Below are 72,089 nucleotides of genomic sequence, written 5' to 3'. Positions count from 1 at the left end.
ATAAGATTTACGTGGCTAAACTGGTCAATGTACAGACATTTAACAAATCTTCTTCTTCCACGCGTTAGTCCCACTCGTGTGGGGTCCGCGGTCCTTGCCGACCTTCTCCACGCTGTCCTGTCCTGCTCCATCTTTCTTTTCGTGTCTGATCGCACCACATCGCCCCCCCATCTCTTCTTCTGCCTTCCTCTTGATCTCTTTCCTTCCACTTGCACCTTCTGACCCACATAATTTCCCTGTATCTCGAAATTTCAAATTTATAGGTAACCATAATTTTTGGTCTTGTGAATTCGATTTTTTTCCTTCGTGAGAGGTGATTGGGTTGGATAACCAACACAAATCTTCTAGGAAATCATTCAAATAAAAAATCAACACAGAAAGGTGCCATTTTCGCTATTCATTACTAATCACGTTAAATACACAAAATATAATTGTCATAAACATTGGGCACATTTAATCAAAAGTACAAGTAGTTTATGGGATTAGTCCTTGGGAAAGAACTTTGTCTTCTGTAGATTGTGTTTTGTTCCAGTAGAAAAAAACAAAAACTCTTTATCCCAAAACAATCTTAGTCCAATGCATGCACAAAAAAAAGTTACAAAAATAAGACTATTAAAATAATTTGCTGAGGCTTTTGGGCAAAGCATCACGTCATCGGTCGTGGCATTGGCGTGAGGCCCTCACGGCTTGACTTACAGCCGTTCTGGCAGCCGATTTTGACCAATTGGAGTGCTCGCACGGTGACAGTCGCTGGCGTTTTTATTTTAAGTGGGAGCTGATTGTGTTTTTCACGAAAATGTGCCACACACAACCAGCGGCCCATCGTTTACAAACAACAACAACACAAGTTTGAACTTCGTGTCCTACTTCCAAGGTTGGGTGATGTGAGCTCAGGATTATTGAAGGGCCTTCACAAAAAGGGCCCCAAAAATATTATTTAAAAATATTTTCCCTCAAATGTGTCCCGATTTCTGTTTTAACAAAAAATGTTTCTTCAGTTTTACCCTGCTCGTGCTCACGATTGTCACGTCATGTGATGAAGCATCCATTCGGATCTGTCGCACGGGAGTGCGACCCTCCATGTCAGACAAATTATTTGGTGACACTGTTTCTGCTGCCTTGCCAGTGGCGCAACAATTAACAACAAAAACACATTAATGAGAAAAAGGGCCATTGCCTGAAATGTTACCTATCGTATGTATTTTTTTTTCTTTTAAGCCATTGTCATTTACAAATGTGTTGGGTCTCTGTGTTAGAGAATGGCCTGAGGAAATGGATATCACAGAAATACATCTGAGATCCCTTCCAATGACTGATGGTGCACACAGTCGTGTGGGTGGTGGGGGGGGCAGCACTTTCCCACCCACCCTACTTCAGCAATGTTTGTAACATGACAGTCACTGATTTGAAGCTTTCGTGACAGCAAGGATTCATACTCTTTGTTTTTTTCGGTAAAGTCACGTAGGTAAAACAATCAATAAAATAAAATAAATGAAAACAACTCAATTAAATCGCGACGTTTTGGAGGCAACACAAGCTTATTTTTTACACCTGATGAAGGAAGCTTGTGTTGCCTCCGAAACGTCGTGATTTAATTTAGTGGTTTTCATTTATTTTATTTTATTTATTGTTTTACCTACGTGACTTTGCCGATAAAAACAAAGAGTATGACAGTCAACAATTGTATATTCAATTCTTAGTGGGAATTAAGGCAAATTAATTGCATCCCTAAATTTATTGATGCTTTTTTTATTCCAGTTCATAGTGACCAGGTTGAGTCAATTCAATACACTTGAGAACCCGGTTTAATCAGACGCGGATGCCTCGATCTCACAGCAGGATCTCAATTGTGTGAGCTTGGTAGTCTGGCCAAAGGTTTTAAAACAATCTCCCACACAAGGTGTGGCCAAATAATTTTGCAACCACTTTTAAATGAGCTATCCTGGCAATGAAGTGATAATTTTTAAAACCTTGTTTAAATGTGTGTACAGCACTCCTAAATATTTTTTCTTTGATCAATAAGCTATTTAGTTCATGCGAATGTTTACTGTGAGCCTGACCTCTCAAAGACCAATCCTCGGTTTACCCATAGTGCAAGTTTACCATATGCGACGATGAATCGTCACGATTGAAGAGCTCAAGAATCGATAGATTTTTGTTTTATATTGCAGTGAATGTGGCGGCCTCTAGTGGCTGCAGGAGGTCACCTGGACGCATCGCATCCAACATACAGCACTGTCATCATCATCGTCAGCAAATTGCTAGCCACTGCTGGATCGAGGCAACCCTTCGCTATCGCCATCACTCAGTCCTGCGGGCCCCCCACGATCCTTCCCAGTCCTGCACGTGAGACGATCTCATCAATCCATATTCCGAAAAAAAACCGAAATGGAGCAAGAGAAGCATGGAGTGATGCATGTTTTGAATTATGTTTAGAGATGGAGAGAGGAATACGTGGATTGGAGAACGCATGCAGGACATTTACATCACCTAAAGCTGCTTAGAAAAGTAAGTGGGCTCAGGCAGCAAACGTTGTTAGAAGGTAAAAAAATGAAATTAAAATTAATAAAAATAAAATAATAAAAATCACGACGTTTCGGAGGCAACACAAGTCTCCGTCATCAGGTGGGACCAGATCTGCTTGTGACGGTCCCACCTGATGACGGAGACTTGTGTTGCCTCCGAAACGTCGTGATTTTTATTATTTTATTTTTATAAATTTTTCATTTTTTTTACCTATGTGACTTTACCGAAAAAACTAAGAGTATGAATCCTTGCAGTCACGAAAGCTTCAAATCTAGAAGTTTTTAGAAGGGATGGTGAGCGATGGTCAAGAATAATGATAGGAGTGGAAACTGAGGGACAGAACGTGGTCCCAGAGGATGTCCGTCATGGACGTGGAACGACGAAATCAGCTGCCGAGCCTGTGCTAGTGGATCGTTGCATGGCAGGATCGTGAAAGATGGCGGTGTCTTGGGAGAGGCCTTCATCCAGCAGTGAATTGACCAAGGCTGCTGATGATGATGATGACGAAAGCGTGTAAATGCGACCGCATCTCAATGCGCTCTTGCGAAGAGAAAGAATACATTGTCATGAACCCGAATTATGACATTTCATCGCATCTCTGTGACAGTCAAGGAATCTTTCACAGCCTGCGAGCCACGGTGTGTCCGCTCCCCTTACGTTCACGCGCACATTCGGTGACGGGACGGACAATGCACAAGTCAAATTTTGGAGCACCGTTCCTGGAGGCATTGATAACAGCGGGAGGCACTGATAGGTTTAGCTGCTTTTCGGAAGCAGTAGGCACGGTTGCGTTCAAGCAATTCGTGTTTACGAACGACGAGTGCGATTTCGTGTTTACCCCAGCGTAGATCTGTTCGCGGAAAACTTGATCCCGGGTTGGCGTGAGACTCGGCGGGAGAGATCGCGCGACGTTGGTCACAGTTGCGGCTCTCCTTCCAGCCTCGTACGGTTTGGAGATCTGCGGTTGACCTGACGTATACTTCGTTAAGAGCGTGAAATTGCTTAAGCTTGCGGTAAGCCATTACGAGCGCAGCCGTTCGACGAAACATTGAAAAGTACAAACTTTTTTAAACGATGTGCTACAGTGATGTTTTATTTCCCGAATGATTACATTTTACAAACGTGATGAATACATGCATATCACTCTCGTTTTACTTAATACCTTTCACATAATTGTCTGTGTGTGTGTGACCATGTTATGAATTTAATTGGTACGTTTAATGGCAATGCCATTTTATGTAATAGATTTTTTTTCTTCTAGAATTGGCCGTAAATGTAGAGATGAAGTTGTGATAGTCATACACAATAGAAGTCTGTCATTCTGTTTACCGTTATTACCAATTGTAGTTGACGTTGCTTCGTGCACTGTGGTTATAGCCATCGGAGTGATATTCCCAACGCCATGATACACTTGGGTAATCGTTGCTGGCAACTGTCACCAGAAATAGTTGTCGCACCACTATTATTAGAACAATTGAAGTCGCAAAAAATGTGGACGAAATGCGATCGCCGTTTCTTCGTCTCGCAGGCCACTGGGATGGCATCTTCCAATCGAATAACTGGCAGAGGTCATATGGCCACCCGAGGTTGTTGTGTTCTGTAGACCCAAATCATTGTTCACCAAAAACGTAATTTAAACAAGCTGTGGTTGAGTTCTCAGAAGCGATTTTCAGGACTGAAATTCCTGAAGAAGCTCCCAGCACGTGGAGCGAAACGTCGGACATCGAGCCAAACACACAGCGCGATCCAGAGTGAGCCGCTACGGCACAACCGCAAAGGAAACCTATGCGGTCGTGAACGGTTTTCGCTGTTCGGACAGGACTCCGCCTATCTGCACCATCGCACGGTCATCTTGTGTCGGTGTGCTGTGCTAGCGGAGGCCACTCACCGCCAGAGTGAGCCCTCCAACCTTGGTCGCAGGACACTTGGATGGACGGGCTCGACACTAAGTATCTGTACTCTTTGGTTCTTTCGGTAAAGTCACTTAGGTGAAAAAAAAAACAATTGAAATAACTAAATTAAATCGCGACGTTTCGGAAGCAACACAAGCTTCCGTCATCAGGTGGGACAACCACAGCTAGAAACTAAATCACTGTAGTGGGCAAAGAGTAACTTTGTTTCTTGCTGTGGTTGTCCCACCTGATGACGGAAGCTTGTGTTGCTTCCGAAACGTCGTGATTTAATTTATTTCTATTGTTTTTATTCTTATTTTTTCACCTACGTGACTTTACCGAAAGAACCAAAGAGTATGGATCCTCGCAAGTCACGAAAACTTCAAATCTAGAATGAACCAAGTATCTGCTCGTCAAAGCTTGTCCATTGAAATGTCAAAAAAAAAATGTCCTACAAATCCAAGGCAGGTTGGAGTGCTTACAAGGAGGCCGAGTGGCGTCCGCGAGCAAACTGCAGCGACAAAACGTCCGGACGAGCGTGGTCAACTCCCAACCGCAAAATACGCATGTCACTCCGCACCGTTGCTACACCAAGTTTGCCATTGTTGGTCAGAGTAAGTGCGTTGCCGGTGGCAATTGTTTAAACATTTCCTGAGTGCATCATGGCCTTAAGGGTGTTTTAAACATAACCTTGATGAGTAGCAGAGGGCTAACAATGATTTCCTGTCGGTAGCCCGGGTGTGCATATCCAGATTGTTTGGTTCACTCACTGCATCTGTCCCCGAATTTGACACGGCCGAGTTAAGCGAAACCGTACTCGTTTATATATATTTTTTAAAGTTGTCGGTGACCTATAGCATTTGACAACGTGCGAGTGTTAGATATGGAAAGCACAGCTTTGGTAATGACTTTTGTGTTTGATGCGGGTGTCAGTCATGGTGTTGCTTCCTGTGTTACCAAAACCTGCCACAGACGAAGTGTCCTCTCCAAATGTATTAAAATGCAAATGATACAAAGTGTTTGCACGGTTTCCTCTTGTCTCTCCCAATTATTTTCCAGTTGCGCGATTGGCATAATACACGGCATGAGATGAAGACATTTCCATTCAGAACTCTCACAGCAAGCACTGCACCATCTTGTGTGAGAGTACGACCGTGGAAGACGCTGTCGTGGAAAGTCTGATTTGGCTTCATTGGGCCGCTTTACAAACACATGCAAAGTATGTCTGTCGCATGTCATTCAACACGTGCTTTTTAAAATGTATCCGATTTGAAATTTTGCCAAACTAAGCGAAAATGGTTGGTGACCGGGCTGAAACCATCAGCTCACTCCACGTGAGACACCAAATTATCCATGGGCAGCTGAATCCTCGCTTCGAAGCCAGGGACTCCGCAATGCCAAGTCAATGCTCTGACTGAATATCAGTCCACTTAGCCACCGGGTCCTTTGTTTGTCCTTGCATCCGTAGCTTTAATGAGAGCATCAGTAGATAATTGAGGGGAAAAAAACCAATGGCCTTAATTAAGCAGTAACAGCCATGGTCTATCCACTGGTGGATGAAGGCCTCCCCATGCCATCACCATCTTTCATGGTGATGCAATAATCCCTTCTAGCTCCTGCACAGGGGATTATTGCATCACTCCATCTCCATGGTGGACATCTCGAGATGTTCTGTCCTCTTTGCCGACCATTCAGCTGCCAGTCTTATCCATCAGCCATCATACCTTCCATCAACGCGTCCTGCCCATTCCCACGAATGTTATGTCCACTCGGTTAATGCGATGTTTCTTAACTTTGAGTATATTCCCTAATCCACGCAATCCCAAGCATTCCTCTTCCTGACTCTCAGAGTAATTCCTAACATGTTCCTCTCCATGACCAAAATTACTAGTTAAACACAACTATTTGAACCTAAAAGGCGGCGGATTAGTGCAGGTTGGAGTGTTTTTGTTTGAATTTTTTACAATGCACGTAATGAAACGCAACGTACGGATGGATATGCCTGAAGAATAACGTTTTCAATCATTGCACGCTACCTGCGATGACACATGGTTCAACAACATGGACATTGTGCATCACGGCTAAAGTGACGGTGCAGCACTTTAGCCCAGTGATGAATTGCAATAAATGAATTGGTACAATTCGAGTTTTCACGATTCAATTTAAGAATTGAGTCTTAGCAGGGGCAACCCCCCCTCCCCTCCATAATGTGGTGCAATCGGTAAATAACACGAACCGAGGATGGATCTACAGTATTTATTGTTCGACACTTGTAGAGTTGCGTTAAATTGATTTTAGTCGATGATTCCGATGCATTGCTGCAACGACGTCGCCACTGCACTCGCTCGCTGTACCACCGCACAATCGCCACTAGGCGGCAACAATTCCTCTTTACAAACATAAAACTCAACACTGTCACCTTAAAAAATGAATGATACATACGCCGCATAAGTAATAGGCGACGTTTCGAGCAATAACCACTTTCTTTGTAGCACATTTCCCGAAACTGTCCCCACTTTATTTAAACAAAAATAAGGTAGTGTCAGTGAAGAATGTGTTGCGTTTTGTTGTTCATTTTCCTCGTTGTAGCAGCAGCGTCACCCAAATAATCTGTAGACAGAAAAACCCCCCACAAACATCAGGTGTACCACTCTTTTAAGTTAAAGAGTCGCGATTCGATTCGGGTTCCCCCCCCCCTCCTCACTGATCCCATCTGATAGAGTTTACATGGAGTGCTCTAGCCAATAGCATATGGTAATGCATCCGCTAAAATTATTTGGTTTTATTTAACCAGGCAAGGCCCACTGAGCTCTATTGCTCTTTTCCATAAGCGACATGGCCACAAATGATAGCTTAACGAAGTGGCTTTATCACGTGGACATTTATAGCAGCCAAAAGACTCTAAAGTCTAAACGCATATTTCTAAATATGGACGGAAAAACCGGAGGACCCGGAGAAAAATCCACACGACCACAGAGAGAAAGAGGCATGCGAACTCCAAATATACAGGCATCAGGGTTCGGGATCGAACCCACGTGCTCCTGTACACTTGGCGAGGTGGTTAACATCTCGCCACCATGGCGCCCAGCATTTGTCTAACAAGTCCAACTCTACCGATGAGACCCAGAAGGTCAAACCCATTCCAGAGGTTGCGTGCTTAAACGGATGGTGCTTGATGATATCGGTCTGTCAAGCCAAGAGGCCGATAAATGTGGCGACATTTAATGGAGTTTTTACAATATATTTCCTATTCCCCATGATGTTCCATGACAACGTGTGGTGGATTTGTGTTAGTTGTGTGTAGTATGTGCGAGGAGGGTGACATCACAACATTGAAGGACCTGGGTTTGATTCTTGACTGGGGCGCCCTTTCTGCGTGCAGTTGGCACGTTCTTCCCCTGTTCTGCATTGGCTTTCTCCAGTTTCCTTCCATAGCTCAAACATTGTAACCGGTATTGTCCCAACATATTGCAATGCTGCAATAATGCTGCGCAGTACTGCAAGTTACTCAATTGAGGTTACGCACGAGGCGACATCGCCCACTTTCGCGAAAACGTGGATTTTACTCCACCGAACTCGCCCGGTAAACTTGCCGTCGCGCAAACGTTTGTCCAACGGTTCAAACCACACGCCAACATTGGCCCCAAAGTTGCCAAATTCACTGGGCAGCTGCCCGTGCCAACCAGTTTTGTGCATGGTCGTCAACCCACCCAATTTACAAGAACAGGCTCAAAACCAGCCGAAGGTTGCGAGATGACACGGTGCCCACGTAAACCGAAACACCGGACAAACCAAGACAACTCCAGCCTTCTTTCTGTTATGAAAGGCCGACGTTCCGCTTGTCTGTCAACTAAATTACATAAGCCTTTCCAGAAGGCCTGAATCAATAAGGTATAGAAAGTGGACCACCTCCTCACCCCGATGTGGGGGTAAAAAGTTGACCCCCCCCCCAAAAAAAAAGTTTTTACTCCCCCAACTGAAGAGATGTATTTTATAGGCATATATTCCTACATACAATAGTCAGTATCTGCTGATTATATTCCTACACACCCTACATACAAAAGTCAGTATCTGCTGACTAAAAATGAATTTATACGGCCACGAACCGCCGAAATTCTCATTAAAAAGTGCAACTGTAACTAATAACACGACGTCGTCACGTCTTTGACCAACTACAAGTGACACAATCGGTGTCAAATATTGTTGCCATGTATTCGCAACAGATAGAAATGTATCGTAATATTCAGGCACGATTAGTCCAATGCTGAATGAAGTCCTCCCCTGCAACAATCCACCTAGCAACCTGCTTTCTACGCACGAACTTATTTCATTGCTCCATCTCCTCGACGGATGTCACGCGAGTTTTGTGTCTACAAGAGTCTATTAGTATAGTGGCGTGTGAGACTTTGGCTTAAGTCAAACTTAGGCCGTAATTATCATAAATATTGGGGGGGACACATCCACCCCCCCCCCCCCCCCAATATTCAAATATGCTCAAAATGTCCCCACCATTAGATTGCTATACAAATATTTATGCTCATATGATTGTGGTTATGGTTGTATTTTATTAATCCCTAATCTCTGCCATTACATACAATGAAACAAGAAAATAAAAACAGCAATTTAATACAATACACTATTAGACATTATTGTAAAAAAAACATTAAAAGTCCATCTCATGTGTTAGTGAATTGTTTTTATATTTTAGGCAGGAAATTCGTTTTCAAATTTAGATTTTTTTTTCTGTGGGGGGGCCCAGACCCCTGGAAGATTTGGTCCCCCCCCCAATGTTGACTCCATGGCTACGGCCTTGAGTCAAACTAAGATACAATGAGACATCTCCTTTACCAGTGGCAAAATATAGTGATAGGTTTTTACCCTTTCAACTGGTACAAAAGCTGACACCTTTATACAAGGCATCATGTTTGCAATAACTACAACACAAGCAGTCAAAATGCAAACAAAAAGAAACAACTCTGATAATGAGATGCACTGTCCTTGAAGTTGATTGGTCCACACCCGAGACAGCTTTTCTTAGAGCCTAGTCTCCATTGGTGTTGGACCAGATGACGCCAAAAGGCGTACAACTCAAAAACAGTGCACTATCAGAGTATTGAGAGCTCGGGGTAAGCATTTACACTATGAGACCTCCTTTACCAGTGGCAAAATATAGTAATAGGTCCAACACCAATGGAGACTAGGCTCTAAGAAAAGCTGTCTCGGGTGTGGACCAATCAACTCCAAGGACAGTGCATATTATTATCATTATCAGAGTTGTTTCTTTTTGTTTGCATTTTGACTGCTTGTGTTGTGGTTATTGCAAACATGATGCCTTGTATAAAGGTGTCAGTTTTTGTACCAGTTGAAAGGGTAAAAACCTATCACATCAAACTAAGATGTTTCATAAAACACCTTCAGCGTGAGATTCACTTAATTTGTCACACAAGTTGAGGGAAAACCCAAGTGAAACTATTTCTGCAACTTAACCCGGGGGCTTAAACCGTGACATTTCAAACGAAAATGTTTTATCCCTCCATTGCCACAGAGCAAAAAAAGTGTCAATTGTTCGGCCTTTTTTTCGAGCCGGCGAGAAAACCCTGAGAGAAACTTCATCTAAAAACACTAAAGTCTGCCTCTAAAAACCCATTTTTCTTTCAACACATTTTGGAACGTTGATAATTTCCCTCCAAATTATAGTTAAAAAAAAACCTCTGACCTGGCACCGACCACCAAGCTTTCCGAGCCGTGCTATTACATTACGTAGCCCGCACGCGCGCCCGAACGACGCGATTGGACCCCGCGGCTGCAGCTTCGACCAATGGGCGTCGAGAAGGCGGCGTTCCGGTGCGCGCGCTTCCACCAATTGCGGGTGCGCTCGATGCGTTGTAGGGTTTCTAAAGCGAGGGGGTGGGGTGTGGTGGGTGGGGGTGAGCGAGGGGGAGGAGCGAGGAGGGGGAGGGATTTCGAGGGGGGGGCGGGGGGGATTGCGAGGGGGGAGGCGAGGGGGACAGCAAGGGGGGGGTCGAGGGGGGGGTCGAGGGGGGGGGTCGAGGGGGGGGGTCGAGGGGGGGGGGGTCGAGGGGGGGGGGTCGAGGGGGGGGGGGTCGAGGGGGGGGGTCGAGGGAGGGGGGTCGAGGGGGGGGGTCGAGAGGGGGGGTCGAGGGAGGGGGGTCGAGGGGGAGGGGTCGAGGGGGGGGTCGGGGGGGGGGTCGAGGGGGGGGGGTCGAGGGGGGGGTCGAGGGGGGGGTCGAGGGGGGGGGTCGAGGGGGGGGGGTCGAGGGGGGGTGTCGAGGGGGGGGGTCGAGGGGGGGTGTCGAGGGGGGGGTCGAGGGGGGTGTCGAGGAGGGTGTCGAGGGGGGGGTCGAGGGGGGGTGTCGAGGGGGGGGTCGAGGGGGTGGGGTCGAGGGTCGAGGGGGGGGTCGAAGGGGGGTTCGAGGGGGTGGGGGTCGGGGGGGTGGGGTCGAGGGGGGAGGGGGTCGAGGGGGGGGGGTCGAGGGGGTCGGTCGGGGGGAGTCGAGGGGGGGGGTCGGGGGGAGTCGAGGAGGGTGTGAGGGGGGAGCGAGGGGGGGGAGCGAGGGGGGGGAAGCGAGGGGGGGGCGAGGGGGGGGGAGCGAGGGGGGGCGAGGGGGGGGGAGCGAGGGGGAGGGGAGCGAGGGGGGGGTGCGAGGGGGAGGGGAGCGAGGGGGGGTGCGAGGGGGAGGGGAGCGAGGGGGGGGGCCGAGGGGGGGGAAGCGAGGGGGGTGCGAGGGGGAGGGGAGCGAGGGGGGGTGCGAGGGGGAGGGGAGTGAGGGGGGGTGCGAGGGGGAGGGGAGCGAGGGGGGTGCGAGGGGGAGGGGAGCGAGGGGGGTGCGAGGGGAGTGAGGGGGGGGCGAGGGGGGGGCGAGGGGGAGCGAGGGGGGGTGCCAACTCAGCAGCGCCGACGGTGGCGGGTGGGGGGAGGTCGAAGAGGAGGAGGAGGGGGAGGAGCCGAGGGGTCTCCCCGTCCAGTGAGAGAACAATAGCGACGGCGGCTCCCTCTTCATTCTATCGGCGGACGGACCACCGCTCATTGCCCATCACCACCACCACCCCCCGCCGCCGCCGTCGTCATCATCTTGTGGTTGTCGCTGCTGCTGCTGCCGCTGTGTGTCCATCAGCAGCGCGCGAGTTGAGCGAATCGCCGGCGTGAGGGAGCAGGGGGGCCGAGGAGAGCCGCTGTCGTTGCTGCTGCTGCCGCTGACAGCGCCAGCGGGTTGGGGACGGGGTCAGCGCGGGCTGGACCCGGGCTTCGCCTTCCCCATCACCACCACAACCACCACCACCACCACAACCACCACCACCACGACAACCACCACAACCACCACCACCACCACAACTACCACCCCCACCACCACCACCACAACCATCACCACCACAACCACCACAAGCATCACCACCACCACAACTACCACCCCCACCACCACAAGCATCACCACCACCACCACAACCATCACCACCACAACCATCACCACCACAAGCATCACCACCACCATCACCACCACCCCCACCACCACCACAACCTTCCCCGTCACCACCACAACCACCACAACAACCATCACCACCACCACCACATGGCCGCGATGTTTCCCCCCTACAGCTGCTGCTACTGCCGCCTCTACTCGGCCCGCGTGGGCGGCACGGGGCTGTGAAGACGAGCCGTGGCCTCCTGCGCGCATCGCCGCGCTCTGCGTGATATTTGCCGAGCTGGCGGTCGTGGTTTTAGTGGTATCGTGCAGTGGTTATCGTAGTAACAGCACTGGTAACAACAACAGCAGCAGCAGCAGCAAGCAGAGCTGTCGTGAACGTCAAGGACAGAAACTTGAACGGGCAGCAGTAGCAGCAGCAAGCAACAAGCAGTACAGTAGTGACATCAACAACAGGAACTTCAACAGCAACAGCGGTGGTAGTGAGATTTGTAGCAGCAGTAACAGGAATAGCAACACGAACAGCGGTGAGAAAGGATCAATGTAGCAGCAGTGACAGCACTGGCAAGACTATAAACATCTACGGTAGCAGCGGCAACTTCGCCATCAAACGCAAAGCAACAACAGCGAACATCAAAAACGCCATCGATATTAATAACAAAGAAGGGAGGCTTGGGCAAGAAGACATCGTGACGAAGTTGAGGAAGGTCCCGTTAACCACTCACACACTCACGAGACATCTCAAAGCCGCCAACAAACATCATCAACCACCACTCAAAACGCGACAATTCCATCTGCCGTCCAACGTGGTGGAGCTTCCTTCCACCACCACCACCACCACCATGGCAATGTCCACCACCACCACCCCCAGCACCACCATCAGCAACAACATCAGCACCACCATCAGCAGCAGCAGCAACATCAGCAGCAACAGCAGCAACGCTTCGGGCCCTCTCTCCATCGGGAGGGCCACGAACGGCGGGCCTGGGTTGATGATGGCCCCGTGCAATCGGTACCCTTCCACCACCACCATCATCAACAACAGCGTCAGTAGCAGCAGCAGTAACAGCAGCGCCCTGACCTGCGTGGCTGCTGGGTCTGGCAGAGAGGTCACCACGGGGGTCACCACGGGGGTCACCTTCCAGCTGCAGATCGGCCTGGCCCGGGAGACGGTCACCGTGGAATCTGCAGAGCCGCCGGGATCGTCAGCCGTGCGGAATCTCGCATGCGCTGTCGTCGATCAAAAGGTTTGAGATGGGTTTTAAATTTCCACCCCCCCCCCCCCGTATTTTTGAACGGTGAAATTGAGTTAAAAAAAAAATTTTGAGGTCTATATTGTCGTTACAGACGTTTTCAATACGTGCAAAAAATGTGCCCTGTTTGATAGTTGTTTTTTTGACCCTTTTATCTGGCTTTATTTTGGTGATTTCGAAAAGTTTTTGGGTTTGGCCATGTTTGTTGTAGTACGGAGTTAGACTGATGGCCTTAATCTAAGTTGTCTTGTGGTTGTTGTTGTTGTTTGACTTGCATCCCACTGGGATTTTTGCACACAGCGTTGGTGTACGGTGCCTTTTTTCTGGAATATTTTGCTGTCTTTTCTTGGATTTTCTGTTTGTACTTAGTCACATAGTCACTTTAAGATGTTTTCTTGTTCATGTTTTTGTTTGTTGCGGTTGTATCCGATTCAAGAGCCGAATGGCTCACAGGGCTATACCTAATCAATGAACTTGAACTTATCTGGAAACAAAACTGACACTTTTTTACAAGGAGTCATGTTTGCATTGACCACAATACCTGCGGTCGGAATGCAAACAGAAAACACAACTCTGATAATGTATGCATTGTCCTTGAAGTTGATTGGTCCACACCTGAGACAGCTTTTCTTAGAGCCTAGTCTCACATGGTGTTGGACCAGATTACGGTACCGGTTGTGTTTCTCCCTTGTGATGGGACTTTTGTTTAGGGTGAACGTTGATATTTATAAGGGCACGGGGTGACTTTTGTTTAGGGTGAACGTTGATATTTATAAGGGCACGGGGTGACCACTAAAATCTGTAATAAGTGAGGCTCGGATAAGGGGTTGTCGGGTATTATTATAGACAGAGATCCATAGAGATCCATAGAGACCCACAGAGATACATAGAGACCCATAGATATAGCATACCTGTCAACCCAAACAGTTTAACCCGTATTCTTGTACAGGGAAATTGAGTTTGAATTTTTTTTCTTAGTTTGTGTTTCTTCCTTTTTTTAAGATGAACGTTGAGATTTATAAGGGCACGGGGTGACCAATAAGGTCTGAATTGGTCTATAATAAGGTACTGTAGGCACTGATAAGGGGTTGCAGGTCTGGATTAATGTGAGTTGTGTGTTGGACAAACTATTTAAACTTGTAAACTAAACTTTCTTTGATTTGAAGCTTTCGTGACTGCAGGAATCCATACTCTTTGGTTCTTTCGGTAAAGTCACGTAGGTATAAAATTGTATACCTACGTGACTTTACCGAAAGAACCAAAGAGTATAAACTTTATTTATGTTACCAAGGTGAAGGCCCACCGAGACCGTGTCGCAAATTATAACCTCCAACGAAGTTGGCTTGTCGTCACGTGGACATTTCTAGATGCCAGCATACTCTGCTGTGATGTTAATTCGAAATGTGGAGGGGAAAACCCGGAGGACCTGAAGAAAAATCCACGCGACCACGGGAGGAGAGAGATGCAGACTCCAAATATATAGGCGTCAGGGTCCGGATCGAACCCACGACCTCCTGTATATCCGGCGAGGTAGTTACATGCGGTGGTTGTGATGGTAAGTGAATGTTTGTGTGGTAGGCAAGTCATAATCTGAATGTATTTATACTGGAGGAATCCGATGAGTTATAAAGCTCATTTTCACAGATGTCCAGTAATTGATGTGTAAGTGACCCTTAAAGATCTTCTGTTGTCTGTGTACAGTATAACTCAAATGGATTTCTGTTGATAGTGAATTTGCCAGCTTCTTTGGCATAGCAATTGAAATGACATTTCAATGTCGTTTCATGGTGAATGGTGGCTCTTAAGGTTCTGATGGGATATATGGTACACGCTACTGTATATACCACCGTAATTTAAGTTACATTTTCAGTTTCGTATTGTGCCATGGTGATGTTGAGCATAAATGTCAATATCACCTCTTTACATGGTCATAGTGAGTGGTTAGCCCTGAAGGATGTTCTGGGAACTGTGGCATAAAAAAAACATGTTGATATAGCTTCATTGTGATTGTGAGTGGTGCTTAAGAATCTGCTTGGATCTGTGGGGCATAAAACCTCAAGTTGAAATAGTTTCATGGCCATGGTGCGTGAATGGGTGAGATGCGTTCCATTTTGCTGGGATTAGTTTAATTTTAGTGACGAGTGAATGGGAAAGTGAGCGACTCCTTAACAAACTGGGAGTTGTGAAATAAATAACTTAAGCTCAAGTAAAATTATGAAAAGTTTTTACCCTCTCTGGCAATAAAACAGGAAGTGTGAAGATGTTTAAACACCAAATAGAAGGCTTTTGGAAGGCATCAAGTCTGCATTAACCACACGTGCTTGTGGCAAAACATGCAAACAAACATGCTCTGATCATTGTATGTACATTGTGTTTGAAACGGATTGGCCTACACCAATGTTAGACCAGAGAGTGCCAAAAGGCGAACAGTAGAAAGACAATGCAGCTTTTTTGATACTGCCAAAAGAGGTCTCATAGAAAGTTAATTTGAAGTGGTTTCAATGACACGTGGAGTGATTTGGCGAGTTGGTGAGCCAGTGATCGTTTAGAATCTGCTCTGGGTCTATGGCATAAGTGGAGTGGAATACAGTACATGTATTTAATGTGTCATTTAAAGCAGTGAATGAAGGGGAAAATCACTTTAGATGTTTTACGCATATGGTCACTGGCATGTCTGACTTAAAATAACTTGCGTTGAAACTGCGTTTCCTTCGTTTTTCAAGTTAAGGTGTTTATTGAACCAAACCTCTGAAATGCGGCTGCAGGATGTCATCCTGGGCTTCACTGGCCTAAAACAACAAGTTAATATTTCTCTTGGTTTCTTATCTATACCAATGTAAACGAATGTGTTCTTGTAAGTTAAGGACATTTTTCCAATTAAGTCGTTTCAATCTAGGGGAAATATTTGCTTAACGTGGTGTGTACGTAACTGGTCACTACAGTCGGTGGTCGAAAAACACTTAAGCGTTAACGTCATATAAAGTTGGTGTACTCTTGCCGAAAGAACACTCGGGGCTATGTTCTTAATTATAACAGAGAGACGTATAAACTGACGTTTCAGGTAATGGTCCTTCAAAGATCGAGTTGCTTGTGGGTGGAGAGCGCACTTTTTACTCTGGTGCCTTGAAAACTGTGCAGGGAGCTGATGTGAACAGTTTTGAATTGATATACGATCAGTTTTTTTCCCCATTAGCAGATACGGTAATGTGTTATCGGCAAACACCATCTTCTTATTTACACAGTCACAGTCTCTCAGGGTTTATTTGCCACTCAATAATTGTTGAGTGGAAAATGCCCGTCCATGTCACTTCAAACCTGTTCTTATGGCTTTGTTTGAAGACTGCATACCACGTTTTGACAAGTCAACAGTGGATGTGACATGCGCCCTTACTGGCCACTGCCATATCAAGGCGGAATGTCCACCAGTTGTATAAAGAAGAGCACAGAGCCACACTTGTTTGATCAGCGAAACCTGCTTTCACTTTTATTTAAGAATATGATTACAAGACCGGTTTGTGATAAGTCAGCAGTGCTTGGTCTTGTTGATAAACTGGCAACTGCCATAGCAATGTGGAATTCCCACGAGTAGCTCAGAGCTGTGTATGCGAGATAAATGCCATCCCACGCTCGTGTGAGTGGTAAATTGCTCCTAAACGCAAGGCCCAGTTGAATAGGTTTGGAATGCAATGGTGACCTCTCAACAACATCTACAGTTGCTACGGAATATAACTTAATATTTAATGCAACGCTTCTCCAAAATCCTGAATATTCACAATGCATTTTAGGGACCTTGTTAATAATAATAATGATTTAAAGTTATTTGTTAGTACACTGTTGGGTGAAAGTCACCCCCTTGTCATAGGGGTTGTTGTATTTTAATTTATCGTGGCAAATTCAAATCAAACTTGGCCAAGGACAGGAATGGAATACAACTCTCTGGATTTGCAGGGAAGTTTGTGAACCACACGGAACCACAGCTTCGCCACTCTCCCCACTCCTCAAGCTTCGTTATGTTTAGTGACATCCAATTACATTTCGTGGAATTGAACGTATTTGAAACAGCTGATTGAACATCGTGTAATCGTGGGCATCACTCTTGAGGTTACATTTTTGCCGTGTCTTGGAATGTTTTTTTCATTTGTGTTGGGATGCACACGTGAGTTTATTGACACATAAAACAACCATAAGTGTGGATGGTGAAGAGCCACAATTGATCTGTATTATACCTTAAATAAACAGTCAAGAGCGATGGTGACGGCTCTTGTACCGTGAAAGTCAAACGAGCAGGCTCCACTTTCCCGTGTGGCACTAAATTATTTTTTATTATTTCTGCAGGTGTAACCACATTTTCCACCCCTCTAAGTTTTATTTTTTTTACACATGAAGTGGTCCATGCCATACGAATCCAATGTGTAGCTTGAACCATGTTTAATTAATCTGGCCCTTATGTCATTCGGCAGGAGGTTCAGTGAGGAGTTGTTTTTTTTCCTAATGACAGCCACCACATAAATCACTGTTCGGACACTGTGGGTGTTGACCACGAATTTGGACAAGTAAAATAATTATATCGTACTGTAGGTGAAAGGGACGATCAGCGTCAACGCCTAAAATGACCACATACTTGAGTTCCAGAGTGGAACAACTTACATAATAAGTGTATTCTCATGGATCAGGAAAGTAAGGTTTGGACTAAAAAACACATGGTTGATAACACGGCCACCAGGTCCACCGCAACTCCGATTAGCACGGTTCGCTACGTACGATTCGAAAGAAGTTCAACGTAAATACACGTAATAATAAGTTGTGCTTATCTAGAAACATGGGCGATGCCGAGAGTGAAGAACGATTTTAACATGGCCAGCATTGAACTCAACCCAACTGAATCAGATGTTTTGTCGGAAAGCATGGACTTGATTCAGAGGGTCTCGCCAGAGTGGAACACTCTTCCTTCCGATATTAGGAAGCCACTGGAGCTATGCACTTTTTAAATCTAGATTCAAAAGTCATTTATTGAGAGCTGCTTTGTGTGTTTCGTTTGTTCTCCTTCCCCCCGTGCCTCCGATAAGCATGGTTGGCTACGTACGGTGCGAAAGAAGTTCAACATACATACGAAACACACCCACTAATGCCACTATGTCATGCCGCTGTTTTTTTCTTCTAATTGGCAACCACCGTTTTGTTTAATCGTGAGCTACAGACCTAAGCAAAAAAAAAGTTTGATAACAATGCCAGGTATTGTATAATAGCCATGTAGCAGTTGAACCCACAAGCGATTTAGTAAATCGACTTGATTTGGGATTGCAATTCGATTCAGTAAATGAAAAATTTTGTTATTTAAATTTTATCATCTTGTTTTGTTATGAAAAAAAAGTATTTTAATTGTCTTGTTATTACAGTCTAGTGTGTTCCAGTAGCCTAAATGTAACACCGTCTTATTTGCAATGATTGTTCATTCTCCATGCCTACCATTTAATGCATGTACAAAGCAATTTTAATCTAGGAGTCAATACGCCTGTAACATGCGATACTGTTAGGTGGCCAGGTGCCTCATGGCTGGCATTGCCGAAATCCTAACTTCAAATCCAAGAAGCTCCACGTTTCTCCAGTGTAGTTGATGCTCTCAGCCCGGACACCAATAACCACAAACATAACTTTGTTCTGCACTTATTTAACAAAGGACATAATTCCCAGTGACAGATGGATTGGGGAAAGTGCCGCCACCGCCTCCTCCGTTAATTAAATAGACCTCGGAGGTGGCTCTGTGGTGTCCGCTTCTGCGGGCTGTTATCTGACACGAAGGGTTGCACTGCTCTGCGATAGATCCGAATGTATTCTTCGTCTGATGAGACCGGCATTGATAGCGCAATCAGGATGAAATTGTGGAAAAAGACAAAATAATTGTAAATCGTAATCACCGTACAAATTACGTGTGGGTACACTTTACAGTGTAGGGTAGCATGCACATCGCAACCTGTGAACGTTCCCATGGCCATCTTCCAGTTCATTCTTTAAACAGGTTTTCTTGCCGTGTAATTTTTTCCAGATGCCCCTCGCTTGCAGCCCTCCTCAAGCTTCTTTAAAAGCGTTGCGTTTGTTCGCGTACAAAACGGGCTTGTAACCACGAAATCCCTGCTCGGAGGTTTTTTTCCACCCCCCCCCACTCTCCTCCGTCTCCAAACACATTAATTAGACATGCAACTTTGAGAGGGAAATTCTGTACTGTACATCAATACACGTGTGTATGTGTATTCTACATGTGTGTGTCCATTGAGGCTGTGTACTACCAAAGAGAGAGGTGCCTTCAATCCTTGACCAATTAGAAACATAGCCGTTGGAGTCTGTCCAGGCAGGAAAGGGTTATGCCATGATGTAAGTTTCCTGTGGTATAGTACCCAACGTCAATGAGTTTTGGGACCGTCGGTTCAACGCGGATGTTTATTTATTGGATCTGTGGTCTAAGCCGCTTAACGTTGGCATTGAGAGAGTGACGGGCAGCGCTTTTGGCTGTGTCAAGCACAGTGCAACGTTTACAGCGCCGTGTTTTAAATGGTGAAAGAAAAAGAGGGAGGGAAGAGGAAAGTGAGCTAGGTAATTAATGAATAATTAAGCTTGAGCTAATTCAGCCTGGCGGTGAGTGCGGCGTGCCATGAGCCTGGCGACCTGAGTTCGATCCTTGGACGTGGCTAACGTCCGTGGCAAGTGGATAACCAATGTAGTGAAGTATGGTCAAACGACCCCTACAACTGACATGGTGTGGGGACGCATTTATCCAGCAGTGGATTGTTAAAGGCCTGAAAATAAATCCACTTTGTGGTTTCCACTTGGCCAGTAACTATTAGCCCCCCCCCAACTCAATTTGGTGAATTGTCATAATTCAAGGTCACGATTAAATTCATGATTGGATTCTCTTTTAATCTCATTCTCATCTTGTCAGTCTTGTTTATGTTTTTTTTTACGTCCCGTGCAGCTTTTATTCACTCCATTTACCTAAATATAACATGAGCAAATGATCATCAAAAACATCGGTTATGCAGCATTTAATTATCCAACGCATGGTTCAACGCATGTATCTTGAGCGTTAGAATTGCGTTAAACCGATACGTAGGTGCAGCATTGTCACAACGCAAAATTGTCTCATCTGGCACCGGTTGGACGTATGATAAATGTATCTTAAAACCCAGCTGGATTTTGTCAACCGGGTGGCCCGGTGCTTGGCGTGCCGTGCCTGACACCCCGCTGGTTTGTACGAGTTCCACGGATTGATTCTTGTTGTTGCCCACCATGTAACACCACAGCCATGTTGTTGCCAAAGCCAACTGTCAGCTATAAAGCATTTAGGTGATTCTACAGACCATTTTACATTGTTTCCAGGTGTAGGCCTTTGCGTGCCAGTGCTAGACCCTGAATGCCTGATTTCAAACGATTTCCGCGGTTAAATTGTGGCCATGTGGCCCAACGGTTAGAGTGAAATGCTCGCAATATGAAGGTTGCGAGTTCAAATTCTGTTCGGGGACTGATTCGTTCCATTATGCCTTGAAGGTAAAAAACAACAGTGTCGCTTTAACGAAAATTCAGTGGTTCATGGATTAGCTTTACTCTCGCCATAAGAATATGGAATTTCTACCACCTGGCTCAGTGTTGTAAAGGGAGGATACCAATTATCCCATGTTCATTTCCATCATAATTTTATGAAAAAAATGGATCTTCGTTTTGACTACTTTCCAGAGCAGACATTGTTTAACGATCCTTTTGACCATCCTCTGCTGTATTAGGGCCGTTCCATGCGGTGTGGGTCGTGGGGGTTTTTTGACCAAACGTCACCCGCTGGTAAAAGCAGGGGCCATAGATGTCGGAGCATTGTGCAGTGGGGTACAGGACTCGCCCGATGTAAGAAAGGAACCTCCAGTTGCATTTGGCCTAGTCCTACGGTGACATCGTAAGAGCCGCGTTTTGTTGTTGTTTGTCAAAACTTTGGGCAGATTGAAGCGAGGCCAGGGCACTCTGTTTTGCCCGCCTGTGCATTCATCCCTGGCACCGCGCAAGCACGTGCAGCGTCGCATGAATGGGGGCCCATTGATTGTGACCCCAGGTGGCGTTTGGTCATCGGCAGCGTGAGTGTCGATGCTGTTCTGCCGTTGGAAGTGCAGGCGTTTTGAATTCTGTTCTTCTCAGAAGTGTATCTCCCTCAAGCTGGGCAGTATGGGGGACCCTGGAGAAGAACGAAGGGCACTTGGCAACGCCGCGTTTCCTATTTAGAGTGCGGTACCATATGTTGTAGGACGGGAAGAAGTTTCGCGTGCATTTTTGGTCGAAGCGAAGTGAGAAGTCGTTACGACCACCACTTCTCATCGTCGCTTCCTCCATTCTGCAAGGTTGTGCAGTTGTTGCAAAGTCAACACCTGACCCCCAAGGTCCGCTCTTATACGAGTCTACGTGAACGGCCAACTTGAGTCGACTCAAATCCCACCGAGTAGGCCGGATTTTCTCCCATAACTCAAGTGGGTGAACAATCTCGAGTTTTGTAAAAAAAAAACAAGTGGTGTTAGTATAATTCTCCGAGTTACTCAAGTTATCACGTCAGTTGGTCAAGCCACTACCCCAGATGTAAGACTAATCATTGGCACCATGTAGAGCGTTTTAATTTTTTACTGTTTTTGCAACGTGTTTCCGCTCAGCCTGAATTATGATGTTGGAATCCAGGCCATGAGAAACTGAAAATAATTTGTCCGGGATGATTCAGGGGCCCTCTCTGAATTGGCAGCCAATTCGAGTTTTGTCTGAAAGCATGGATACGGGATGTTGGGGATGCGGGGTTGGCAACTTAAAATTTTCTACTCGAGTTATGTACACAGACTATTACATTCTCATTATCACCAGCTTCTCGCTCGAATAACAATGGTCTTCCCTTTGTTATTCATTGTGACACCGCTGGCTGTTTGGGGTTTTCCACCTTCAGTTGCCAGCCTGGGTGCCACTCGAGTGCTCACCTCGGTAACCTGCCCTCCTCCATCCTGCGCACATGTCCCACCCATCACAAACACACTATCACATTCTAATCATCATCACCACAACACCAGGCTCTCACTTTTGGTCTTCCCCTTGTTGCACAGTCATCACGTGTCCATCAAGGACCGCTCTTAAAGTCATCATCATCATCACCACCACTTGTTCATATTTGGATTTTTCCCCATTGGTTGGCATATTCTTCTTGGTTGCCACTCCACTGACTGCCTTGGTGGCATGACCTCCTTTATTCTGCGCAAAATGTCCCACCCAATGTAACCGACTTGAGAGACAGTCTTTCAATTTCGCTTCACTTTAATGGGAGGGGCGAGGGCGGGGAGAAAGAAACAAGAGAATTTCCAGATGACCGACTGCTCCCTTTTGCTGCAGATTAATGTTTGTTGCATAAAAATGTATGCGCCACCCATACCTCGAGCGGAATGAAACACGCACACACACACATTGGGGAACCTGTTTTGATGGTGACAGCCATGGCCGGCGTTCCCCAAGGCGTTGAAATGTTTTCTCTCTGTCTTGTCGGGTAACAACAAAAAATGGATTAAAAAAAATTCACGGAATAAATGGGAGCATGGCTAGAGTGGAGGCTTTGCAACGCAATTGGATGGCAGGGATGCAATGATTCATTCTCCCCTGGTGAGGCGATGATTCGTCATCATTCGAAGTTACAGTTAGTGTCGAGAATGACTTGATTTTTATGTCTAGTTTGTACGGTCTCATTTCTTCTTGTCTATCTCGTTTGTGTTGTCCGTCTTGTTTGAGCTACCTTACTGTGTCTCATTCGTTCCGTTAGCCTAAAGGTATAATTTGCATTCATTGTAAATAATAATTTATTCTATGCATGATTCAATGCATTTATTATAATTGTAAATAATCTTTTTCAATGTTTATATTATTACATGCTTCGTGGATTATATCCCATTTCCCCCAACTTGGATAGGGGGAATCCTCGCTGATACCCAAATCACCATTAATGTGCCCCGCCTCATCAAGATTTCTACAGATGAAATGGGCCTTACCAATGCAAATTATTATTGTATGTGTAGGGCTTCTCCCAAGTGGTCTGGTTTCCTCCCACACAAAGCTACTATTGGTCAAACATTCTCATTGCAGGCGCCCTGCTGGAAATGTGTTGACTCAATCAGGCTTTGCTGGGTAAATAATCGCCATCATTATCGGTTGGAAGCGACTTGCTGTGGCAACTCTCGTATGGACACTTTGCTGCAGATGTTGGGTGCACGCGTGGCTGATGTTGCAACGAAAAGGGCCCTTTGGCGTGTCGTGGGAACTCGCCCACATTGCACACACTCGCGCAGTGACGCATTCCGCGCCGTCCGGATCTTCGGATGTATTGTCACTTTCTCAAAATCGGTTATTATTGTGTGAGCTTCGTTTTTTTATCACACATCCGCACATTTAACTGCAGATAGGAAGGAAAAAATACGCATGAAGGGAAGTGATACAGCATTGAGTAAAATACTTGCGCTGGGTGTAGAGTGCGTGTGCATGTGTGTGCTTTGCTCACACGTGGGGGGGGAGTGGTAGTGTCGTGGTTTGCGCGCTGCACTACGAGCCCAGCGACCCGAGTTCAATTCCCGCTCGTGGCCAATGCCAGTGACGATGATCTGAGCCGGTCCTAGGCCTCCCCTAATTCGACTCAGTCTCAAATAAGCACCTGTTACGCACGGGAAAATGTGTTTAAAAAAACCATTACTATAAAAGCGCACATTCTGTGCGATTTGCATCCAATTACTTAACCGTCACAAACAGTCATAACACAAAGGCGGTCAGACGTGGTGCTGGCCATCCATCTCCTCGTGTACTGTGCCGGCCTTCATAGGTGCTCACTCACAGAAGTTGCCCTAACAGTGGTTAAGACTATATCGGGGATCTTTGTCTTTACTCACAAGGGCTTCTCAAGCTCCGGTCCACATATGTCAGCACGGCACAGGTTTCCCTAATTCCCAGCCACCATTCACTTGCAACGTGTAACAATTAAATGTCTGTACAAATGTGAATAGTTGGATCGTGGTTATTGTGGTGTTTAGAGGAATTGAGTTTGAAAAGGCCAGCTGTTCAATAACACACACACAACATTCTCCACTCGACAGCACCACATTTGTCACAAAATGCCCAGCCGTCCCCTATATGGGTCCTACGAAAGAGTTTAATACATAAATAATGCTGTTGATTTACCAAGCAAAGTCTCGAGAATCATTCTCAGGAGGGTTCTCCATTGGGATGTTTGGTCGATAATCGCATCGAGTGTTTGGTTAGATGTGTGAGGAAAGCAGATGACCCGCAGAAAATGTAACGCGCATATTATGAGGTAACAATCAAAGCTCCGCTTAGAATCATGCAAAAATAAATATCTGCGCTGCCATCTTTCGGCGAACTCCCATCCCAGACCCACAACACCTGGTTATCTTTAGCAGTCTCCCATTGAAGCGCCAACCAGGCTCGGCTTTGCTTAGCTGCTGAAATGTGATTTGAGATTTGTGGTGCGCGTTGAGCCATTTCAGTCGTAGGTCCCAATTGTCACGTATGTCTGTATGTATGTATGTTGAACTTCTTTCGCACCGTACGTAGCCAACCATGCTAATCGGAGGTGCGGGCATATGGTGAATGTCTGAGCAGTGCTTTAAGTAATGGGACGTCAGTCAAGTAAATTGGTTGTCTAGCGGGCAAGGCAGGGCACTTATGTGGCCAGGCGGCTAGGCACCTAGGGGCAGGCAAGCACACAAGGGTGGGCATGCAGGCAGGCAGGACCCGGCTGGCCGACAGGAAAATAACATGTTTGTCACACATTGGGTCCCACACGGAAAGCGAGGTGGGACGTCCTGTGGGGAGGCTTCTCCCGCAGGAAATCGCTTTGCGCGCCCACTGGCTTAGCCTCTTCCCCGCGGCTCCTCCGTCCACCCCCCCCCTCGTTCCATCGGCAGATGTGCGAGCCGATAGGCGGATCTCCTGTGTCGGCTCTGCTCAACGTGGGTGTCGAACTGCCAATTGTAAGCGTTGGACACGCGGTGATGTAAAAGTTTGATGATTTAATTGAGTTTTGTAAGCAAGAAGTGAATTTACACGTGTGTGCAAGAACGGATTATACACGAGTTATAAACATGATGTAGCTAATAGGTTTATACTCATTTGCATGTACAGTACTTGCCACGCAATTAAAAATTGCATGGTTTGTACGTAAAAAAAATTATTCTGTCCAATTATACAGTTTTGTTGACTCCATTAACCTAAATGTAACTTAAGAATATAATTTTCATATAATTCTTAAAAGTATAAAATGTATTCTCACTTGCACGTTTTAAAAAAAAATAGATTTTAATTGTATCGTTATGCGCCTTACAGTTGTATTAAGGTCACTGAAGTCTACAGAAATGCAAACGACGCAGAACAAACGAGAAACAAAACAAAGATGTATAACCAACAAGATAAAGATTTGTCGGCCGTTGAATCAAATTTCGACCATTTTGTGACAGTTCATCGCTTCTCTGGGGCGGTGATTCGTTGTCGAGCGGGTGCCACAAAGATCACGCAACGCACTAATTGCCTAATCCTGCGTTGCTTCCGCTCTCTTTGATTTTTCTCTACCCTCTTTGTGTTTCAGGAGCATGTTTACGCATTCGCCCGTTTGCACAACGCGACGTGACAAAAATTGTTTAGCCTTTTCTATCGCCGCATTTAATGTTGGATAAGTTATATTTTTAAAAAGCGCCTTTTCAAAGATCACGCGACTTGCCGCCGTGGCGTTAAAATGTTTTAGTTTCCGGGCTTCCGCTAGTTTATTTGATTTACTTAGCTCTTGTTTTATTTATCGTACCCACCGTATTTTGCGCATGTCTCGCCGCCCGCTGCCTCCCGCCCGCCCGCGCGAGCATGCACGCCTACGCAGACGATTGCGTTAGCGCCACAAGCAACCTGCTCCACTTCCCGGCTCTTTGAGCATCTGGTTGTTGATGTCCCCGGGTCTGCTTCCCCTCTTTCCTGTCGGTCACATGGGGTTCCGGCCCGGACGCCGGTAGAGAGTGTGGTCATTCCACTGCACTTGTCAGCCAAAACCTTGTGAGACCAAACACGGTGAAGCACTTGGCCCAAGTTTCGCTGGGTGCCGATGTTTGACTGTCCAAGCAGCATTTCCCAAACGTTGAGGTCATGACCCCAAAGGGGCACTCATGTCATTGTGCAGTGGGTGGTTGTGACTCCTAGTGGTATCATATCTTGCTGACCATCTTCAAGATGAATTTCGATTGAAAGCTTTCGTGACTGCAGGGATTCATATTCTTGGTTCTTTCGGTAAAGTCACGTAGAAGGGAACCAAGAATAACATCAAAATGCTTCATGGGCTAGCTCCTACCTACCACTCCACTCTCACCTGATTCTGCTGCCCTCCACAAACTCTTTAAACTGTGTGGTCGTGACTCTTAATGGTAGATATCTCTGACCATCTTTAAGAACCTTCATGGACGAGCTCCTGCCTACCTTAACCCCTCTCACCTCTTTCTGCTCCCCTCCACAAACTCTTCGATCTCTTCCCTCTCCTCACCTCACCGCCATGTATAAGCTTACAAGTCGTATTTCTTGAAATATGTGTCAGCCTTCAGGATAGCAGCAGTGTTCCCCACCACACTAAGGTATAGCCAAACAACCGGGATGACTACCATGGCATGGAGGAGGCCTTCAACCTAGCAGTGGATTGACAAAGCGCTGTCATTGAATGACTAAATGGAGGTGTGGGTGTGCCACCAACGTCACGGCAGGCATGTCACCCTTGGGGTAAATTGGCGTAAGTAGGATGCCCTTCTCCCGCGTGACAGCTCGCATGCAAAGCGTGCGATGGGTGACCACGCGCAAAACTATTTGTGATATTTCTCAATATGTGCACACAGGGGAGGGTAAATTCCTGCATCATCGGCTGGGAGTAGCTCACCTTTTTGCATAATTGTCCCGTAAGGTGTGCCTTGCCACCGTTTTTAAGTTTTGTTGCACTACAGCTGCAGCGTGAATTCATGTTTTTTTTTTTTACCCGCAGCGCGATTCAACCCCAAAAACGAAACGGCCCTTGATGTGTAGATTACGCCCACCTAGGTTGATTTGTTCCAGTCTGCCCGACCAGAGTTTGAAGCTCCGTTTGCGATAAAAAAAAAAGTCTTTTAAATTCGAAGAGTCTTTTTGGTTCTTTCGGTAAAGTCACGTAGAAGGGAAGTAATAAAATAATAAAAATAAAACATAATAAAATAATTCTCACGACGTTTCGGCCACAACGCAAGCAGCCGTCCTCAGCTGTCTCCCCGACAGACCTGGTCTTCACCTGAAATTCGAAGAGTCGTGAACACTGCTGCTGCTGCACTCGAAGCGACGCCACCGCGCGCCGTGGCTCTCGTAAATTAAAATACTTCAATGCAATGAATTTCACAGGGCCATGCTATTTTAGTATGCTGGACCGTAACTGTAAAGCCTCATTTTTGTTTCATCTCAAGAATGAAGCCTCAAGCTCATGGTTGGAGGACGGTTGATAGCCGTGTCTGCGATTGGCTACGTCGGGGTGAAGGAATTTCAATATACAGCCACAATTTTTTGTTATTTGGGTAGGATCTTCATCTGAAGAGCACATTCCCATCAGCCACCCCTTATCTCTCTTACTCGTATATTGAAAGGGCACGCCTGATGGGTTTCTAACATTGAACCGTAGAGGCATGGAATTATTTATTGATTAAAATCAATTGTTACTTTCGTGATACATGCATTGAAGCATGCGTGCGAAAAAATACAATGAATCACTTATGTAAGTTTTATGCAACTGAAACGTACGTATGTTGAACTTCTTTTACACCGTACGTAGCCAACCTTGCTAATCAAAAGTGCGGTGGGAAGGACAACAAACTAAAAACAAAAAGCAGTTATAAAATACATTAGTTTTCAATAAAGATTTAAAGGGGCATAGCTCCAGTGGCTTCCTAATATCGGAAAGAAGAGTTCCAGACGCGGTGACCGTCTTTGTTCACTGGCGAGGCAAAAGGCCGCTGCGAGGATGACCAGGGTTGGCGTGATGAGCCAATGAACCGATGAACAATACAAAACGACGAGACGGATCAAGTGAGGCAAGACAGACGTTTGACATTGCCATCCTAAAAGTCAGTATTCTTCAGCTCGCATTAGGAGGGGGGTACATTTGCCCCCCAAAATTCAAAGGTAGAAGGCATGAGATCGTAAAATCACATGGCAGCGTTGCGCAGTGAACGATGTTGCTGTACGCAACACAAGTGACGCTTGGGCCACGGTACTTGCGGTTGCTGCGAAATATCGCAATTCGTTTCACACGAAGGGCATTTGCCACGGGTGGTTGACGTTCGAAGCTTCGCGTGTTTTGCGAACGTGCGCCCGTGGAGGAGGGCAACAATAATGCAAATTGTCGTTCGAGTCAAATGGGCACGTGAAAGTGGGTCGATTTGACATGTATTCTTTGTGCTCACGATACACGGATCAAGTGGCGCTCGTGAGCGTTGATCGTCTTTCGATGAGGCGATGTTGTTCGTAATCGGTGACCATGAGCCGTCGCTATGGTGGGATAGTTGCAGAGCTCTGATTATCGCTGCAGTTCAAACAATGACTTTTTTGTCGTACTGTTTTCTTCCGTAACAAACACACCCTCACAGTGCATGCCAGCGTGAGGTCATTCGTTTAATGTCAGTGCACGATGAGTCAGAGGGCATGGGTTCAAGACAGTTGCCGCCGTTGTGCGTATGTGTGTCCCCGTTTGTCTCTTTTATTCGTCCGTCTACAATGGGCCCCTTTTTGATGGGAGCCTTTAACATCACCCAGAGCAAGCAGCACGAATCGTTCGTACGCAGTGCGCTTTGTTCACTTCACTGCTAGATGATGGCCTCGCTGCTCAAGTGTGTCGTGGTGATGGGGGGGGGATGTATTTGACCATACAGTGGTACCTCGGTATGCGTTGTTAATTCGTTCCAGAAGGTAGGACTTATGCCGAAAATGACGTATACCAAACGAATTTTTCTCGTAAGAAAGAAAGGGAAAGGAAATAATCCGTTCCAGAGTATAAGAAATGATATTTTTTATGGCATATTATACATTAATGGGGTTGTATAAAATAATTTAGACACTACTTATTACTAAAATGCATATGTAAATTTAAATAAATACATACATGAATAACATAAATGCATACATAAATAAAATAAATGCATAAATGCTTTAAAATAAATGCATAAATAAATTGCAATACAAATTGAATGTAACTTCACTTTACCTTGCTGAGAGGAGTTGATAGCCTACGAGGATGGTGGTGAGGAAGGGGAGGAGATGTTATTTTTTGGAAGGAGAGTCCCCTTCCATTAAAACTTCAGGAAGCTGAAATTCTGGGGTATTTTCTCTTTCTCTTTTCTGTTTTTTTTCTTGACTTGGAACTGGTTGAGGCTCACCAGGATTGAGTTTTACTAAAAACCTGTCCATTGAAGTTTGTTTTTGCCTTCTAAGAATGTTCCTGAAGTGTAACATTGTCTGGTCATTCCACACAATACTCTTACGGCTTGTTAGAGCCGTAACAGTATTGTGTACGCGGGTACTGTACGCGGTGGCTCATCCCGACCCATACAAGTTCTAGCAAGTGCGTCGTATCCCAAGCAAGACGTCGTATCCCAAGAAATGTTTTTCTCATCGAAACACGACGTGTACCAAATTCGACGTATTCCAAAGCGGTCGTATACCGAGGTATGACTACTTCACTGCGTGAGTCGGTGCGGCCTCGTGAAGCTGGAGAGAAACATAGGCGTGGGAGCACAGTGGCAAGATGTGAACTACCTCGCCTGGTATATAGGAGGTCTTGGGTTCCATCCCGACCCTGACGCCTGCTGTATATTTGTAGTTTGCGTGTGTCTCTCCCCGTCGTCGCGTGTCATTTTTCTCCGGGTTCCGCGTTTTTTTTCCCTCCACGTTTAGAAACGTGCATTTAGAGTGTTTGGCTGCTATACATTTCCACGTGATAAGTCACTTCGTTGAGCTATTATTTGTGGCCAGGTCGTTTCTACAAAAGAGTTTATGTAGCTCAGTGGGCCTTACCTGGTCGACTAAGAATGGCTTTTTTAGCATTACATGAGAGCAATGGATGTTGCTGCACTCCCCTCTGCTACATATCACGTCGTCCCTCGCTCACTTGCCGAGTCGTTTGACGTGAATTTTGTATGTATACACAAGTTCTGCAAGATATGGGCACTGACAGGCAACTGCTGAAGACCATCATTAGCAGGAAGTGTTACTACCTAGGCCACATTGCCCGAAACGACCACAAATACCAGCTATTAAAGCTAATCCTGGAAGGAAAAATCGAAGGGAAAAAACGACCAGGACGGCCAAAAACGACATGGCTCAGTAACATCAAAACATGGCTACAATTAACAACAGCACAAACTCTACACGCCGTGCTAGACCGGGACCAATATCATCGTGAAGTCGCACACGCCGTTAGGCAGCACTAAAGAAGAAGAAGTATATTAGAATCTGAATATTTATTTACGCTGGAGGAATCCGATGAACTATAAAGCTCTTTTTCATAGATGTCCAGGAGTTTCACTTATCCGAAGTAAACCGGAGAAATTGAATAAATGTAAAGTATGACGGTGACATTCTTCGTCTTTAACATATATACCACGACACAAACATCTTTTCTAAGCGTCTCTTTGAAAAAAAAAAAATCTCGTAACGTTTATACGCCTACGCCAACAAACATTCTGCGTCGAGCCACCCGCGGTCTGTCTTGTCTTCATCTCTACGTGCGATCTCTGCTCTGAAGGCTATAACGACAGTGTCTCTGCGGTCGTTTGCCGGCTCCGCGTCAACAAGTAGCGACGCACGCGTGCCGCCGCGTACTCGGGCGGCGAGCCTCAATGTCGCCGGGCGCGCCCTTCACCCTCGCTCCTATTTCCTTGTATCGTCTCGTGCCAAAGGGCAGTGCAAAGGGCACACTCTCACCCCTCTCTTGAACCTGGTTTGCACGCGACCCAATTGCCACCATTAAGGATCCCATCCGGTCCTGAGCAAAGTCGCGCGATTTTGAGAGAGCCGTTTTGGTTTGCGTAACTGATCGCCGAGGTGAAGTTACGTATGTGCTTTACGTTGAACTTCTTTCGCAACCCACGTGGCCGGCCGTGCTAATTGGAGGTGCGGGAGACGAAGGCACGCAAAGACGTGCCTTCAGTAGTCGCCCTCTGCAGTCTTTACGCACAGTTCGGATTTTCCTTTACGTGATGATGTTCAGCGCGTTCCTTTCTTGCCGTATAATATTTATCGTTACCATATTTGTGAAACCTTCTTGCCCATGTTATCTATTTCCTTTGTCCTGTGGCTCTACGTAAAAAGAATAATCCATTGTCGATTGGTTAAGACCTAGCTTTTCAACATTCTGCAGTGAGCCATAATGCTCTGTCCTGTTTGACAAGAGGTTTTTCATGTGGGTGCTGATCTCGCGGTCTGAGATCTCTTTGAGGTCATCCTGAGATCGATTCTGGATTTTAGCTACCTGTGGTTAAACCAGGTTCTCAAGTTTAGAGACTTCATGGTCCAAAGTAATTTTATCTAAACATTTTTACGTATCATATTTTGATCTAGCCAAATTTTCGCCGAGAATTGAACAACATTGGTTGCGGATATTCCACGCGGCGAGCATGTATCTCTGCAGCAGGGGCGTGTGGGAAAGTGCAGCACCATAAGTGTAGATAAGAGGTCACTTCAAGGGCTCTCAGAAGCTGTTCTCTGATATCTCCTTCCACGGGCCGTTCTCTGGCGCAGGATGAAGTGCTGCACGACAAGAGTTCAGAGCGTAGTCTTCAGTGAGTGATATGGTTTTGATTGCATGATCGTAACGACAATGGGGAAACAAGATGAAAAGTGAAATTTGTTTTGGTTCATTTTTGTAGAAAGCAAGGCGTGTTTTAACAGTACGAGACGACCAAGGCGGTTTTTGTTAATCCGACTTTGTCCCAAGTAAAAGCTACAAAATAGTAATGAAATAAGAATAGTAACCATAACTCTGCATCCAGCTTTGTAGCTGCTGTTGTTGTTAACCCTGTAACACCATGCTGTATACTTACGTGAATAACTGACAGAGCCCTATAAAACAGAGGGTCCTTAAAATAAGCCATGGTAGAAACCTGCCCAGGCGTCTCGGCGCCAGCATTATTGGCCAGAACGATCGAAAGGTTGCGAGTTAATGCTCTGCTTGGGGGGGAGGGGGGTTGCCCAAGCTCATCATCCTTGCACAATCCGTAAAATTATTATCAATTGGTGGTGAAGTCCAAAGTAGTTGCCCTGACGAGAGATTCGTTCTCTCGATTGCCATGGTGGAATTTCGACCGTAAAAAAAAACAACCGTTTTATTTTATGCCACCAGGTAAGGGCCACTGAGCTATATAGCTCTTTTTCAGACGCGGCTCAGCTGTCAAAAAATTATAGCTCAAAGAAAGTGGCCTTTCACGTGTGAATTTATAGCAGCCAAATGATCATAAACGCCGTGTTGATTCTAAACGTGGAGGGAACAACGGGAGGACCCGGAGAAAAATCCACGCGACCACAGGGAGAGAGACACGCGGACTCTAAATATACAGCAGGCGTTAAAGTCGGGATCGAACCCACGACCTCCTGCATACCAGGCGAGGTAGTTGAACATCGCTCCACTGTGGCGCCCTGACTCACGGCTGTAAGGAGGGCTTGAGCAACACCTTGAATGCTCATCTGAGCAAGAAATAACTGACTTTTTTGAGGAACTGTGTTCTTGATCAAGCTTGTTTTCATCTAACACAGGTCAATCCAGAATACTGAGAAAGTACACGAACAGAGAATCCGCTGCCCTTGTAGTTGGACGTCGTTTATTCGAGAATAATTTATTGCGTTTCAGCAGAATGCCTCAGTCGGTATATTTCGTGCGGCCGTGTTCACATCTGGAAAGAGTAGAACGGTGTTGTGATGGTAAAAGTGGGTGGTTGGGTTCATGCCAAGTTCTAGGTTGTGAGTAATAAAACTACACAGAACAACATGCCAAACATTGTGGTTCAAAGCCCTTGACTGTAATTCATTGCGTTGCATTAATTATTAAGCGATGTGTGTTTAAAGTTTTCGTATAAAGCCGGTATTTTATAATACCCTGTATTTATTCCACAGGCTCGGTGAGTCTCAAGGCTTTCTTGTTTTCAGGAAGATCCCACATTGGAATTTTTGGCCAGTTACATTAATGGCTGTTTGGCTTAATCTGGGAGGTAACTAGAATAATCGGGGGGGAAACCCCATTACTCTTAAGAAGGCATAACGCTCAAAGCTCTGCACAGACGGGTTCAATATATAATCAGTTTGATGTAATGTCATCTAGTGGTTGCTTACACAGCATTATATCGGGAGTCGTTACTTTCACAAACCTGTGTGATTCACCGCCCCTTGTCTCAATTGTTGGATTCCAGGCTTGCACCGCTGTGCTGCCTGTGATGGTGGAGTAGTTTTACACGCGGCATATACAGAGCAACGTTTGGATGCGGCGGTCATGCATTGCTTAGTGTACTGCGTATTTCGAACCTGGCAACCCGAGTTCGATTCCCGGCCGCGGCTAACGTGAATCGGTCCTGGGCCTCTGCCGAGGTCAACTCTGCTTCGAATGAGTACCTGGTTCTGTGTGTTAACGTCGGCACTCGAGAGACAAAGTTGGCCGGGGCATGCTGCCGACCACACCGCCTTGTGCGCTGTGACGACCTTAACCGCTCATGGCACTGGCCCCCTCGCAGTCCGTTAAAGGCCGTATGAAAGATCCGTGCTGTTGCTGTGCTTGCGGCAGTTCCCAGAGTGTGGCTTCTTCGGGATGTACGACAAGATCCTTCTCTTTCGACACAACCTGCAGTCGGACAACATCCTGCAGCTGCTCACGCCGAGCGACAGCGTGCAGGAGGGCGACCTTATCGAGGTGGTCTTATCAGGTGTGTGTGTGCGCGCGTGCCGGTCTCACCTCTCTGTTCACACAAAAGACAAAGAAGAGTTCCGCCCCCCCATAGCCATTCAGACGTTGGGAAGAGTGATGATCGCATGCACTTGTTAAGACACGCACGCGCACACACGCACGATAACAAGGCCAATCGCAACATCAGTGTGGCTCCATATGTCTTGACCGTGAGGTCCAGCTCAAGAAAAGATGCGGGGAAACAAACTGGTTTGAAGGAATATTTACGTGAGGCAGAGTCAAAGAAGAGCTGGACTACACACACACACAAATGCATTCTATAAATCTTCTTGGTTCTTTCGATAATTATTTTATTATTTCTCTTCTAAGTGACTTTACCGAAAGAACCAAGAAGATGAATCCCTGCAGTCAAGAAAGCTTTAAATCAGCATTCTATATAACCGTACAGACCGTGGGGCAAGTGCTGTAATCGAGCACCTATTAAGGCTGGTAGAGTGCATGGAGGCAGTTTTTGTACAATGAACCAGGTACACATGAAGACTAAGTCTACCTACGGGGTAGGCCCAGCACCGGGTAGGATAATTTCCACTGATGTTAGACGTGCCGGCGGGTTGATAATATAATACATTGCGCTAACCGCTGTGGCATGCGTGTATGCAACATATACTATTATAAAAAACAAGAACCATTGATCAATTTTAAAATAATGTTTTCTCGTGCGCACGACTCCATACGTGTACCATGAGCATCTCATTTTAACCGACGGTTCGTCACGTCGCGACTTAATAATATCACTCGTCTCGTCCTGGAGTTATTTGGCGACCTTGAGTTTTGACCCGAGCTAAGCGTGACGCATCAGGTGACGCCGCTTGCGGTTGTTTTCGTGCGAACCCCCCCCCCCCCCCTCGTTTCTGTCCCAGCCTCGGCGACACTTGAAGACATCCAGATCCGGCCACACGCTCTCTTCGTGCACTCATACAAGTCGCCCACGTTCTGCGACTACTGCGGCGAGATGCTGTGGGGCCTCGTGCGGCAGGGCCTCAAGTGCGAAGGTGACTCATGGCCCGTTTCGACGAGGAGGCTTCGGTCGCTTCGCTGGCCGTCTCACAGGGCCGCGACGGAGTTGGGGGCAGCGGACGATTACGGAGAATGGCCGTTGAAACGGTCCTCGAGAGTCCGGCGACCGAAGGGAAAGACCCTGAGAACGGATGGTGCCGTTGGAGCAGACCCTTGGAGGTCGCGTGTCTTACTGTGTGACAGCTGCGGAAGGATCTGGTGTCGGGGTAGAAAGCCTTGGTGAGGTGTGGTGGCATCAACGGTTTCGGCCATCGTGACATCTTGATCTTTGATCTGAAAAAGTCAGAGAGCACTTACCAATGACATCTGGCGGAACGGCAGTATTTTTTGGCAAGCAAGTATTTATTTTGCTGATTGACCCCTGTAAGGTTGAAACCTGTTTCGAGAAAAGCTCCGCACAGATCATTTCCATCTGTTGGCCACAATGCAGCCTTGGCCTGCAGGACCTAGTATTCTCTGGCAGTCTTCCATCCAAGTATTTATCAGACTTAACGCAGCTTAGCTTCTCAGTTCTGACAAGATCTTATGCATTTTGCAGTGATTTGGTTGCAGGCAATGTACATCCGTGTTTGTGTCTTTATTTCAGTTTTGCCCATATTGACAACCGCTTTGCCCGCAGGCTGTGGTCTTAACTACCACAAACGCTGCGCCTTCAAGATCCCAAACAACTGCAGCGGCGTTCGCAAGCGACACCCATCCAACATCTCGCCGAGCCGAGAGGACATCTGCCCGGTAAGCCGATACGCGGTGTGAGTCGATGTCTGTGGTAATGAAGAGCCCGGTGGTTTATCCTGCCAATCGTCAACATCCGAGCGTACAAAAGAAAGTTTCGAATTGTTGAACATTCCCCACTGTGACGCATGGATTCGAAACACGGTGAAATGGAACACAAGCTGACAAATGCAGGTTACAGATATTGTATTGATTCCGGCAGGAGATGTCACTAAAAGGGATGATAATAATAGTAGGATGTGTTTCAGTAATGATCCACAAACCCCGCTGCTTAGGTGTTTTCATGGGAAATATGTTCGAAATGGTTTTATTTATCCGTCCGGGGCTGAGTATGGAGCAGCGAGTCCGAAGTTAACTTTTCTTCAAGAGAGTGGACGTGTATTAGCGTGGCGTGCGCAAGCGTCTATCTAAGTTCACGCCATGCTGCTTACGTTTTATACCGCGTACTTTGGAACCAGATTAAATTTGCGCCAGATTTTGTTTTAATTTGATTTATATTAATACATATTTTTTTTATCATCTTGTTCCAACCAACGTCGCTTTCGGCTGGTTCATAATCTATGCCGGTTGAAGTCGCCGCGGTTGGAGCCGAGTTTATTTTAAACACCCCTTTTTTTTGTTTCGGCTTCTGCGACTTAACACGCCGTGAGCCGGTCGGCCCGCTGTCGTCTTTCACTCTGCTCCGTCTTCACGCCAGATCCGCATGGGTCTCCTGTTCCTCCTGCTCTCTGTGCTGCCTCTCAGCTGTGTCTGCCCCCCACCCCCCGTGTTGTCGCCTGCCCCGCCTCACCTCGCTGCCCTCCTGCCCTCTAGTCTTGCACTCTGCCTGCGGGGCTTCCTGCCCTTCCCTCTGCCTCGCTGATCTCGCCAAGGTAATCGCGACCCTTTCACCCCCCACACTAACACTCGCTTGCCCTCGCGAGAATGCGCCGACCGCCGTCGCGTCGAGAGGGCGAGCTGCTTTTTAAACGGCACGATAAGTGTCCTTGTTCTTACGCGGTGGAGGTGTGCAGAGGTTCGTGCAAGATAGGATTTAGACCACGGGGTTAGAATTCTACCTGTTATTTGAACACTAGGGTACAACTTAAATTATAAGCAGTATGACTTCACCCATGGAAGAATGATCTCGATTAGCAAGATTGGCTACGTACGGCGCGTAAGAAAATAAGTTCAGACATCACTCCCCTGCTGTCAGACTACTATTTATCCAGGTTTAAGTCCTGCTTAGCTACCGAGATTTGGTCACAGTCTTTTCCTGTATGTGTGATTTTAAACGTGTTCAGTATAGGTGGCCACATTGAATATGTGTTGCCTAGGATCACGTGTTCAGTTTATAAAAAATCTAAACGCAGGAATTTATCATGTCATACTTTTGATTGTTTAACCTAAACTCTGTTGACCTCAAGCTGTTCTGATTACCGTCTCATCCTTTTCCTATGAGGACCTTTCGAAAGAAAATCTTTATTTGTCATTTATTTACAATACAAAGCTTCACCCTAATTATGAAAAAATAAGAATAGGTTTTACACTTTCGAAACTGAGATTAGGCCCTAAGCAAGGCTGTCTCTGGTGTGGGCCAGTCAGTTTAGAAGACAATGGATATATTATCGGAGCGTGTTTTTGTTTCCATGTTCACCACAAGTACTGTGTGGTCAATGAAGACATGATTCCTTGCAAAAGGTTTTTATTTGGTCTTTGAACACACCTGTTTTATTGCCAGAAAGGGTAAAACCTATTCTTATTTTTTTATCCTTAGAAACTGCCAAAAAAAGTCTTCACCTTCAGTCTTAAGACTGTTTCCAGGACTGTCCTGCATTGGGATATTTGGCAGAATTCTGCCTCTTCAGTTAGATTAGTTTATTTTAAGTACATCTATGTTACAAATGCAATACTCTTGTACGTGTGTTACATACACGTAAGAGCAGGTTTCCCTCGCTTCATGCGGTAGATGCATTCCAAGAAAAGGGCGCACAAAGCGAAACTGCACGAGACCTCTGTCTACCGTGTGGCACACACAGTACACAGTGAACACACAGTACACGCACAGTATACACACAGTACACACACACACAATGTTGTCCCACGTCCGACCGAATAGCGCTCATCTGAGTGAATTCAAACTGCATCGCAAAGCGAATTTTTGGTAGAATAGGTTCGACACATACACGTGAATTCGCACAAACCGAACCCACATGAATCTAGGGAAACGTGTACACATGAGTACAATATATGAGTACTGTGCATGTGACAAATACAGGAGTGTGTGTAGTCGAAAGCGATCCGTGACACGGCAGATGAGATTGCTGTGCCAAGCGGAGTGACGGTTTTAAATTCGCGGGAACAGTCGCGCTAGGCGAGCGATGAGCAGGGGCGACTGATCGGCTGCCACCGCCAGGGGGAGCGCATGGCAGAGGTCGCAACCGGGTACCCGATACTCGTACCCTACCCGATACCCAGCTACCCGTACCCGGCCGGGTATGGGTACGGGTACCCATTTGCGACCCTGGTGCGGCTGGGTACGGGTACGGGTAAGGAATTAAAACCCGTTTGCGACCTCTGGCGCGTGGCCGGAGCGAGTCGTCGAGGGCCCTCGACGTTGCGACGCGCTGTAACAATGTCGACGGCGGGTGACGGGCGCAGAAGGCTGCTCCGGAATCTCCGTCGCCGTTGTGGGGGGGCAAGCGGCCTCCGTCGTGGAGTGGCCGCCCCGTGTGGGTGGACCGGGTGGTGGCCACCAAGGTGAAGGTGCCGCACACGTTCGAGGTGCACTCCTACACGCGCCCCACCGTCTGCCAGTCCTGCAAGCGGCTGCTCAAGGGCCTCTTTCGGCAGGGCGTACAATGCAAAGGTCAGAGAGGGGGCTCTGTGTCTGCTGTGATGTCGCTCTGGATCGTGAGTGTAATTCATTTGCTTGCTCGTTTGTTCGTTCGTTGCTTCTTTTTTTTTTAACAGCTTTTTTTTTTTGGTCTAGAACCACGTTGCAGTCAACAACGACCGATTTAGCTTAACGGGTTCCTCCACTCGAAACATTTTTTGTGATTCTGATGCAAAGATGGTCCTGGATAATTAATTCACTTGTTGATTTGTTTTTAATTCTATGTATAGCCTGGCTCGTTGTTTTATCCTTCCCAACGTTGATTGACATTTGCCAATCATAGATTTCGGTTGATATGTCAGAGTTCACACAAGTCGGTAACTGCACAGTTTTGACGAGGTCGCACGTGTGCGTGGTCGTGTGTGCGCGTTGACCCCATCGCCTGCAGATTGCAAATTCAACTGTCACAAGCGGTGTGCTGACAAAGTGCGCAACGACTGCCTTGGAGATGGGGAAGGGAACGGAGGTGAGGGTTCTTTGTAGCGCCTGGTGGTTGTGGCTGAGTGTGGGGATTGAGCTGTGGCCCACACGTGTGTGTGTGAGTGTGTGTGAGTGTGTGTGAGTGTGTGTGAGTGTGTGTGAGTGTGCGCCGGTTGGAAACATTTAGGCTGGCCTGCCTACGATCCATCCTGGGTTTAACCAGGCTGGATTGTGTGAGGAGCTCACAAGTCCTTGAAAGATCTGGGCAAAGTCCCATCAGTGAGCTCCTCCGGCAGGCAAGGCTGCGTTGGCTGGGTCATGTAGCCCGCATGCCCAGCCACCGCATGCCTAAACAGCTTTTGTTCGGCCGGATCGAGGGGGCTAAACGGGCGCGGCACGGGCTAGAGAAGAGATGGAGTGATGTGGTACAGGAGGACGTGGAGCTGAGTGGACTTGCCGATGACTGGTACCAGCGGTGTCAAGATCGGCCTCAGTGGAGGAGGCTCGTGAAGGACGCTACTGGGCAGTTGGAGGCAATCGCCCTCCAACAACAACGGAGGGCGGAGGAGCGACGCTCACAACAACGAGCGGAGCGCCGGGTGGCTAAAGCACAGCAAGTTGGCACAGTAGGGGGCACAGGTGGTGCATCAGCCAGTCATCTCGGTCATCTCGGTCAGTCGACCCGTGGCACCTGGGTCTGCCCCGTGACCTCCTGCCAGCGGGCGTTCGACACTTCACGTGGCCTCAGGGTGCACATGGCCTGGCACAAGCGTCGTGGTGACGTCACCGCCACTTAGTGGCGAATGGCGGTTGTTGTTGTTGTTGTTGTGTGTGCAAGGGAGAGCAGCAGTGTGGTCGTCATCGCACTACGCTCAGAATCCAGCGCTCTTGAGTTTGTTTTCGAGAAATGGTTAAAATCCGTGACAAGTGCTATCTAAACTGGTCGTGGGCCTCTCTTTGTGTCAACTTTGCCTTACAAATGAGTACCTGGTGCGGTGTGCAAATGCCAACACTTTGGAGACAAAGAGAACCCGATGGTGGTTCTGGCCACATTTGCCCCCCTCTCTTGTGCCGCGCAAGTCTTCGCGGACGCTCGCCAGTGGCACGTGCCCCACCGGTCTGTGTAGGCCATATAGGGATGGGGGGAAATCTTTGTGTTGGCGCGTGTGCAGAGCCGTCGAGTCCGGACGTGGTGATGGAGGAGAGCGGCGACGACGACGGTAGTACAGGCGACGCCTCGGGCTCCTACCCCGAGGAGGACATGGACGACTCCTCGCTCTCGTCCGTGCCCGCTGCGCGCTTCCTGATCTCGGACGCCCACATGGCCGACATGGACGCAGACGGCGACGAAGACCTCATGAAACCCATTGCGTGAGCCGCCCGCTCGCTCACCCGCTCGCTCGCCCACCTACCCGTCCCACCTCAGTTTTGCAACAATTCACAGAAGCTACACTGTTTGTTGAAGACGCAAATCCAGCAAACGCAACGTGAATTATTCACGCTCCATACCAGGGACCTGTATATGTTGATGACATTATCGCTACATCTCTTCACCTGTCGCGCCCCCCTTACAGGCTGACCATCAGCAACAACATCCCGCTGATGCGCGTCTCTCAGAAATTCAAGCAAACGTCGTGGAAGAATAGCGTGGTGCTCCAGGAAGGATTGATGGTTCACTTCACCGACAAGGACAACATGGTGAGGCAGACCGGCGCTTGCCCTGTGGCGCGTGACCCGCGGCCGTCCTGCCCCACCAGCCCCGTCCCTTCGACCGTGCTTGCGTTGTTCGGTCTGAGCAGTGTTCATTTATTATAAGAGTTAAATCTGCCCCGAGAATTTGAGATCCTGCCTCAAATACCAGCCGAAACAAGCTGACAAATACAATGGAAAATTTGAAACTCCAATGCGTACTTGAGTTATATAGCTCATGGGCACACGATGTTTTAATTACCCCCCAGAGGAGGCGTGGGCTAAACGGTTGACTGCTTTAGAAGTTAAATTGATGGGTTGAATATGAGAGAATCACATTTTTTAGATGTGTACCTTGGCTGTAAATCAGATTGCGTGTAGTTGCTAGGTGGATTTATTGCATTTCAGGACTGTGAGAGGTGGTGGCAGCTTAGGGTGGCCTACAACCAGAAGTGGATTGGTCATGGCTGATGATGAGTGCTGGGTGCGGCGCATGAACATCAGCACTGGGGAGATGAAGGCAGACAAATGTTGTGCTGGCCACACGACTCCACATGGGCTGTACCAGATTGAACAGGTGCTTGCTATCAGCTCTTGTTGCCAACAGACTGTATGGATGTATGTGGGATCTTTGTGTTTCTGTGTGAATTGTCTGATATTGGTTCGGAGCGTGAATCGATCTCGAGTCGCCGGGTTTGTCGAGCAGTATGCTAACCACTACACTACCGCTCAAACCGGTCCTGGGCCTCCCCGTAGGGCGACTCCGCCTTAAATGAGTACCTGTTGCGGTGTTTAAACATCAGCATTGGGTAGGCAGACAGCCAGGCATGATGTTTGCCAACCACCCCCTCGTGTGCCGTGCCCGCCTTCACAGGTGCTCGCTAACAGCGCTTTCCCCAACAGTCTTTTACGGCCAATACGGGGAGGATCTTTGTCTTTGTGTAAATTGTCTTGCTTTTTTTGTTATTAATCTCCACAGAGGAAGAGGCACTTCTGGCGGCTGGACTGCAAGTGCATCACGCTCTTCCAGTCGGAATCTGGCAGCAAGTACTACAAGGTAGAGAGAGGGCAGCACATGGAAGGATGTTAACTCCCTTGCTCGGTATGCAGGGGGTCGTGGGTTCGATCCCGACCCTGACGACGCCTGTATATTTTTTTATATTTTTTTATTGTTTTATATTTATATTATTGTATTATTTCCCTTCTACGTGACTTTACCGAAAGAACCAATAATATGAATCCCTGCAGTCACGAAAGCTTTACATCAAAATGTATATTTGGAGTTTGCATGTTCTTCCCTGTGGTCGTGTGGATTTTTCTGCAGGTACTCCGGTTTTTCCCTCCACATTTAGAAACATGCATTTAGAGTATTTGGATGCGATTAAATTCCCACGTGATAAACCACTTCGTTGAGCTATCATTTGTGGCCAGTTCGCTTTTGAAAAAGAGCCTTACCTTGTAAAATAAAAAGTTAGAAGTTAGTTCGATGTACTGTGGAATAGGGATCAATAGTCCACGTGCCCTAAATGCTTCACTTATTGATACGTGAGATCACAAAACTTGAATTGTACCAATAATCTTTAAATCTTCATGAATTTAATTATGCAATAATAAGTACGTTGTCACTTAGTGCACTTTTATATGTCTGCATATACAAACAGGTATCGGTAAATATTTGCCACCTCTAGTGGAACTGAATTCTGCTCTGGCTCTTGGACTACATATGAACAATAATGTGGTTTTGGAACGACAATAGTACAATGACTAAAGCATATTTTTCTTTTTTGTGAGTACAAAAAGGAATTCTGTTTATACAAGCTATTTCATAAATAAGAAATCTTCTAAAACTACAGATAAAATGACGTGCAACATATCATACTCTGTAAGTATTATTTACGATGATTTTTAAATGTTTTTCCCGTGAGGTTGACTAATTTGTAGAACTGCCCATCTTGGCTCCAAATCGCGCTGACACGGCGATCGCCTATCCCCCACCGGTTAAATAAAATTATTTACTTCCCCTCCCCAACGCCCTTCCTCTTCCCCCGCAGAAAATCCCACTCTCCGAGGTGCTGCAGATAGAAGTGGCCCAGAGCTACGCGCTGCCCGGAGCGCACAACACGCCGCACTGCTTCGAGCTGCACACGGAGAGCACAGTCTACTACGTCGGCGAGAAGGACGCGCTCCCGGCCCCCGCCGCTAACGCCGCCGCCAACGCCGCTGCCAACGCCGCAGCCGCCAATGCCGCGCAGCAGGGACCGGAGCAAGGGCAGAGCCGGGTGCAGTGGCAGGGGCTCGGCCAGAGCTCCTCCGGGCAGCCGCAGGCGGGGACGGGAGTCGGAGCGGAGGTGGCGCTCGCGTGGGAGATGGCGATCCGCCAGGCCCTCATGCCCGTGACGTCGCAGGCCGGGGTGGCCGGCGCCGCTGGGCACAACCAGCGCAGCGAGAAGAAGAGTGAGCGGCGGGGCGGGGTGGGGGTGGGGGAGGTAGGGGGGGAGGAGATGAAGGCTGCGTAGTGACGGAACAATACTCGTTAGGGCTACTGCTTAGGTTTTTTAAGTTGTGCTGCAGACTTGTTTTCGGGAGGGTCTGGCAAGAGCATGTTTTGCCAGTTGCTTCTTAAGAAGCGTTTCGTGTGTAGGTGGAAATAGGAGCACAGGGAAAAGAAAAAAACCCACCATGCATTCGAGCCAATAACGTTTAAAGGTCTGCATAGACAGGTTTATGAACCCACCTAAATCAGAATATTCTTACCGAGCTGTAAAGCTCTTTTTCACAGATGTCCATTAGGGGCACGGGGTAAGAGCGTTACGACAATAAACAGAACAAAAACATGGCAGAGTCCAAGAAAGGTAAACAAATTGCCCAAACTCGTGAGAACAATCTCGTGGCCATATTGCAACTCCGTGGACTGGTGAGAGACCTCCTAACTCCACGTCCTGATCCACAGCCCTTGCCTCCCAAAATGTTTGACTTACAGGCACGCTCTGTTTCTCTACCAACTTAGCAACATAGCATGTGGGTTCGACCCCAGCCCTGACGCCCGCTGTATATTTGGAGTTTGCGTGTGTCTCTCTCCCCGTGGTCACGTGGATTTTTCTCCGTGTCCCCTGGTTTTCCCCTCCACATTTAGAAACGTGCGCTTAAGAGTATTTGGCCACTGTAAATTTGCACGTGATAAGCCACTTCGTTGAGCTGTCTTTTGTGACCAGGTCTCTCAAAAAGAGCTATTATAGCTCATTGAGTTGTACCCTGTAAAATAAAAATGTTTGAATAGTTTCAGAAGTACGTTCAAGCCTGACAGGCCTGACTGTGCAATACAGAGACACGTGATTTTATTTACGTGTCTGACAACGTGTGAAGTAATGGCAATTTTTGTGTGTTTTTGACGCAACAGAGGAAGTTTGCGTCAGCTTCTCCATGTCAAACTGTCAGATACAGGAGAACGTGGTGAGTGACGGTGCCACGCTAACTATCGCGTCGGAGTCGGCACGTCTATGTGCATCATGGCGGGGGGGGGGGGGGCAACCTCGATACTTACATAAGTCCACTTTAAAATATGAATCCGCAGCAGTCAATTTGAGCCACTGGCCTTAAAAAAAAAAATATCTACACGTCAAAAATGATAATTTATTCATGTCAAAAATAATAAGTAGAATACTCACCGTGCAAACGATGAACGAATAGTAGTTGGCGCTCTGAACTGGATGACCTCCGTTTGTTTCCCAACCATGACTGACGTGACGTCAGTCATCAGACCCAGTCCTGGCCTCGCCTAGGTCGACTCAACCACAAATTGAGTGCCTTTTGTGTTGTGTAAACATTAGCACTGCAGTGCCAAACACGGCTGGGTTTGATGTTTGGCCACACCTGCTCGTGCATTGCCAGCATCCTTTTAGTTTGCATGTATCTATGTTCAACTTCTTTAACACTGTACGTAGCCAACCGTGCTAATCGGAGCTGCTCGCTAAAAGCACTTGCCGCGAGATGCTGCTAAAGGCTCTGGGGGGGAGGGGGGTGGGGGGTGTTGGGATCTTTGTCTCTGTTGTTATCTATCCGCGTGCCTGTGTCTAACTCTGCTTTGTTGGTGTGCAGGACATTGGCAGCATCTATCAGATTTTCCCAGACGAGGTGCTGGGATCGGGCCAATTTGGCATCGTGTACGGGGGTAAGGCCTCTGCTTTTAGCCCCAAAACACCTCCCCTTTTCTCCACACCGCAGCAGTCAGCTACTGCCTTGTTCGGTTTCGCTTTTTGTTCGATTTAAAGCGGGCGTTGTTGATTTTTAGCGTTGGGGGTGCGCTGCTTCGAGCGGTCTTGAAAAAGAGCACGTTCTTGTCACTTGCTGTGACGGTCACTTTCATTATCGCCGCGGACAGCCAAGTAACCTCCTCTGTGCGTTCACTTTAGATTAATTACATTTGACCTCCTTTCATTCTTCACTCTTTACATCTCTACTCACCATCATGTTTATATTTTATCTGCTTCATGTTTTACCTTCCGGGTCAGTCAACATCCCCCCCCTTCCCCCAACTCTGCGAGTCATCCCAATGTCCATTGTAATTATTGTCATGATCAAACATCCATAATAAAAGTGCCCTTTATTTACAATAAACAATGCAATTATTTATAATAAATAATGTACTTATTTATAATAAATAAGAATTCCCTTTTCTACTCAAAAGAGTCTCAAGATCATTTTTTTTGTTCACAACGGTCCTCCACTGAACGTCGGCCCAATTCCATTTTTGGCAACGTGTGTTTGGCTTGCGCGAGGAAACCGGGGTGTCCAGATCGCGCCCCCACCGCATTCCGTACAGACAGAGCTATGAATCTATTGCTCTGCTACAGCAGCTGGTCTTCCCAGGCAGCCTGCTGTCACCCAAGTAACTAACTAACAGGCCTGAAGCCAAGAGGTCCGACAAGATCGGGCATGTTTCAGGGCGATCTCGTCTTGGTCCATCCATGTCACCGTGACCACAACACAAGTCGCGCGTGTTACATCTCATCTGCACACCTTGAGTGTCATCTGCTCGCGCAGTCGCGAGCTCCGAATTCTGGGTGTATGTATGTTGAACTTCTTTTCGCACCGTATGTAGCCAACCGTGCTAATTGGATGTGCGGGGAAAGGACAACTAAATCGGGGGTGGGAGGTTCACCGTTGCGCCCTGCGACGGTGAACCCGCCGCGTGTGTCGTTCGGCCCGCCGACTGATTTGTTGCCTCGCATCCGCCAGGTAAACACCGCAAGACGGGCCGCGACGTCGCAATCAAGATCATCGACAAGCTTCGCTTCCCGACGAAGGAGGAGAGCCAGCTGAGGAACGAGGTGGCCATCCTGCAGGTGAGGGACGAGGTGGAAAGGTGGTAAATTAATTCTAGATTTGAAGCTTTCGTGACTGCAAGGATTCATACTCTTAGGCTTTTTCGGTAAAGTCACGTAGGTAAAAAATAAAAATAAAATTCATAGAAGTAATAATAGAATTAGAATAATAAATCACGACGTTTCGGAGGCAACACAAGCTTCCGTCTTCAGGTGGAACCGTCACAGCACAATTGCTGTATCAGCTCTCTTTACTTGATAAAGAGAGGGTACTTCAAAATCAACTGAACTGAAACCGAACTGAACTTGATTTGAATAACATATATATATATCAACGTCGCGTGTTTTGTTCCGACCGCAACAGAGGCTGCACCACCCGGGCGTGGTGTACCTGCAGAGCATGTTTGAGACGCTGGAGCGCGTCTTCGTGGTCATGGAGAAGCTGCACGGGGACATGCTCGAGATGATCCTGTCGAGCGAGCACGGACGTCTGCCCGAGCGCAACACCAAGTTCCTCGTGTCGCAGGTGTGCCTCGCCGTTGCGCTCGCGTGCAGCTGTCACTCCCGCACAAGACGAGGCAAAGATCCCCCCCCCCCCCCCCCGTATAGCCTTGACAGACTTTTGTGGCAAGTGCTGTTTTTTGTTGTTGTTGCTGCAAAGTGCCAGGCCCCCCCCCCCCCCCCTTTATGGTCGAACAACTCGCAAGTCTAAGAGTCAACGGTTGTGTAGAACCATCCCCACGCAACCCAGCCGTATATCGGGGGTGGGGAGAAAGAAGGAGAAGGGGGGGGGGCGCGGGCGCTGTGCCCCAACTAGAGGGGGCAAATGCTGTTAGCGAGTAGCACCTGTGAAAGCCGGCACGGCACACGAAGGGGTGTGTGTGGCCAGCACCACGGCCCCGCCACCTTTGTCTCTGCAGTGACGATGTTTACACATCGCACCAGGTACTCATTGGAGGCTGAGTCGACCTCGGGGAAGCCCAGGACAGGTTTAGATAACCGTCACTGGTGTTGATTGTGAGCGGGAATCGAGCTCGGGTCTCCGAGTTCGTAGCGTAGTGCGTTATCCGCTGCGCCACCGCTCCCCACACACAAATGTGCAGGCACGTGCGAAAAGCAGTTGCTTCATCTGTGTTTTCCTCATGCAGTCTCAGCCTCGTCCAATCCACTGCCCTATTTACCCAACCTGGAAATTATTCTCTTTAATCTATAGTGCTGAAGAGTATCATAATGGAATAGAATAATTTTATAATCTATAAAATCTCATGGAGCGAATAAATTAGGTTCACCGATACAAAAGTTGATTGTACAGTGTTCCAATGAAGCTACCATGGATGTGCTTAAAACTCTATACGTGGGTTATCGAGTTTTTCCTGACCCCCACCCCTCGATGTTTTTTTACTGCCGGATCGATGAGATGTCGACCGTTTATTTGTTCATTCTGTGCAAAAGATCCTCATTGCGCTGAAGCACCTGCACTCCAAGCACATCGTCCACTGCGACCTGAAGCCAGAGAACGTGCTGCTGGCTTCCCCTGAACCCTTCCCGCAGGTGAGCCATCTCTTCACGCACCCCACCGCCCTCTCACAGCGGTGCACATCGGAACTGGGCGTCATTTGAGCTGGGTGTTGTCGTACACACGTGTCATCTTCTTCCTGCTGCTCCTGCTGCTTCTCCTCCTCTTCCTCCTGCTCCTCCTCCTCCCCCCTGCTCCTCTTTCCGCGCCGGCAGGTGAAGCTCTGCGACTTCGGCTTCGCACGCATCATCGGCGAGAAGTCGTTCCGCCGCTCCGTGGTGGGCACGCCGGCCTACCTGGCTCCCGAGGTCCTGCGCAGCAAGCAGGGCTACAACCGCTCGCTCGACATGTGGTCGGTGGGCGTCATCGTCTACGTGAGCCTCAGCGGCACCTTCCCCTTCAACGAGGACGAGGACATCAACGAGCAGATCCAGAACGCCGCCTTCATGTACCCGGCCAACCCCTGGCGAGAGACGTCCGTTGACGGTACTTGGACGCCGCCGTGCTGTGCCGCTCGTTACGCGGGAGGCCGTGGGTTCTCTCGCCGTGGTCGAGCGGATTTTTCTCCGGGTCCTTAGGTTTTTTCCTCCACATTTAGAATCAACATCACACGTTTAGGTTATTTGGCAGCTGTACATTTCCACGTGGTAAGCCACTTGGTTGAGGTATCATTTGTACCCGGATCGCTTCTGAAAAAGAGCTGTATAGCTCAGTGGGCCTTACTTGGTAAAATAAAAAGTTTACTTTTAGTTCAGTATGCACACGCACCCACCCAAGCACGCACGCAACGATAGCAACAATCGCCGTCCGCCACTTCTTTGCGTATTCCCAGTATGGGCCACACGAAGTGGCCCAGTCTAGTCTGTATGCATGCATGTTGAACTTCTTTCACACCATACGTAGCCACAGGGTGGCCACGGCGATTCCACGACATCTTACACAGGCGGTGACGCGTGTTCACGCCGCCTGCGTTGATGCGGCGGCCAAGTCCACCGCGCGAGTCGGTGCAGTTTTGACGGGTAGGCTTTAGAAACATAATCAAAATGAAAGTGTACCGCCTCCGGGAGAAACTCATCGCATTGTTTGTTGGCTTCCCCTTTCCCGTTGCAGCCATCGACCTCATCAACAACCTGCTGCAGGTGAAGATGCGCAAGCGCTACAGCGTCGACAAGTCGCTCAGCCATCCTTGGCTTCAGGTATGCAGGACGGGGCCTCCGTTCATTCGCCAGCTGGCTGCACGCTCCGTAATCCATGCCAGCGAACAAACAGAGACAAAGATCCCCCCCCCCCCCCCCCATATAGCCTTAACAGATTGTTGGGACAAGTGCTGTTAACGAGCACCTATGAAGGCCGGCACGGCATACGAAGGGGTGGGTGGCCAGCACCACGCCCGGCCGCCTTTGTCTCCCCAGTGACGATGTTTACACACAACACCAAGTACTCATTTGAGGCTGAGTTGACCTAGGGGAGGCCCAGGACCGATTCAGATAATCGTCACTGGTGTTAGTCATGAGCGGGAATTGAACTCGTGTCTCTGCCGGGTTCATAGTGCAGTTGTCTAACCACTACACTACACACGCACGTGCGTGACTTCTGACAATTACGTACCATGTGATATCCAGGTGCCATGGGTTACGTCAACTTGTTTGAGGACACCCCTGATCTGGATGTTGAGGTGTGTGCTCCGTGTTAATTGGCACCCACCCTGGCACTTGACAGGATCTACCTCCCCTCGCCTCCATTAGCCAGTTCTGCAGTACACTCCTTGGAGATGTTCCATCTGGCTTACAAGGCATGAACACAGCCAGCCCCTTCGTGGTAGCCTGACGTGCTCGAATAATAATGGTACTGAAACCAAATGTCCTTGTCTCTCTTGTCCCTCTGTCTAAACTAGAACTAAACAGTTTTTTTTTTATTTTACCAGGTAAGGCCCACTGAGCTACATAGCTCTTTTTTAGAAGTGACCTGGCCACAAATGATAGCTCAACCAAGTGGCTTATCAAGTGGAAATTTATAGCAGCCAAATGGTCTAAACGCGTCTTTCTAAATGCGGAGGGGAAAACCCGAGGACATGAAGAATCCACGGGGAGAGAGACATTCAAACTCCAAATACACAGGCGTCATGGTCGGGATCGAACCCACGACCTCTTGCGTACCAGGCGAGGTAGTTAACATCTTGCCACTGTGGCGCCCCCCCTCCTCCTCCTCCGACCCCTCAGGATTTCCAAACGTGGCTGGACCTGCGCGAGCTCGAGACAAAGTACGGCGAGCGCTACCTGACGCACGGGAGTGACGACGCGCGCTGGGAGCAGTACGCGCGCGAGCGCCAGCTCGCCTATCCGCAGCACCTCATCCCGGGGCCCAGCCAGGCCGACTCTGACCTCGACGACCCCGACCTCGCGGGCCTCAGCAGCAGGGTCACTGTGCTGTGAGGCGCCCTTCTCAATGTCGGCCTGCCGATCGTCTCCCGCGGACACGGGTGGGCGGGCAAGCTGTGATCGCCCGACGGATGGGACGATAGGCTGGGACGGACAGGAGACCGATCAATCGCCAGGTAGCGGATCGGGGGAGGTCTTTTGCGGGTCGCGGACGACCTGTAAGGGCCTGGCTGCCTGCCGTCGAAAGGCAAGGAACCTTCGGCAGAAAACGAAGGATGGTTGAAGACCTCGTGTGTGTGCGGTCCAGTGCTTCGGAGGGGGAGTTGGTTGGTGTTGTGTCCTGCAGAATTGTCATGGACAGTAGACTTGTGGGACTTCCGTTCCTGCTGGGCTGGGTAGGTGGTCAAGAAGATAACAGTACCCATCTGTGTGGACCTTGGAGTGCCATCCCTTTGTCGAATGCAATGGTGGTTTTTCTTCTCCGGGTACTCCATTTTTCCTATCCCGCAATACCAAAACACTCCTTAAAAACCAAAAAAAGGAATGAGCCATACATCCTCTATGCTAGTGCCTCCTGATAATGCAGAGGCTTGAAACTCGGTGACGCTTCCGTGGATGAGCAAGTGACAATGCGAAATTAAAATTGGGAGTGAGAACGCTCCTCTCTGCTGCAAGAGGTGGGGGGGGAGGGGGCCGAGGTCACGGTGCGTGCGCACAGTCAGTCCGCGGAGCACACGCGCACTTAATCTGTGCCATTAGGGTAGCAGATCCATGCGGGTCGGAAGCGGAGTCTGCAATGTTTTCGTCTTGTCATTCAAATGTCTCTTTGCTGTGGTTGCGTTGGCGGAGTTTTGCAGCACCGTCTTTTTAAAAGTGCCCCCTGCGTGATTTGGGGCAACGGCAGATGGGTTTTTTGGGTGCGATGGAAAGATGAGAGGAGTCCGCGTGACCCCCTTTTATTAAGTCGTTCTTTCATTCGGACTACCCGTTGCATCCGACCGATGTGCAGGGGAGAGACCGCAAAATCGTTGGGGAAAGCCACAGCAACTAAAGAGTGAGAAGGGACCGAAGCTTGAACGGCAGCGTTCGGCGGACACCCAGCGAGTGTGCAGAGAAAGCGGTGCCAAATAATGAAACAAAACTCTGCTACTGTGAAGTCACGACACACTCTGGACCAGGGTTCGCGCAAGCCCTGCGGGCTCCGGTAAGCCGCATTGCGGCTCTCTTTTAAGGGACCCGCTTCGTTGCTGAGCCCTGCCCTCGGCCAAGTTCTTGGTGAGGCTGACGACGACTCTCGTGGCTGGGCATAGCACCGGGCTTGGCACAATGATCGCGCAGAGCGAGCTTCTGCCATCGTCCGTCTTTGCCGTTGAGAGTCGTGACGGAGCGGTGAAGGGCTCTGTGAAGCACACGTATTCTCACGCTATTTGTCGATGCAATGTATCTGTTACAGGTTTCACGGCATGTTTTTAAAGATATATTTTCCAATTTGTAAAAAAAGAAATACTCAACATCTTCTGATATGTAGTTCTTAACTCATGCACTTGAACTTTTCCCCGATTTCTTTGTTGTTTAACTGTAAAAGTTTAGCTGTGCGGCGGCGTGTGTAGTGGGAGACTGCGGCTGTTCTGTTGCGAAAGCAATTAACTGTAAATGAATTAATTTAAGATGCACTCTTTATTTCCACTTAAACTAACGGCTTAATGAGCACAAATCTTTGATCTTAACACAATGCGCGCCAATATAAAATACTCCTTAATTACTTTCTTTACTTTAAACTATTTGATAGCTTAACAAACTCTGCATTTGGCTACTGTTTTGCCAAGCTGCGTCTTGTACAAAATAAAAAAAGGGACTTTGGGACAAGTGGCAACACGTGCATTTTAATTTTTTAGAAAAATACTTTTTACATTCCACCGTGCGATGCGGCCTTTTTAGTAGCGTGAAGCCGGTGTGAAACAGCGCCGGTTAAACACCTGCCCCCCCGTACCCCCCCCCCCTGTGAGCGATGTGGGCTCTCGGTGAATTTTTTGTGCCGGTAACTAATTGCTTGCGATCGATCCCCGTGTTAAGTTTGTTCCCAAAATTGACGGTGACGACGATGATGACGACGGTGTTCGTCATCGACGGGCGATCACGACGATGGCGGCGGCTACGACTCCCCCTCGCCAAAGCGCGGACGGACGGTGACGACATCGGCAAAGTCTCGACGAGGACTTGGGCCGAGATACTTTAGTGACGATCTCAAGAGCCTGCAGTGCGTTGACCAAACCTGGTACAGTGGTACCTCGGAGATCGAACTTAATTCGTTCCAAAACCGTGTTCGAACACCGACTTGTTCGAACACCGAATCAATTTTCCCCATAAGAATGAACGGAAATAGCTTTAATTGGTTCCCCACCCAAGGATGCTCCTATTATGGGCCATTTTTACACAAAGTTTACAATATTAAAATACAGTACAGTACATAAAAGCATACAAAAAACAAGAAACACAGTTATAATGAATAGAATAAATGAACATTGAACTTCACTTTACCTGTAGTAAGGAGAGTGGATGGCTTGAGTGGTAGGTGGTGAGGAGGGGAGGAGGAGGAGGTGTCAGTGTTGCTTGGAAGGGGAGTCCCCCTCCATAAAAACGTTGGGTAACTGCCCTTCTGGGGTTCGTTAACGGAACGATGTTTTGCGGGTCTGCACTGAGCGAGAGCGACGCGTAAACTGGGTCATTCGTCTTTGTCTCGGTCGACCCTGGCTACGCCTCTCGGCCCAAACAGGTTCTTTCCAGTTGTTCGACCTCCGAATTTGTGTTCGATGTCCGGGGACAAAAAATGGTCGAAAATTTTGTTCGATCACCGAATTGTTTGAGTTCTGGGGCGTTCGATCTCCGAGGTTCTACCGTAATTGGCTATAAATAGGAAAAGATGTTATCAAGTTAATTCTTCAGTGTGCGACTGTGGTCATCCAGGACAGACCGTTTAATGACGCAATGCCTTGATCCACAAACAGGAAGGAGACATCGCAGCGATACACTACTCCGCTGCTCCTGATGCGGTTATCTGGCTCCACCGCCCGAATGTGAAATTCTCGTCGTTGCTCTGCATCTACATCAGCTGTATGAAAGAGGAAGAAGAGACTGCAAATGCATTGACCAAAGCTGGTAATCGGTTATATATATTTATAGTAAAAGATGTATCAAGTTCGCCGATTGGCTGATCCGATAATTTTGAGGAGGGTGGGTGGGGGGGGGTGAAAATTGCACGCCCCTCACAGCAACGTTTAATAACTAAGACCGTGTGGCTGCTTGGCTTGCTCTAGTGGACCTGACTAAGAGAATGACTCGGATGAAATCCGCAAACTTTTAAGTTTCCACCTGAAATTCCACAGGGCGTCACCGACTCGTCCATCGCTAAAACACAAATTGTCGACCCAAGTTGGCGATGGATCGATCCTCACCTCTGAAAATTCGCGACGGTTCACCAAAGAAGCCAAACTTGTTGAGGGGGGTTCGGGGGGGGAATGTGCCGCTCACAAAAAAACCCAGCACCGCACCCGGCGTGAGATCGTTATTGATCTATAGCTATGAACCAAAAAAAAAGTTTTCCTTAATATGGAAAACGGAGGGATATTTTTATGTTTTGCTTTACATTTTCAAAAGATATGCTTAGTGTTACAAGAAACATAATTTTTAACCAGTTTTATAGAGACGTGCCAAATACTTGTTTCGGTTCAATGTGCGAACAAAAGTTGGTCGGCCTTAGCCACAACTAAATGACCTTTTAAGAAAACATGGGGGTGCGGGTGGTTAACGCGTTCCTCGTGGTTGCTGTTCGGTAAAAATGCGAACAATGCTCTCGGAATCCACTTGGGGGCAATGAAGCTTCACGGATTTGCTGCTCTCTCCCTGGCGGCGCGTTTGTCGGGCTGCACAGCGCGTGTTGTTCGGCATGAAGTGCCACGTGCTGGAAGCGGAACGTCGTACACCGTGCCGAACATCATTGCTGTATAACCCGCGAACAGATTCGGAGGGCTATTCAACAAAGATAAAATATCTCCCCCCCCCCACCCCCGTATAGGCTTAATCGAGACTTGTGAAGGCCGGCACGATGCACGAGGGGGTGGGAAGCCAAAACCACGCCCGACCGCCTTTGTCTCCCTAGTGGCGATGTTTTACACACCGCACCAGGTACTCATTTGAGGCTGAGTCGACCTAACGGGGGCCCAGGACCGGTTCAAATAATCAGGTGTTGGGCTTGAGCCGGAATCGAACTCGGGACGCCGTGTTCGTAAGCGCTAAGTCGCCTTGCAGCGCAACCACTTAACCGCAATGGTATTTGTGGATTGCGTCTTAACATTTTTTTACTTTTACAAACGTTGCAGGGACCAAAAGTGTCCAAAGCACCGCGTTTTCACTGCCCGGCATGGCCGGCTCTTGTTGTTAATTTGTCGCGCGGCGCTGTGGAGGCGAGGCTTTTGGTTTCACCGCGTAGAGATTTGTGAAACTGTCAAACTTGCCAAACGTGAGATTGACAGGAGATGGAAGTACAGCAAGTGGGATTTGTGACACCCTCTCTGTGTACTCGTTTAGGCTTTGTTTAAAAAAAGATAAGTGAATGATAAATCGTGTCGTGCACATTGCACGCGTCTGATGATTGGTAAACATGAATGGCCGCGTTATGGTTGGTCGGCTGGACTGGAATTTGAGAAGCCATGAGATAATGGAATTGTTTACGCTCTTAATCAAACCACAACTATGACATTATAAACCCTGATATTTTTCGGTGAAATGAGAAGCAATATTAAAAATGTTTGTTTGTTACACACCCCGACTTTACACGCAAACATCGTCTGGTTAAGCCAGGAGATTTAAAAAAAAATATTATTTATATTTGTTTAAACACCACAAATACATAGAGACGCCGAGACCGTGGGTAGACATCGTCTCTGTGATCGGCGAATCCGAGCAGAATCATCGCGTGGTCCCCAGCCGTGGAACTAAGGATCGACCTAGAGATAGACGGGAGAAAGGGGGGGGGTAGGAGAATGTTAGTGGTTGGGGGGGAAGTGTGGAAAAGAGTTGTGGGCAGTAACATTTCTGATGGTGGGGCAGGATTAACCGGGGGGAGTTATTCGCGCGCGGCGTGATAAGCAGCTCGTTCTGATGTCCCTCTCGCGCCGCGTGTTGAGGAAGCCGTCACCCCACGCCAAGAGCAATGCTGCCTGGAGGTATCGAGCTCGCGTGGTGCTCAATTACTACCCGTCGACCCACCGCCGAGTTGTCTTATGTTTTGCCAAATGTCAAGTCGGCTGCTTAAAGGCACCCGGGAGCTGTGTTGACACACGTGTACATCTATTTATGCAATACTGCGTTGTGGGAATACATGGCAGGATGATGATCCGTGGTTATTTTTTGTTGTTTAAAGAAAATTAGAATTGTACCTATAAGCTCTTTTAATACCTGTGCAATCTACATGTATAAACCATTGCCAAAAACGACCGTCCATTTTTTTGTTTGTTTGTGCCACCTGCATCTTATTTAGAGTTGTGTTAGTGTAAAAATGTGAGAGTAGTCTTGTCGATTATTGTAATAAAGTGTATGGAATGTGAATCGTGGTCAAAATGTGCAGCCCTCGTGTGTTTAATCAACGCTCCGTCATCGCAGAAACACCATCGAGTCGAGCTTGTTATCGTTGGGCGCCGCGGTGGCTAGGAAATGTTAACTCCCTCGCCTGGTGTACACGAGGTCGTGAGTTCGAGCCGAAGACCCTGACGGTCGGTATATTTGGAGTTTGCGTGTCTCTCTCCCCGTGGTCGTGTGGATTTTTCTCCGGGTTTTCCCCTCCACATTTGGAAACGTGTTTATAGTATTTGGCTGCTATACATTTCCCACGTGATGATAAGCCACTTCGTTGAGCTGTAATTACGTGTGGCCAAGTCGCTTCTGAAAAAGAGCTATTTAGCTCCGTCGGCCTTACCTGGTAAAATTAAAAATTGTTAAGTTTAGGATGTGGCGATACGTCGCCTTATCCATTGAAACCGATTCTTACGCTCGCATCCGCACGCATTGGACCGCGCGCGTGTGAGAGTCGATTATTGATCCGTTATGTAACATATTCACACGCAATTTGCTCGTGATACGAGGGCAATGGAGGCAACAAAAATGGTACAAAAAAACGAGACCGGGGGAAAAGAGAAAAAAAAGTATCATCGATGTCCTCGGGATTTTATCCCAGGAACGAACCCCGCTCATCGTTGCGGACGTTTCTGTATCGTCACCGGAAACATCTCTCTCCTAACGGAGGTGACTTCTCGAGCGCGGTTGAGACGTGAGAGGGAAACTTGGAGTCGTGCGTGCCTTCTGCAACTTTTGTCCACATCTTCTTGGTTCTTTCGGTAAAGTCACGTAGAACGGGAATAATAAAATAATAAAAATAAAACATAATAAAATACAATTCTCACGACGTTTCGGCCACAACGCAAGCAGCCGTCCTCAGGTGAAGGACAGGTCTGTCGGAAAGACAGTGTCAGACGCTGTCGTTTCTTCACCTGAGGACGGCTGCTCGTGTTGTGGCCGAAACGTCGTGAGAATTGTATTTTATTATGTTTTATTTTTATTATTTTATTATTTCCCTTCTACGTGACTTTACCGAAAGAACCAAGAAGATGAATCCCTGCAGTCACGAAAGCTTTACATCGAAATTTTGTCCACATTTTATCGAATTTATTTTTCGAACTCTACATTGTCTCGTTTTGTTGTTGTTCAGACTCTCAGACCTTTTTTTTATTAGAATTCTCCCCATTTCCCAGGAACTTCTCAAACATGACATTAACCTCTGGCAGCTGCGTAAAACATGACGGCGTTAATAATCTGTCTCTTAAAAAATATTGTCACTCCAGTATTAACATGTTTCTTTTGTATCCTTCCATGTCAGGCCACATGCTTTGCGATCACCCAAACACTTCCATGACAGACGCGTACCCAGATTTAACTTGGATAAACATGCATTGATTTTTTTTTATAATGATGATGGTAGTGGTAACAAGAGCGATGATTACTGTTATTGTGTTTCCTCTTCAAATATTTTGTTCCTTTGAACCGTGGCAGGTAACCATGAAGTGGTATTTTATATTGGGAGGAGAGACGTGATCATTATAAGCGCTGTAATTAACACGGCCACCTTGTGGTGTTCATTATGCACGCAACGGGGGAGCAACCGTTACAATGAGGCTATTGATATGTACGCATTTCTTTCGCACCGTACGTGACCCACCATGCTTAATCGGAGAGCGCAAATAGGGCCCCGATGTCAAACAGTTATATTCACGGTGGCACGAAACGCGTCGTAAGTTACGCGTGTCACATTCATTTATTTTGTAATAACGGAGCGTTTGGAAGAAAAAAAAACGACATCGGTAATTCACAGCCCTCGTGTCAATACACCGCCTTAGTCGTTGATGGTGGGGGTAGGGGCTATAACCATGCTTCACCACGCGGGCTCTAGTGCGGGATGGTGAGGGCGTACGGGCGGCGATTGTGTTGAGCTTTCCACGACTGACCTCTTTCAACTGCGGCTGGGAATCGAACTCGGGTTGTGGTGTGCCAACCGCTGCACCACCGCTCGTTTAAAAAAAAACCCGTCCCCCTCCCCAATGTAACCTGGGCTTGATATGGCATTCCGTAACATCTGCCAGCGATGCATTTTAATTCGCGCGGTGTTCCCGTACGAGTTGACGTACCGTCATTTTGATAACTGCGACGACAGCACGACGCAATAAAAGCGGCAGGAAGATGTTTCGAATGTCCCTTTTAAGCCCCCCGGATTCATATCTCAATGCTGAACATTTCACTTGACGCATTACTACCGGAGTGTTGTGGGGGGGGGGATATAGCGAGGACCGATATTTGTATCATTTTTAAACGCCACGTGTGTGTGTGTGTGCATACATTGCTCACTGAGATGATGGATTTCCTCGTCCTCTGCAGATTTGATGCTCGATAAGAGGGGAGGTGGTGGGGGGTTGTGTATCCAAAAAAAATCCGATACAAATAGCTCTCGTGTTTCAGCTCTCTCACTGGTGGCAGTGCATCGATTGCTGTGATACAGGACGATCCTTTCATAGGCCATGGGCCATGGTCAATCAGCTGCTGGATATGAATGCCTCCCCAAAGCCGCTCACCCCACACCCCCCTTACCTGTCCTCATGGATGGGACAAAATCGGCTCGGTACCTTGCGCACGAGACGATCTACGCTTTAAATATTGCGATTAACCCGAGCGAGTGCCCCGTGTGTTTATTAATTATTAAGAAAATAGCTAAGCAGACGATATAAACAACTTAACGCGTAGGCTTTCGCGACCAATATCATCCATAGCATGGCTTAGATCGCGTAAATATAAACGTGTCGTTAAACCCGATTGGCATGTTCTGTTTACGTGAAAAACCTTACTAATTGGCTGTGTCGGGTCGTGGCGGGTTTAACGACATATTTACGTGATCTAACCCCCAAAAACAAACCTATATTATGAATATAAACAAAAATTACAAACTATTTGCTTTTATTTGACCAGGTAAGGCCCATTGTGCAATATAGCTATTTTTTCAGGAGCGACCTGGCTATTACAAATGATAGCTTAACGAAGTGGCTTATTATGTGGCAATGCATAGCAGCCAAATACTCTAAATGCACGTTTCTAAATGTGGGCCTCCCATAGGTCGACTTGGCCTTAAATGAGTTCCCGCCTTAACGTGGCACTCGGTTGCATAACCTACCCCCACAATAGTCGATTTAGGCTACAAAAATGCAACATTATTTTGATGAGACTGCTGACTGGTGCACAAGCACAGACAACAACAAACTCAAAACTCATTTCGTCAATAACGCCGTGGCCTTACAAAGAAAAACAGGGTTTGTAATAGGCGACGTTTCGAGCCATAGCCCTTCTTCACAGCACTTACGTGAGCACTCCAGTGCAGAACCTGCTGTGAAACATCAGCCCCCGGGGAGACAAAGGCGGGCGGGACGTACATTCTGACTACCACCAAGACCATCGTGCGCTTTGCCGATCTTCCTTCACAGGTGCTCGCGAGAATACACAGCGGCCTTTGTACAAAGTGTGCGCGCGTGTGTGTGTATCTGAACCGGTCATGGGCATCCCCTAGGTCGACTCAGCCTGAAATGAGTACTTGGTGCGGTGTGTAAACATCGCCACTGGGGAGACAAAGGCGGCCGGACGTGGTGCTGGCCACCCACCCCCTCGTGTGCTGTGCCGGCCTTCGTGTAGGTGCTCGCGAACAGCACTTGACCCAACAGTCTGTTAAGGCTACACGGGAGATCTTTGTCTTTTTGCAGTGGCTTCAAGATGCCAATCTTTATTGACAAACACGCGGCCCGGAGGGAGGGAGGGAGGGAGTGGGCGAGTGGGCGGAGGGGGTGAATTTTTGTGCAAAAAGGCGGTGGTGGCTACTACTGACGGGGGCGGGGGGGGGGCCTTGCGTGGGATGTAAACAAACGAGGCGGGGTTGTTTGTTTATTTTCCGTCTTTTGTGCGCGCCACGTTTTCACAGGTGCCGTTGCTTGTTTGAATTTCATTCGAGAGCCCTGCGGAGGGGATTGGATCGTTCGCGCGCGGTTAGGTGATGGGGGGGGGCAACGTGGGAAGGTGATAGCGGGGCCAGATGTGGCTCACGCGTTGCGAGGCCCCGACAGGTTCCCACACCTGAGTTTGATATCCGACCACGGTTCGCATCCAAAATCTAAACCAGTAAACGAAGTTTTTTACGTTTTGCCAGGTAAGGCCCGCTGAGCTGCACGGCTCTTTTTAAATCCTTTATATTAAGTTCACTTGCTTGCTTGCTTACGACCGTGCAAATCTTTCGGTCGTTTTTTAACCCACTTCCCGTGATCCAATCGAGCTGACATTTTGCACACAGACTCGTTGTGCGTGACAATTTATTTTCGTGAATTTTTTTTCTCCAAAATTTTACACTGTTTAGGATTTTTAAAAATAATTAATTACCAATTGCTTAATGGTGGCAGGCAATCATCTGACCCATAGGTGGCAGCCATCTCAAGCCAGAGGACGAGAGGACTCTAGCCGCCACGCATATAAAGGATTTATAGTGAAAAACTTTGTTTTTACGGGTTAATTTTTTCAGAAGCGACCACGGGCTATCGCGAATGATAGCTCACCAAAGTTGGCCCTATCATCGCGTGCAAATGTATTGATTAGCCAAATAAATATAAATCTGAAGCCAAACAAATATAAATCTAAAGCCAAATAAATATGAATCTCAAGCCAAATAAATATAAATCTGAAGCCAAACAAATATGAATCTAAAGCCAAACAAATATAAATATCAAGCCAAACAAATCTAAATCTCAAGCCAAACTAATATACATCTGAAGCCAAACAAATATAAATCTAAAGCCAAACAAATCTAAATCTCAAGCCAAACCAATATAAATATCAAGCCAAACAAATTTCAATCTAAAGCCAAACAAATATAAATCTAAAGCCAAAAAAATTTCAATCTAAAACCAAACAAATTTCAATCTAAAGCCAAACAAATATAAATCTAAAGCCAAACAAATTTCAATCTAAAGCTAAAGCCAAACAAATTTCAATCTAAAGCCAAACAAATTTCAATCTAAAGCCAAACAAATTTCAATCTAAAGCCAAACAAATTTCAATCTAAAGCCAAACAAATTTCAATCTAAAGCTAAAGCCAAACAAATATAAATCTAAAGCCAAAAAAATTTCAATCTAAAGCCAAACAAATTTCAATCTAAAGCCAAACAAATATAAATCTAAAGCCAAACAAATTTCAATCTAAAGCTAAAGCCAAACAAATTTCAATCTAAAGCCAAACAAATTTCAATCTAAAGCCAAACAAATTTTTATCTAAAGCCGAACAAATATGAATATAAACGCGCGTTGATACTAAATGCCGCCTTTGTCTCCCCAGTGCTGACGTGTACACCCCGCATCAGGCACTCATTTAAGGCGAAGTCGACCTGGGGTAGAAGGCTCAGGACCAGTTCAAATTCTCGGTGGTGGTCGTGAGCGGGAATCGAACTTGGGTCGCAGGCTTCGGGGCGCAGTGCAGTGCACGCTTCACCACTGCGCCACCGCTCCCCATCACACAGTACCCACACACACTACACACACACACTACACACAATACACACACTACACACACACACTACACACACTACACACACACAATACACACACTAAACACACAATACCCACACACAGCACACACACAATACACACACTACACACACACAGTACACACACACTACACACACACAATACCCACACACAGTACACACACACAATACACACACTACACACACACAATACCCACACACAGTACACACACACAATACACATACTACACACACACAATACACACACTACACACACAATACACACTACACACACACAATAACCACACACACAATACCCCCACACAGTACACACACACAATACACACACTACACCTACACACACACAATACCCACACACACTACACACACACGGTACCCACACACACTACACACACACAATACCCATACACACACTACACACACACAATACACACACTACACCTACACACACACAATACCCACACACACACAATACCCACACACACTACACACACACACGGTACCCACACACACTACACACACACAATACCCACACACACAATACCCACACACACAATACCCACACACACAATACCCACACACACAATACACACACACGCAATACCCACACACGCACGCGATCCGGGGGGCTTAACGGGGATGAGAGCTTATACCCTTTGTAGGGACAGGTGGAGGCTGTTGTTGTTGTTGTGGTCTCAATGAATGAATGTCTTCTCGGTTGTAAAGTCATCTCCATGGATGCGACTTATCGACACCCCCCCGCCGTCTCTGCTTAAACACCTCGAGTCGGGGGCCTCACCCAGATGAGACGTCTCGGGTAGAGTGGCGGGCCGAGACCCTGCATGCTGATGTGTGTGTTGGTGAGCTATTGTGTGTGTTGTTGAGTTATTGTGTGTGTTGTTGAGTTATTGTGTGTTGTTGAGTTATTGTGTGTGTTGTTGAGTTATTGTGTGTGTTGTTGAGTTATTGTGTTATTGTGTGTTGTTGAGTTATTGTGTGTGTTGTTGAGTTATTGTGTTATTGTGTGTTATTGAGTTATTGTGTGTCATTAATTTATTGTGTCGTCCCAGAATAGCCTATTCAGTGGAGTTCCCGGTGTAATTAATGAAGCATTGGGGATCACGTTCTATGAGAAGGGTCATTGTCCCGAAACGTCGACCCATTCCATATTTCTTTCTCCGTTTGAGGCCACGCTGTGATTGACGGGTGTGTCGAGTGGGCGTGTTTGTGCGCGCCGCGATGGCGAAATGTCACCTACCTCGCCTGGTCTACAGGAGGTCGTGGGTTCGATCCCGACCCTGATGCCTGCTGCTGTATATTTGGAGTTTGCGGTGTCTCTCTCCCCGTGGCCACGTGGATTATTCTCTTGACGCGTTTGTTTCAGAGTATTTGGCTGCTATACATTTCCACGCTAAGATAAGCCACTTGGTTGAGCTATCAATTTGTGGCCAGGTCGCTTCTGGAAAAAAATAACCCTGTCTGTAGCTCAGTGGGCCTCACCTGGTAAAGTAAAAAAACAACAATATCCATAGTTTCAGGTAATAAAACGCAGGCCAACTTCTGCCCGGTGGCTGCATTGCACTGCCTCGCTACGAACCAACGTCACCCAAGTTCGATTCCCGTTCACGAGCGATACCGGTGGCGAATCATCCCCACCGTCCCTGGGCCTCATCCCCATGTGCCGGCTCAGCCTTCAACTCGCACCTGGTGGCGCGTGTGAAACACCAGCAACTTGGGGAGACAAAGGCGACCGTGCGCGGTTGTTCCATCCATCCATCGTGCCCCGTAGGGGAGGTGCTGATGATCCTGGCGAGAACGGCACTTTGCCTGCGACGCTCTGATACAGGGGGCACTTTTGTCTTTGCGAGCCGTGCGAGCGTGTGGACTGACTCCGTGTTGACTGTCGCCTCGCCCGCCGTTCATTTCCCGGGGCCGATGAGCCGCTTCGATAACGGCTGGGGAATCTGTTCCGGGGCAGCTGTGCAGGCCTCGGGGCATTGTTGAACCTCTTTCGCACCGTACGTAGCCAACCGCTGATTGGGGGGGGGGGGGACAACAATCCGAAAGCAGAAAAAAACTGTTCTTAATCATCTTCTTGGTTCTTTAGGTAGTCACGTAGAATGGAAATAATAAAATAATAAAAATAAACATAATAGATTTTTTTAATAAAAAAAAAAAATATTAAGAAAAATATAGGACAATAAACTAAACACAAAACGCAGTTATAAAATAAATTAGTTTGTCAATCTCAATGTACAGGGGCATAGCTCCAGTGTCTTGCTAATACGTCTCGGAAGGAAGAGCTTTCCAGACGGCCGCAGAGGCGTCACTTCCGGGTGGGGGCGCGGGCCGGTCTGTGTGGGGACATTGCAAATGTGATCAAGAGTGTAAAACATTATTATTATTATTAAAATATTTCATCACTCTTGATTTGAAGCTTTCGTGACTGCAGGAATCCCATACTCTTTGGTTCTTTCGGTAAAGTCACGTAGGTATAAAATAAAATAAAAAAATAAAATTGTATCTTTTATATTTTTGGTTCTTTCGGTAAAGTCACGTAGGTAGAAAATAAAATAAATAGAGATATTTTATTTTTTTGGTTCTTTTGATAAAGTCACGTAGGTAGAAAATAATATAAAATAAACAAATTTTTTTTTTTACCTACGTGACTTTACCGAGAGAACCAAACAGTAAATATTTCATCACCTCTAATGTGGCATTAAGCCCCCACACATATTCAGCAGCCCACAAAGATTCTTCCTCACCGCCCCCTCCCCACCTCTCCCCTCCCCTTGGGATCCAGCCCCAAATGGGGCCCCACTGAGGCTGGCACGGCAGGAGACGTCGGCGCATCGCAACGGTCGAGCGGTCGCACTCCGCGAGCCCGAATTTCGGGGCCCGTGTGTTTTACAAATGCCTGGGCCGATTTTTATTTTATTTTTTAAATCCTTTACATTAAGTTCACTTGCTTGCTTGCTTGCGCGCTTACGACCGTGCAAATCTTTCGGTCGTTTTTTAACCCACTTCCCGTGATCCAATCGAGCTGACATTTTGCACACAGACTCGCTGTGCGTGACAATTTATTTTCGTGAAAATTTCTTTCCAAAATTTTCCACTTTTTAGGAAAAAAAAAATGTCATATTTAATTTAAAATACCAATGTGATAAAAATGAAACTCTTACTCAAGAAAAACAAATGAATAATAAAATAAAACCGATGCCACGCATATAAAGGATTTATAGTGAAAAACTTTGTTTTTACGGGTTAATTTTTTTGTGCCAGGGCGCCAGCGGCTGAGAGCTGCTGGACCACGCTCGGATGGAGCTGCTCCTGGGGGAGGGGGGGGGGCAGGCTTTTTGTCTTCTTCTTTTCCTCCTCTCTGTTCATGGGCCGTTGTCCGAAACGTCGCTGATTACACCCATAGTTGGTATCTTTGAAAGCCGCAGAATTGCCAGCGACGAGGGCGTTCACTTGTCGAGTGAAGAGCCCAGGATCGTCTCATTCGCAAGAGTGACTTGGCCATCGTATGTGTACGTGTGCAGTCTGTTGAACTTCTTTCGCACCGTACGCAGCCCACCGTGCTAATCGGTTGACAATCGATTGATAACCATTGCCGATGATACCATTGTGATTGATCGTGACGACGCCTGTTTGTTATGATAACATGCATCGACGTATGATGACGATGATTACGATGCCTGATTATTGTTGTCCCCATCGTTAATGTTCTATTCAGCGCTGGTCACAGCACTCTAGTAGTAGTAGTAGTATTGACCGTCGAACCCTTGACCCACCACTTGACCTCGCGACCTTCCTCTCCACTGCTAGCGTGGCAAGCCAGCAACCGCTCTCAATTTTACACAAAACCGAAGATCCCTCGCGCGCTGTGCACCAACAACATATCACCTCCCCCAACGCCACTCCAGAGGTTGCAGCTGGGGTCAGAGATATTTTTTACGAGGAGCTGTGGGGGGGGGGGGGTGAAGAAGGCTGGGGGTATGGGGGGTGAGGGGCTGGTGGGGGGGGGTGAGGGGCAAGTGACAGGGGGAGGAATCTTGACCCTGGAAGTTTCTCCCCGGCAGTGTTTGCCTTTCTTCTCGCCTCGCACTCCATGCATCACCACGTGGGCGATGCGGTGACAAGCAGCAGATTTATTAAACAGAAAACGATCGACTGCTGCTGACGGTGGGGAAGGAGGACCAAGGGGCTGTTAGCGAGCACCTATTAAGGCCGGCACGGCACACGAAGGGGTCGGTGGCCAGCACCACGTCCGGCCGCCTTTGTCTCCCCAGTCGCGATGTTTAAACACAGCACCAGGTACTCATTTGAGGCGGAGTCGACCTAGGGGAGGCCCAGGACCGGTTTAGATAATCGTCACCGGTGTTGGCCATGAGTGGGAGTGGGTATTGAACTCGGGTCGCCGGGTTTGTAGCGTAGCGCGCTAACCGCTGTACTTACCACTCCCCAGCATCACACACTCACAAACCCACACACACTTAAACTCCCGTGCATGTGGCAGTGGTGGTAGTGTAGGCGGTATTGTGTTTGGTGTCAGCTAACATCACGACCACTGAGCTATACATAGTTCTATTTCTTTCAGAAGCGACCTGTCTCACACGTAATGATAGCTCAACAAAGTGGGCTTATCATGCGTGCATTGATAGCAGCCAACTACTCCAAACGCGTGACGTTCATTCTAAGTGTGGAAAGAAAAAAAAACGGAGGATCCGGAGAAAAATCCACGCGACCACGGAGAGAGACACAGAGAGACGCGCAAACTCCAAATATATAGCAGGCTTCAGGGTTAGGATCGAACCCACGACCTCCTGTGGACCAGGCGAGGTAGTTAACATCTCACCACCGCGGCACCCTGATTTATTTTAGCCTAGTTCCAAAGGCTTTTTCTCAGTTATCCATTTCCTTTCGGTGGTTTTACTACTCAGGAGTATTGTTGCTTCTGCCGTTCGCTCAGCTAATGCCTGGCTGTCTGTGCCAAGGTGAACATCTCTGCCTCTGATGAATGAGGCTGACAAGTGGCAGACCACCCGGACATCCAAACCCTTGCCTCAAACTCAGTCCATTAAGCTGTTCACTTTTCCTCCTGTGATAACAAACAAAAAATAAATGTTTACAATCTTAGGTTTGAAAAAAAAAAGACATAACAATAGGGGTTAAAATAATAATTGAAAAAAGAGAAAAGTCTTAACATTCTAGCGGTTATAAAAACGGCGATCGTGATGAATTGGGCAGGATTTCTCAAGCGAAGGGTGCTAGCGATGTGTTTGTGCGACGTCTCCCTCCGCCCCTCTCTCTCTCGAGGAATTTTCTCGCTTAAATTGTATTCGGGATATTTGATGGAACATTTATCACGCGGTGACTCACAGCGGCGGCGATTCCTAACAGCTTGAACGGAAATTTGTCTTCCACGAAACATAATTCAGTGTTCTGAAATTATCATTATGGCGCCCTCATCAGTTTCAGTGTTGCATATATACATGCGATTTTTATTTTACCGGGCATTGCTACTGATGGTCATATCCATACAAATACAGAACATAATAAAAAGAATAAAATAATAAAAATAAAACATAATAAAATAAAATTCTCACGACGTTTCGGCCACAACGCAAGCAGCCGTCCTCAGGTGACGAACAGGTCTGTCGGAAAGACCAGGCTTGGCAGCGTATATTTAAGCTGGGTTAGAGGGGGAAGGGCGCATTGACAAAGGAATTTGCATATCAACAGATAAATTTAGCATATTGTTGGAAAACGCAGATATACCGCGCGTTGTTCGGCATTCGTCCGACGTTCCGCAACCGCGTGCTTGGGAGCTTCTTTCGAATTGGCTCAGGGAAGCTTGCTTTGCTTTGTCAGAGCGAGACGGACTTCAGCACGGCACTGGACAAGACAAAACGATTTAAAGCTTTCGTGACTGCAGGGATTCATCTTCTTGGTTCTGTCGGTAAAGTCACGTAGAAGGGAAGTAATCAAATAATAAAAATCAAACATAATAAAATAAAATAATTCTCACGACGTTTCGGCTACAACGCAAGCAGCCGTCTTCAGGTGAAGGAAGTAATAAAATAATAAAAATAAAACATAATAAAATAAAATAATTCTCACGACGTTTCGGCTACAACGCAAGCAGCCGTCTTCAGGTGAAGGAAGACGGCTGCTTGCGTTGTAGCCGAAACGTCGTGAGAATTATTTTATTTTATTATGTTTTATTTTTATTATTTTATTACTTCCCTTCTACGTGACTTTACCGAAAGAACCAAGAAGAAGACAAAACGAGTTGGGGAGATACGACACAGCTGCTTTCGTACGGACGAGTCGGGCGATAAACTCCAAAATCATAACACGTAATCGGATCGCCCGATGTTACTTTACTGGAGGAGTTTTGGTCGTGAGCCACGGCTATCGTTTCTAGCAAAAGTGACCCTTTGGATATGAACTTGCTGTTGCACTTTGACCTGGGGCATCTCTGACCCAACATTAACCCCCACCCCTAGACCCCCTTCCCCCCCCGCTCCTCCGTGCCCTCCCCCCCCCACCATCTCAATTCCCCTATTCAGCTCAAGGAACACACAGGGGAAGCTATTTGATTGGCGGAACAAATACGGCAGTGACCTTTTGGAAACCTTACTCATTCCTGTTTGACCTGGATTAAATAAGTAAAGGATGCGTGTGCGTGTGTGTCTGTGTGTGTGTGTCTGTCTGTGTGTGTGTATATGTGTGTCTGTCTGTGTGTTTGTCTGTGTGTGTAAATGTCTGTGTGTGTCTGTGTGTGTATATGTCTGTGTGTGTCTGTGTGTGTGTCTGTCTGTGTGTGTCTGTGTGTGTGTTCGTGCGTGTGTCTGTGTGTGTAAATGTCTGCGTGTGTGTGTCTGTGTGTGTCTGTCTGTGTCTGGCTGTGTGTGTGTATATGTCTGTGTGTTCGTGCGTGTGTCTGCACTACGAACACGGCGACCCGAGTTCGATTCCCCTCACGGCCAACACCAGTGACGATTATCAGTACCGGTCCTGGGCATTACCTGGGTCGACTCAGTCTAAAATGAGTACTTGGTGCGGTGTGTAAACATCGCCACTGGGGAGACAAAGGCGGCCGGGCGTGGTGTTGACCACCCACCCCCTCGTGTGCCGTGCTGGACCTTCACAGGTGCTCGCTAACAGCACTTGCCCCAACAGTCTGCTAAGGCTACACGGGGGAATCTTTGTCTTTGTGTCAGTATGTTAGGGGTGGTGGTGTCGTGGTTAGCGGCACTCCACCACGAACCTGGCGCACCAAGTTATATTGCCGGCCACGGTCAACATCGGTGGCGAATCTGATCAAGTCCTGGACATCACCTCCCACCTCCCCCCTCGATCCACTCGGCCTCAAATTACGTCCCTTGTGTGAACGGCCAGCACTGGGGAGACAAATGCGGCCGGGCGTGGCGCTGGCCACAGCACCCGCGTCGTGGCAACCTGAACAGGCGCTCGCTAACAGACCTCGCAGTCTGTTAGCGAGCCTCTTTGCTCGATCTAAATTCGAGCATTAAGGGGCCTCCATAAACTACGTCACGCGATTTTGGACGATTTTTGACCCCCCCCCCCCTCGTCAGACGGCGTCACAAAAAGTCAGACCCCCCCCTCAAATATGACGCCACAAAGCTCTGCCCCCACCCTCAAAACCATATTTCCATTTTGAAACTGAAACATGCTTCAAATCGCTTTAAACTGTTGCCATTGTAGTGCGTATTTAATGTGGCGCTGCACTCTGATGTTTTAGGAGTGTTGTTATAACAATTAGTGTTGTTATAACAATTCCATATTTATTTAAATGTGTGCGTTTTTATGTGACGTCACATTTCTCAACCCCCCCCTCCCCCTCGTCACACATCGTCACAAAAGTCTGACCCCCCCCACCTAGGTGCGTGACGTCATTTATGGACGGCCCCTTGCCAGTGAGCGGCGGTGCGACGGTTCGCAAACTTCGCTACGAACTCGGCCCGCCTGAGTTCGATTCCCGGCCACGGTTCACCGCATCTCGGAACCGGTCTTTCGAGTACGGTCAAAGAACCCCCATTCAGACTCTGTCTTCTCGACAGACCTGTTCTCCACCTGAGGACGGCTGCTTGCGTTGTGGCCGAAACGTCGTGAGAATTATTTTATTATGTTGTATTATTTTATTATTTTATTATTTCCATACTACGTGACTTTACCGATAGAACCAAGAAGATGAATCCCTGCAGTCACGAAAGCTTTAAATCGAAACCCCCAGCAGCCACGGGGAGGCCTTCATCCAGCAGTGGATTAACCAAGGCTCACGGCTATGGCGGTGACGACGGCTGTTATTGGACGTGGTGCATCAACCCCGTTACGACGTTTCGTCCCCAACCTCCGCGAGGTGCAGGGCGCTTTAACGATTGCAAGGATTCATACTCTTAGGTTTTAACGGTAAAGTCACGTAGGTAAAAAATTTAATAAAAATTAATAAAAGTAAAATAAAAATCACGACGTTTCGGAGGCAACACAAGCTTCCGTCTTCAGGTGGAACCGTCACAGCACGATTGCTGTATCAAGTAAAGAGAAATTCTAAGAGACCCGATCTTGTATATATATACTGGTTGAGCGGGAGGAGCAGCAGCTGCACCTTAACCTTAACGTTGGTGTACGGTGATTTTTTTTTCTGCAATATTTTGCTGTCTTTTCTTCGATTTTCTGTTTGCACTTAGTCACATATTCACTTTAAGATCTTTCTTGTTCGTGTTTTTGTTGTTTGTTTGTTGCGGTTGCACCCGATTCAAGAGCCGAATGGCTCACAGGGCTATACCTAATAAATTAACTTGAACTTGAACAACTCTGGCACCTCCCCGTTCAACCAGTCTACACAACAAAGGCTCATTCCTAGCAGCAGCCTCAGCCGCACCAACCTCACAACAATAATAATACAAAACTCCGATCCAGGTGCCTACCTTGGCTCCTCCCCCCTCAACCAGTATATATATACAAGGTCGGTCTCCTCGCAGTCACGAAAGCTTCAAATCTAGGATTGCAATTCTAGATTTGAAGCTTTCGTGACTGCAAGGATTCATATTCTTAGGTTTTTTCGGTAAAGTCACGTAGGTAAAAAATTTAAATTAATAAAAGTAAAATAAAAATAAACTAAAATAAAAATCACGACGTTTCGGAGGCTTGTGTTGCCTCCGAAACGTCGTGATTTTTATTTTATTTTTTTTATTTTACTTTTATTAATTTAAATTTTTTACCTAGGATTGCAAGTTCCCTCCAAATCCACACGGGGGCAGCGTAACTCCACCGCGGACTCTGAACCGTTCGGGATAGACACCCGGCACGGGTCCGCTCCTTCAAAGCCCCCTAATGGCTCCAAAAAGATTCTTATCGGGACCCCACTATAGGGTGGCAAAGGCTAACAAGGATTTTTATTTCCTGAAGCCGTGCAACTCTAGATGACACACGTGCGTGTGATAGCAAAAGACCACCGTGGTAGCGTGTCACCATGTCAATGTCGTTCGCGTTTTAAGAGGGAATATTGTTTTTGCGGGAGAGGAAAACTAAAATGGAATGTGGCTTCAAAGGTCGACTGATTACGCGAATGGATATAGGCAGCGAGTGTATCTAGAGCAGACGCTTGACTCGAGACGAAGCTAAGCCTTGTTGTTGTTGTTTTGCTCGTGATCGACACTGCCGGTGGTGCCTCCACACAGGTGGCGAGGAGATGTGAACTCCCTCGTCCTGGTGTGCGTAGGAGGTCGTGGGTTCCATCCCGACCCCGACGCCTACTGTACACGCAAATCACACACACACACACAAATCACATTCACACACACACAAATCTCACACACACACAAATCTCACACACACAAAAATCTCACACACACACAAATCACATTCACACACAAATCTCACACACACACAAATCTCACACACACAAATCTCACACACACACAAATCTCACACACACAAATCTCACACACACAAATCTCACACACACACAAATCTCACACACACAAATCTCACACACACACAAATCTCACACACACACAAATCTCACACACACACAAATCACATTCACACAAATCACATTCACACACACACAAATCACATTCACACAAATCTCACACACACACAAATCACATTCACACACACACAAATCTCACACACACACAAATCACATTCACACACACACAAATCTCACACACACAAATCACATTCACACAAATCACATTCACACACACACAAATCTCACACACACACAAATCACATTCACACACACACAAATCTCACACACACAAATCTCACACACACAAATCTCACACACACACACAAATCACATTCACACACACAAATCTCACACACACACATCACACACACACACATCACACACACACAAATCACATACGTGTGTCTCTCTCTCCGTGGCCACGTGGATTTTATTTTTTCCTCGGGTCCTCCGGTTTTCCCCCGCCACATTTAGGCTCAACATCACGCATTTAGAGCATTTGACGGCTATACATTCCCACAAGTCGACTCCGTTGGAACTATCATTTGTGATAGCCAGGACGCTTCTAGAAAATAAGCTAAATAGCGCAGTGGGACTTTACCTGCTAAGATAAAACATAGTTTAGTTGTATTTGTATATTTTTAAAAAAGGGATTAGTTTACATTTTCTATACTTTGCACTCATATCGTGTCTTTGTATTGTTTGTTGTTGTGACGTTCTGACCCTGTGCCCCGACTGAACGTGTGTGGAAAAAGAGCTTTGTAGCTCATCGGATTCCACCTCCTGCCGTATGAATAAATATTCTGAT

General features: G+C 47.4%; 2 protein-coding genes across 2 annotated transcripts in view; both read left to right on the top strand.

The window, feature by feature from the left end:
• The window catches only part of CNRIP1 (cannabinoid receptor interacting protein 1), a 23,294-nt gene extending 17,846 nt beyond the window's left edge, over nucleotides 1–5,448 (top strand). The window contains exon 3 of the mRNA XM_078871848.1: nucleotides 1–5,448. This exon is cut by the window's left edge and continues 1,057 nt beyond it. The gene's annotated coding sequence lies outside the window, so the exon portion shown is untranslated.
• Nucleotides 5,449–12,702: 7,254 nt separating this feature from the next.
• Nucleotides 12,703–53,348, top strand: LOC144943945 (serine/threonine-protein kinase D3-like). Its single transcript, XM_078871847.1, has 18 exons — nucleotides 12,703–13,107; nucleotides 33,977–34,115; nucleotides 35,017–35,148; nucleotides 35,793–35,905; nucleotides 38,546–38,753; nucleotides 39,169–39,246; nucleotides 40,373–40,571; nucleotides 40,775–40,898; nucleotides 41,869–41,946; nucleotides 42,941–43,343; nucleotides 44,287–44,339; nucleotides 44,985–45,057; nucleotides 46,125–46,231; nucleotides 46,575–46,736; nucleotides 47,663–47,761; nucleotides 47,942–48,212; nucleotides 48,837–48,922; nucleotides 49,946–53,348. The coding sequence occupies exons 1-18, from the start codon at nucleotides 12,703–12,705 to the stop codon at nucleotides 50,156–50,158; spliced, it is 2,943 nt and encodes a 980-aa protein (XP_078727973.1). The 3' UTR covers nucleotides 50,159–53,348.
• The last annotated feature ends 18,741 nt before the right edge of the window (nucleotides 53,349–72,089 follow it).

Source organism: Lampetra fluviatilis, chromosome 33, assembly GCF_964198595.1.
Source record: "Lampetra fluviatilis chromosome 33, kcLamFluv1.1, whole genome shotgun sequence".
Classification (NCBI taxonomy): domain Eukaryota; kingdom Metazoa; phylum Chordata; class Hyperoartia; order Petromyzontiformes; family Petromyzontidae; genus Lampetra; species Lampetra fluviatilis.
This window is presented reverse-complemented; position numbering and strand designations above follow the sequence as displayed.

Coding starts and splice junctions, on each gene's coding strand:
- LOC144943945 (XM_078871847.1), top strand. CDS start 12,703: ATGGCAATGTCCACCACCACCACCCCCAGCACCACCATCAGCAACAAC. Junction 46,737..47,662: donor CCAAGTTCCTCGTGTCGCAG/GTGTGCCTCGCC, acceptor TCTGTGCAAAAG/ATCCTCATTGCGCTGAAGCA. Junction 48,213..48,836: donor GCGAGAGACGTCCGTTGACG/GTACTTGGACGC, acceptor TTCCCGTTGCAG/CCATCGACCTCATCAACAAC.